The sequence below is a fragment of the Prosopis cineraria genome, unplaced genomic scaffold (genome assembly GCF_029017545.1).
Source record: "Prosopis cineraria cultivar Desert tree isolate PC_DT_omini unplaced genomic scaffold, ASM2901754v1 PC11, whole genome shotgun sequence".
Classification (NCBI taxonomy): domain Eukaryota; kingdom Viridiplantae; phylum Streptophyta; class Magnoliopsida; order Fabales; family Fabaceae; genus Prosopis; species Prosopis cineraria.
The window spans coordinates 16,132,498-16,204,586 of record NW_026555342.1 but is presented as its reverse complement, the minus strand read 5'-3'; the positions used below and the strand labels follow the sequence as shown (position 1 = coordinate 16,204,586).

The 72,089-nt window shown below is 32.2% G+C and overlaps 4 protein-coding genes and 3 pseudogenes across 6 annotated transcripts; 1 reads left to right on the top strand and 6 right to left on the bottom strand.

The window, feature by feature from the left end:
- Positions 1–2,818: 2,818 nt before the first annotated feature.
- Positions 2,819–6,796, bottom strand: LOC129287018 (seipin-2-like). 2 transcript variants are annotated; one of them, XM_054923155.1, is made up of 2 exons: positions 5,422–6,796; positions 2,819–3,660 (listed from the first exon to the last, which is right to left on the bottom strand). In XM_054923155.1, the coding sequence occupies exons 1-2, from the start codon at positions 6,649–6,651 to the stop codon at positions 3,175–3,177; spliced, it is 1,716 nt and encodes a 571-aa protein (XP_054779130.1). In that variant the 5' UTR covers positions 6,652–6,796; the 3' UTR covers positions 2,819–3,174. The 2 variants fall into 2 exon arrangements, with proteins under 2 accessions (XP_054779130.1, XP_054779131.1); XM_054923156.1 differs by lacking the exon at positions 2,819–3,660 and adding an exon at positions 3,823–4,393.
- Positions 6,797–13,587: 6,791 nt separating this feature from the next.
- On the top strand, positions 13,588–25,936 carry LOC129285841 (probable LRR receptor-like serine/threonine-protein kinase RFK1). Of its 2 annotated transcripts, none has more exons than XM_054921773.1 (24): positions 13,588–14,000; positions 15,170–15,344; positions 15,480–15,551; positions 15,721–15,789; positions 15,875–15,946; positions 16,215–16,286; positions 16,399–16,470; positions 16,562–16,633; positions 16,763–16,818; positions 16,901–16,997; positions 17,081–17,152; positions 17,911–17,979; positions 19,063–19,128; positions 20,596–20,655; positions 20,745–20,792; positions 20,902–20,945; positions 21,406–21,794; positions 21,866–22,064; positions 22,973–23,125; positions 23,549–23,667; positions 23,778–23,988; positions 24,253–24,487; positions 24,580–24,730; positions 25,262–25,936. In XM_054921773.1, the coding sequence occupies exons 1-24, from the start codon at positions 13,907–13,909 to the stop codon at positions 25,628–25,630; spliced, it is 3,036 nt and encodes a 1,011-aa protein (XP_054777748.1). In that variant the 5' UTR covers positions 13,588–13,906; the 3' UTR covers positions 25,631–25,936. The 2 variants fall into 2 exon arrangements, with proteins under 2 accessions (XP_054777748.1, XP_054777749.1); XM_054921774.1 differs by having other exon boundaries at positions 13,589–14,000; positions 16,763–16,834; positions 16,926–16,997.
- Positions 25,937–29,609: 3,673 nt separating this feature from the next.
- Positions 29,610–31,736, bottom strand: LOC129286201 (dynamin-related protein 4C-like; annotated as a pseudogene).
- Positions 31,737–35,647: 3,911 nt separating this feature from the next.
- LOC129286200 (dynamin-related protein 4C-like) lies at positions 35,648–36,779 on the bottom strand (annotated as a pseudogene).
- Positions 36,780–39,402: 2,623 nt separating this feature from the next.
- On the bottom strand, positions 39,403–41,824 carry LOC129285990 (dynamin-related protein 4C-like; annotated as a pseudogene).
- Positions 41,825–50,033: 8,209 nt separating this feature from the next.
- Positions 50,034–51,238, bottom strand: LOC129286199 (putative dynamin-related protein 4A). Its single transcript, XM_054922215.1, has 2 exons — positions 50,771–51,238; positions 50,034–50,675 (listed from the first exon to the last, which is right to left on the bottom strand). The coding sequence occupies exons 1-2, from the start codon at positions 51,236–51,238 to the stop codon at positions 50,034–50,036; spliced, it is 1,110 nt and encodes a 369-aa protein (XP_054778190.1).
- Positions 51,239–54,835: 3,597 nt separating this feature from the next.
- On the bottom strand, positions 54,836–57,150 carry LOC129285073 (dynamin-related protein 4C-like). Its single transcript, XM_054920619.1, has one exon. It carries the CDS (start codon positions 57,049–57,051, stop codon positions 55,033–55,035), a length of 2,019 nt encoding a protein of 672 aa, XP_054776594.1. The 5' UTR covers positions 57,052–57,150; the 3' UTR covers positions 54,836–55,032.
- Positions 57,151–72,089: the final 14,939 nt, after the last annotated feature.

Below are 72,089 nucleotides of genomic sequence, written 5' to 3'. Positions count from 1 at the left end.
CATTACATTTAGTTATTGAAAACTACAATCACTTTAACCAATCACTATCATAAACTACTATCATTAACCATTGGCAACCATTACTATCATCTAATTTTTTTTAATCTAACACTGTTTTAATATTAACACAATCAAACATATTTTTTATTTTATTTTGAAAAATAATTTTTAAAATTGTATTGCAAAACATTTTTTAAAAACAAAAAACTGGGAACACAAAGAGGCCTTAAATAGCCCCAAATATTATTTCTTATCCATGCAAGTAATTAAAATGAATAATAAATTTTTAATCTTTTAAATTTGCTTTAGTTATCGATTTGGTCACTTAAATTTAATTTTTATAAATTTTGTTCATTTTATTTTTTTAAATTATCATATTAGTCTTTTAAGTTTTAAACACAATTTGACTCTCAAATTAATCTAATATATAAATTATGTTGATGACTTAACATATAAATATTGATAAATGAAAACAAACTATCAATCGTATTAGTTTAGTTTAATCTTTTATCAACCCAATCCCTTGAAATGCATTTAGTTTTTTTGTTTTTAAGATTTCTGAGTCTATTGTTTCCTGCTTAAATAATTGGACGTCTTTTTATTAATCTACATAATTATCATCAATATTTTGTTATTCATATTAATAAATTTTAATAGGGTAATCTCATTTTTAAATAATAAGAATCAAATCAATAATAGAAATAAATTTAAAAAATAATTTGATAAAATTAAACTTGAAGGATCAAATCAATAATTGAAATGATTTTGAGGGATTAAGAACTAAGTAAAAATATTATATTTATTTTAACATCTTATTAAAATATTAATACTTTAATTTAATAATTTAAATGTTATTATCATTTATAAATCTTCACATATAATAAATCAATCCTTGATATTTATAAATTCTTCAAAAATTTACATCTTAATCGGTGTATTTTTATTTATAATTTAATGTGTAATAACTTATAAATCTTTCTCCAAAATTTATATACTCTTCTAAAAATTTACAACTCAACTAATATATCCAAGATTTATATGTCAATGTGTCTTGCACCAATTAAATCATAAATTGAAATAATGTAATAATTTATAAGTCATATTTCAAAATTTATAATTACTTCTTCAAAAATTAACAATTCAACAGATGTATTTAAGATGTATAAATAAATGAGTTTTTTTTAATACTAGCTAGCCTATACATAAAAATAAAGTGATAATTTATAAGCCTTTTTCTAAATATGTAAGTCATCCTTAAAAACGTTATAGCAAGTATAAAAAATACATTCACTTATAAATCACAAAATTTAAATTTTATTTCTAAAATTATTAAATATCTAATAATCTAAAAATTTTAAACAACAACTAAATATAAGAGAATTGAAGGTGAGGCAAAAATGGATGGAGGCAAGGGTAGGAAGAGAAAAAATATTCTTTGCTAAATCTGAGAGTGAAGTATTTTTTCCCATCTAAATCTTTATGTTGAGAGAAAAGTCGGAAATAAAATATAGGATTAAATGATAATAATGAAATTTAAATCTCTGTTTTATATCTGATATACTTTGAACTTTAAATAATTAAAGCTGAAATAATCTTATCCTTACGGATAAATTTTAGCAAATCGTCCGTTACTCACAGAAATTCTCTCTCCGTCTCTCGCTCTCTGATTTTACTGTTCTCGACCGCTTCGCGCTCGGAATTTGTCGAAGGTGAAGAATGCCAAAGTCTTCCTCACAATTCGCTTCAATATAGAGATTCAATATGAATCCTCGAACTTGATTTCAAGAGACAACAGGGAATCTCATCCTTTAAAAGATGATACACACGAAATCTGATGCCACTTAGCTGCAGACTGGACTGCGGCCATCCATCACTACCTCAGGGAATCAATCTGTTGTGTGGACAAGTTTGCCAAGGATTCTTAATGCATGGAGGCAGGACTTTATTTTATTTCATGACGTTCCTTCTTGTTATTTTCATTATTTAGAAGACTTGAGGTCTGTGATCTCTAACTAGACTTTCCAAGTTTGTAACTTGCCACTCTGATTCGAAAAAAATAAGAGCCTGTGTGCTTCTCCTTCCTCTTCGTTTTTAATTCAATATTGCTTGCTCACTCCCTCCCTGAGGTAACCCCCCTCGCGTCTCTGTGAAAACTTCATATTCTCAAGAAAAGGCTCAGCTGAGGCGAGGGGAGAGAGAATTTATGTGTAACTAATGGAAGTTTGCTAAAATTAAATGATAATGGTTAGATTGTTTTAAGTTTAATTGTTGGAGAGTTTAAAAGTATTAAATACTAGATCAGAATATCTTATAGTTTAGAATCCATGTTATCATTTAACCCAAAAATATGAGTCCTATGTGTTATTCCCTCTCTCTAATCACCTTTCTCATCCGTCATAATTTAGCTGCAAATTTATTGGAGGATTTGTTAATCTTAAATTTGACTTGTAAATTGAGTGTAAAAATTTATTAATAATAATATTAAAATTATTAAATATCCGATACTAATATTTTAACAGGATTTTTTTTATGTCTAAACATCCATGCCCTTTTTCATCAAAGTACACTCAGGTAAAAATTTTGTAATTGATCAATTTTTATGTCTAAATAAACCTTTATTGGCACGTAAAGACGTTAGTTAAAAATTTCATACTCACCCTATTCAAAAAATAAAGGTATTTTTAACTAAATTATACCTCCCAATAAATTGATTAATTATTTTTAAAATGATATCATATTTTTATGTTTGCCCTCGTTTAATACTTGTATTTTGGTCTGGGAGTATTTATTAAAGATATTTATAGGAAAAAAAAACTCATAAAACTAAAAATACTGTATATTTTTTAACATCTAAGATCAGAAAACATGTTCTATATTTTTGAAAAGAGGAGTAATGGTTTACACCCAACAAGGAAAAGAAGGTTCCATTTCTGACATTTATACAGTACCCGACCAGAAAATTCTTGTGTAGTCAGCAGTGTGGACTTGTGGCATACATACATGCATATGCCTAGATTTGATTTGAACATGTGAGACTCATGTCGTGAATATATCAAATTAGTAACTTGTCACGTATGTACACTAGAATTTATTATACATGACCTGCAGTAAACATGTACAGATTGATTGAAAAAGAATTTAATGAAAAAATGGGCAAGAGAAAGGAAGTAGTACCTATCCACTTTGTGCATTGTTTCGGGTACTTGTTCTGTGAGAAGAACCACTCCTTCGTCTTATTCTGGGAAAAATTATAGGGCTACAGCACAATAAAAACAAGAGTACCCCAAAAACGAATACTACCATTGTGATCCATATGAATATGCTCATCTTCCAATGCCACACAATCCTCTTTAGAAAGGGAAGTTCTGACTCCAGAATTAGATATGCATCATATATTTCAGGAATGCCGAAACCAGGTCGATATTCTGCTCGATGCTCGAGAGACACTTTCAAACAAGAAGTAGGCAAATCATCCCTCTCAATGAAACCTCTTATCTTCACATTCAGAGTCTGAGTTTCTGATACGTACCCAGTAATAACAGGAGCCATCTTGAGAAAAGTCAAGACTAGGCGGATTGGCTCACTTTTGAATCTTAACATGTATGGCTGGCTTGAGCTAGCAATGGTTTTTCCATTCAAAGATAGTAAATCTACCTTCACCTTTAAAAGAACAGAAATCAAACAAGACAGTCAAAAGCAAGCACAATGAAGCAGTGGACTGTAATAGTCTAAGTAGGATATATAATAGTAAGTACAGAGGTACTGCTGAAAATAAAGAAATTAATTTCTGACATAGTGACTTAAATAGCAGCACAAGATCAAAATTGGAAACTTCGCCAACAGCTTATATGCATTCTGACAAAAGTTAATTCAAGCCTTGTTCGCTTGTTAATCATAACAATCACCAATACCTCACGATCATAGAGTCTACCATAGCACAAACAGATTAGGTGAAACATATATAAAAGGAGCCATTTGATCCAAAAATTTGGAAAAGTGTAAACAAACACCAACATGAACTGCTGTAATATATAACTTGACATAATCTTCATCGAAGGGTACACAGCTTGGAACATGGAAGACCTCAGGAGGCAATTGTGGAGAAAATGATCTTGCAAGCGATCAACAATTGCACCCACTATCTCCGGACGAATCCATCGTCCGAGGCTGACAGAGAGCCACAGCGTAGATGGCAAAATACCACACAAACGCATGATAAGCAAGCGCCTACGTCGTCTGCCGTGTGTAGACGCATGCCCGGGCCTAGAAGCCGCCTTAAAGCCAAAACCAGCTAAGCGAAGTTGAGTCGAAAGACGCAACTGCTTTGGATGAGACAACATAAAATTGTACCACCCTAGTGGGTTCTGAGCAGTCAGCACTTTCTTTATAGATACTGTGAATACATCAATCAAACTCACAACTCTATTTGAACTTAGTAATTAGACAAGGGCACTCAAAATTGGCCACGAAACGACCTAAACTTCTTCAAATGAGTTCAATGGCCGTGTTGAGCCAATATTTTAAGCAAACTTTGAACACCATCCAAATAAAAGTACAAAACTCAGTTAAAAAATTTAAAGACCAGATAAAATATGTCTTCTAACAATACTGAAGTATGGATAAGTTATGCACATCTATGCTACTCCAAGTAAAAATCCAGCATGCAGACCACTTGAAACATTTGAAGCGTCCATACAAATGGCTACAAATATAGCATATATGCCATCAAAGCTCCCCATTAAGTCATATCACATGTAAGAAGTTTCTTTAAATTCATCATCATTGCTCGCAGAACCATAACAGAAAGAAAAAAAAGAAAAACCTTCCTCTCTCACTTAGAACATGTCTTTTGTAAAACAATCAGATATTGCCACCGCTATTAACCCAAAGAGTTCCCTAGAATTAGTCTATTAGGTCCAAAAGGAAAGCAAACACATTGTCCAATTATATACAGCCCCAAGACATAATCAGAAGTAAAAGACTAGCATCCCTTGTCCAGCAATGTTATTTGTAACTTCAATGATGAACCTATAAGAACAGACACATTACTTACATACTGTTTTAGCTAAGCAAAATAACACCGTAGTCCCTCTTCAACAACAAAAGTTTCCCTTTTGGTTCTTAACTATGTTCTATGATAAATAAATTAATCTATTACACGTAAGAAGCCACACATCATCACTGCCAAAAAATAAATGGTTTGTCAAAAGAGATCCAAGTAGAAAATTTCCCCTTCCTTCTCTGTCTGTCCTCCAGATTAGAACTAGTAAACCTCAAGGATGGCAAGGTAAACAACAGCAGCAACAAAAGCCTTATCCCACATTACAAGGATGGCAAGGTAAACAATTTTAAACGAAAAATTGCAGAAAATGTTCAGGGTGAGCCACATTTTGTTTATACTGAATTGAATAAGACAGGTACCTGGAATATCCCTAGATTTCTGTTGTATTCAGATTCTGGCACTAGTAATGAAACAGTGACCTGCACTTTGTGTCTGGGAGGTATAATTCGAGCCCCCATCCATTTACCAGCTTGGACGTTATTCTCAGGGTCTATACCACTGCCAATGTCGGTGCATGATGTTAATGGCACATAAGCAACAGGAGTCTGCTTTGTATAATCGAAATTCAAAATTTCTCTCTTATGAATTGGCTTCTCCATATAGAACTTCATCATAAACCCACTAGTTACAAGCGATAAAACCAGCAGACTGACCAAAATGAAACAAACATAGATTGACCACAAGAGGCCCCACCCATACCGCAAGGCAAGGTTTCCAATTGGCTTGCCATTTCCAAGAAACCGATGAATTGGTGGACCAACCCAACCACAAAAACCATCCGACGCTCTGGACAAAATCCTCATTAAAAATCGCTTGCCCATTCTTATTGTTCGGAAAGGGTTGATAAAAAGCATGCAAGAATAATAAAGAAACAACAAAGGATAAGTTGTAATCATAACGAACAAATGAATTTGAAACCCAATAGCCTTAATCACTAATCCCGCAATAAATTCGAGAAAATTTGGTGACGAGATGCCCGCTTCATCACCCGAGTTAGCTATATCACCAACTGTACAACCAACCGGTGATGAGATCGCCGCTTCCGCCCCCGAGATAGTGATATCACCAACTGTACGACAAAACGATGACGAGATGCCTACTTCCGCACCTGAGTCAGCTATAGCATCAACTGTATCATCATTGGCAGGTATAGCTGTTATGGTTGTTGATTCTTTATCCTTCTCTTCCATCGGCTCATTTGCAGCCGTAGAGGACTCGGCTAGCTCATTGATTGGATCGCACTCCTCAACCACGCTCTCATCGACAATTTCATCTAAATTTGCAGGATTTTTAAAACTTTGTTGCTTAATGAAGCTCAATCTCGCCTTATTAATCAAATCGCTCTCGCAGCCACTGGAAGAATTTCTCCGACCAAATGAACAACGGCGACTTGGACGGCGTCGTATTTTGTCGACCAAAGAATGTTGAGAAAGTCGAGAATCGTCATAAACGGGTTGGGGGTCAGAGATAGTGGAGGCGGAGCCGGAAGCAGATGGTTCCGACGAGTCCTGACCGGAGGGCCACTCATCGAGTGCGTCGAAGAATACGACGTCATGGTCGTCTTCATCGATTGGATCTGGAGGGTCCATTGAATTGAAGATGGCGATCAGATTCGAAGCTTTGGCTAGGGTTTGTCAAGTTCCAAATCATGTCCCCGTCTATTGGGTGCATCAAATCTGTTGGAAAAAAGGAATAAAAATTAAAAACTATGTTGTCCGTTAACCGTTGAGTCGAGCGCCACCGTTTCACGGGTGACATATATCAGTGTTACCCAAAAAAAAAATATATATATATATACTACATTTAAAATCATAAAATATTGAATTTTAAAATTAAAAATTTATAATCATCAATATATTAATAAATTAATACATCAATATCAATTCAACATGTTCGACGTAAGTTTTTATAGCTAGTTACAGTATTAACAGAATCACACAAAGTATGCATTTAATCTCTTATTCAGTTGAAAGAGTAAATTATAGTATTGGCAACTTATAAATAATATTCATTTTATTATTTTATATTATATATAATTATTGTCAATGTCATGAAACATTGGAGAATTTTTTTTAATTGACCCATCACTGGCAGAGAATACATTAAAGGTTATAAGGATGAAGTTGTAAACCACTGATTGTTACTTAGCTTGTACAATTTGGTTTTAATTTTGAGGAATTTGAATGAAGCACGTCATATGCATTATCTAATTGGTTGCAACTGGACTCTTCAAAATGTAAAAAACAAAGAGGAGCTCAAATTCAAGAAGAATTCCTTAATTTTGTTGGAACATATGAAAAAATAGGTGTAGAAGCTTATATTCTGACAAAAATTCTTATAATATTAAGATTGTCCTCACCAACATTTAGAGCATATTAAATGATATCAACCAAGAATCTCATATATATATATATATATATATATATATATTCTCATATATATGAGTCCTCTTTTTAATATGATATCAACCAAGAGTCTCGTTCAATCAAGAGTCTCGTGTGTGTGTGCGCGTGTGCGTGTGTGTGTGCGTGTGCGTGCGCGTGCGCGCGCGCGCGCGTGCTTTTTTAACTAAGCAAATGGATATTTGCTCTGTGTGTGTGTGTGTGTGTGTGTGTGTGTGTGTGATAAGCAAATGGATGTGTGTGTGTGTGTGTGTGTGTGTGTGATAAGCAAATGTGTGTGTGTGTGTGTGTGTGTGTGATAAGCAAATGGATATTTGCTCTGGATATCACTTAATATTAGTGTGTGTGTGTGTGTGATGAGTACTTTTTTTAACTAAGCAAATGGATATTTTTAATCCCAAATATTTTTGCAAAATTGAATGAATTTACTATTTGCCAAGGGGTGTCATTTGAGATTTTCAAGAAAACTGAAAGGGATTCATGAAATTTTTAAGCAACCATCCATTCATTGTTATAGAACTTTTAGGTATTTTAGAAGGTTTGAAACTTTGCTAAGAAGAAAATTACTCTCATGCTACATACATTACAGTTCTAAAGAAACAATTCAGCTCATATCAAGTAATAAATATGATCAGAATCATTTTTGGATCTGTATCATCAGAAGGATCAAAGATCTCATTACACACAATTGATAAATTTTCGTCAATCACACTTTTAGAGAAGCTATTTAGTATGCGGATTGGCTTGTGCATCAAATAAACATTATATAATAGTTTTGATATCAGAATTTTTAATGAGCCGTCTAATGAGTGCAAGACTTTTCTTTTATTTTTTTTTTCCCAAATACATCTTGATTTGTTCGCAGTCGTGTGGCTCTAATTGTGACCTTATCTATTAAAAAACATAAGATATTGCATGTATATCATGAGCTTTAACCTCTACTGATGTGGAGTTTTCAATGCTGCAGCATTAAATCCTATTCAGGTTATCAACTCAACCAAAGTTGTGGTTGATGAATTCTAGAAGATAAATTGTAGTAACCAAGTAACGGCCAATACAAATGAAATCTTTAATGCTGATTGACTTCCTCCTAATGAAGGGTCCTTTAAAATTAATAGTGATGGAGCTTTTTTAAACTCCACTAAGACAGCTGCAATTGGAGTAAGTGTTAGAAACAGCTTTAGTATGTTTGTAAAAGGATGGCGAAGCCTGGTCTCAGCTGATTCAAATTTTTTATCAGAATTTTTGGCTTGTGAAAAAGCTATTTCTTTAGCCTCTAAATTTTGTAGATCTAAAGTAGTGACTGAAATGGATTGTATAGATCTATCGAGCTGGTTTTCATAAAAACACTTCCTTTTGTCATTGGTCCTTTCATGGGCTTCTTGAATATCTATTTGTGGCACTTGAGTCTCTAGATCATATCTCTTTCTTGTTTGTTAAGCGGGAAGGAAACTTTATTGTTGATTGGTTGGCGATCTCATCTCTAAAAGGAGTGGATTTTGATGGTTGGGTTCTCACCCCTCCACACCCTCTTTTGCTATTTTACTGAAAGACTCAAGTTCCTCTATTCATGAATATCAGCAACTGGTGATTAACAGTGATTGGGAACGCATTGGATAATTATTATACTTGGCTCAGCTTTTTGAAGTTATGTATAGGTCTCTGCGTAGTTGGCTTATGACTTGTTTGCTTTGCTGTTTTTTATTTCCCTCTGTACTGCCTGTAGACCTATTTCTTTGCTCTTAATGAAGCTTGCTGCTGGTCCCAAAAAAAAAAAAAAAAACTCTACTGATGTGGGGTATTACATGCATTTATCACTGAGGTGGGAGCTCTTCGCAACGCAATCAAGAACTAAGCATATAAAGTATGAAAGCATTGTCGCCTTGAAAAGCGCAGTCATAAGATTATGTAAAGAAATTTACATTTGCAAGGACTCTTTGTTTTGACTTCATCAAATTCCGTAATGAGCAGTTTGATGCGTATGTTTTTTTTTTTTTTTTTTGTTTTCAATCATCCACATCATACTCTTAACACCTTATATAAGCTGCGCGTTCCACCTCAAGCCAGCCTTTGTTATTTGTTTCTTCTCCAAACACTTTCATCACCAGCAACAATGCTACACCATGTGTGTGTGTTTCGCTACATTTATTATATAAACTATTTTTTCCAACTATATATATTATATAAAAACACACACCTACAATATCAAAAACAACAAAAAAAAAAGGTAAAAACAAAAAGGATATATCAGTCATAGGCAATTGGACCTTGGTAAAATTTTGCTTTTGGCGGCGGGGAGTGAAAATTGGACTCCACCGAGAGTAAAATGGCCCTATTGTAATTGGGCTTTCTCTGTCCACGTCTTTGGGCAAGCTCCTTCAGCCTTGTTCCAGATTTTATTTATTTATTTATTTAAAATAGACAACCACTAGCATTTGGAAGGGAGGACTTTGACATTTTGCTAGGCTCTTACAAGGAAAAGGCTTGAAAGAACCAATGAGCACTCGATAGAGTTGTTAAGGGTTACTATTTACATTTCTCAGGGTGAGAGTTTAAATCTCAAGGAGTGACAGACGCGATAATTAACACGACCTCAAAAAAATCGTTCCATCGATACCTCGCTACTACTGTAAGGTCTTCTCGCGAGAGGTCCGGATTAGTCTGAGGTGAGTAATGAACCCAAGATATCCGATGGTTTATACCAAAAAAAAAGCTTGAAAGAAAACTATGGAATCTTAAGATAAAATAACATTAATTATAAAAGATTAGTTTAAATACCAATGCTTAGTTCGACTGATGTGGAAATTGTATTAGGTTATTAGCTTAATGCTTTAACCAGATGTTTAGGGTTCAGTTTTTGAAAATACAACATGGTTGATGATAATGATCCTATTCGAAAGGATTCAAACTTGACTCAATCTTGATTACTTTAGGTATTATTAAAGTCCCTTCAACTTAAATATGAGATAAGTCTAGGATAGCAATTAAAAAAATAAAAAAGAATAGTTTAAGTGCACACCTGCTTACGTAGTATATAACTATGTATGCATATGTAATGGATGCTACAGTTCATTCACATGCAACTGTATACTCTCTCTATTTTTTTTTTTGGGGGTAAAAGAATTGTATATTTTAATAAGTGGTTAATTTGCATGTTTATTTCTACCTTAGCATTATTTTAAGGAAAATACGCGTGCATCTTTAAAATAAAAACAAAATCAAAGATATTTTAGCATAATTCTAAAAAAATAATGATGAATATTATATAAAAACATCAACAAAAACATATAAAAACATAGGCATATAATAGAAGAAATAGGTATATAAAAACATCAAACATTCATTTCTTATATTGATGAATATTATATTTCTTATAAAAAATCAAACCTCAATAGTTATATATTGATGAATATTATATTTTTTTTATTGTATATTATTTTGTTTGAAAGTTAAACATTCATTTTTATTTCTATACATGATTATTTCTTACTATTTAAAACATATAGTATTTAAAATATATTAATTTATTTATAAATGATTGGACCATAATTTAAATTATAGTCTAATCATTGAATCATAAATCAATATTTTAATTAATTTAATGATCGATCTAATTTTTATAACATTTCTTTTGTAAATATATGGACTGTGCGTACTAGACCAAAAAAAAAAAAAGAAAGAAAAAACACATCCTGTTGCAAAGATGCTTCGCAGCCAACAGAAAATTGGAAAAACCTGTCCGCCATTATTATCATTAAAAAATTAGTAAAAGAAAATGTAAAAAAAGAGCAGTGTTATAAAAACTTATGGAAAAAAATATATTATTAAAAAATAAGACTTCAATACTACGACTCCAACATGATAAAGTGGAATCACGCCACCTTAGAGAAGAAGATCAGTTACGTTTTCTGGTCACATAACAAAAGGGAGTTTGGGTTTGGTGGGTAGGTACAAACAACCCATAATTTTAGTATTTACCTTCATTTTGCGTCTTCCAGTTAAAGACTCTAATGGCTTTTAGTATTTATCATCATCATTACAAATTTGTTATTAACAACATACAATTCGCAAATGTAACTATTTTATTTCAATAATATACTCCCATATATTAAATTAATATTGTTTGGACATGTGAAAAAAGGAAAGAAAAGTGCCGTTAAAAGTGTGCAAGCAAAATTCAGGGGAAAAAAACGTGTGCAAGCAATATGACATCGCTTATAATTTTTTTTTATTGTGCGTGCGCGTATATATATATATATATATATATATATATGTATGTATATATCTTCTTATTAAAAGCAAGTAATTTCATTCGAGATATAATTAAATATTAAATAAAAAATATCACTAAAGGACCATTGAAAGTATTTTATATAAAAAAAAACTTTAAGATTTTTATTTTTTACTGCATCCCCTTGGTCCTTAGCTGCATAAAAGTTTTTATGGAAAATGACTGAATTACTCTTAAATTTTAAAATAACAAATGTTCTCCTTACATAAATAACAAGTTATTTGAATTTTGACAACAATCAATTCATAATTAACCAAAATACACATTCATAATTTAACAAAACTGGAAAATTAATAGCAAAAGTTTAATAGAATAAGTGTTCTTTTTGCATAAACAAGCTATTTGAGTTTTGACAGCAATCACTTCGTCATTAATAACAACATATTTAAAATTTGAAAAAATTAAAAAGATTAACAAGAAAGATTTAATGGAACACATGTTCACTTTACATAAACCATAAGCCATTCAGGTTTTGGTAATAACCAATTCATGATTAACAACAATATATTTAGACTTTAATAAGATTAAAAAATCAATAGCACAAATTTAATGGAACAAGTGTCCACTATCAAGCAATTCGAGTTTTAATAATAACTAATTCGTAATTGACAACAATACATTTGAATTTTAATGAGATTGAAAAACTAATAATGCGATTTTAATAGAATAAGCATTCATATTACATTAAGAACAAGTAAATTAAATTTTGATAACAATCAATTTATGATTGATAACAATACATTGGAACGTTAAAAACTAATTCATATTTAATTGTTTCTCTTTCATCAAGAGGGGCAATTAAGTTATTTTTTTAAAAAAATTATTTTTAGCTAAGGACCAATGAAAAATTAGAATTTTAATATCATTCTTTGATATAAAATCCTTCAAGTGGCCCTCAATTGATATTTTCCCTTATTAAACATGGATAATTCTCTTAATGATGTTTGGAGCATAGGATCTTTAGTGCCATGAAATGATGCAGATGAAGACCAAGAATGATATTCAAAGAATTTATTGAATAAGATATCATAACAAACAATATAACTGAATTAAAAACTTAACTAATCATTTATCTTTATCCCCATGAAAAGATGTAAACTAAGAAGAACGCCCACCAAAGTTATGATGAGATCTGGTAGTAAATAATATAACAGAAGAGTTAATTATTTATAGTATAAATGGTGCCGTGTATGCGATACATAAATTAAGATGTTGTTATACTATTATATATTTGAAGGGAAATATGTATAAAAAATAAATTTAAAATTTTAGACACTTTTATAATTTAGGAACTAATTTGTTCATTTATTTTATTTATTTATATAAATTAAGTTTATAATTTTATTACAGATCTTACTCTCTCACTTTTTTTAACTGTAAATTTCACACACACACACACCTCTCCCATTTTTCCATGAGCCTCACATAAAAAACTGGATGGATACTCACGGAAATAACATAGGATTTGGATTGCATAACGTCAAAGAAGATGGCCAAAAAAGAAAGTCAAAGAAGAAAGTAGAAGAATAAGAGGGTCCCACAGCTATGAAACCACTGTTCGCGCTAAATTCAATGGACAACCCCGGGTAACTTGGCTGCGGGCATTGTCAGCAAATGTCACACTGTTTTGAGTTTGTCATTGAATTTTTAGCACTTTAAAATTCTACTTGAAATACAATTTTCAGTTCAGATTTCCATTGAATCCAGTTAATTCCATGTCGCACACACATATTATATAAATAAATCTTATATTCTTATACGATCAATTAATTAGAACGTGGGCGTGAAGCGTCTAGTTTATGGGCTCAAATCAATGATAGTAGTGTAGCGGTATAACGACTGTACGGATATTTGCAAGCCAGCTCTTCTTACACATTCTCTCTAATAGAACTCAATTTGACGTTTCTATGGTCAAGGCTCGAAGTGTCGCTTTCTTCGATTGTCATCGATGAAGATCAATTCATGCATGTCCCTTATGGTCCCCCTTTAGATTTCCCATCTGGGGTTCATTTTTTTCTTCTAAGTTCATATTCTCTTAGCTCATAATCCAAAAGGAACCACCTTTGCAGAAAAAAAACAAGCCTTTCATATATGGTGCTCTCTGTTTGTAACTTCAAAAAGCAGCACTCTGTGTAGGCTGAGTCTTCAAGCATGCTGGCAAGGAACTTCTTTGCTTTCCTAATTGTTGCGCTGAGTTCTTTCAGATGGCTCAGATACGCAGAATCAAAACTACCTCAAGTAGAAGGTAAGCCTTATTTTTTGTGAAAGTGTGGTAGAAGGGGAAAATTTTGAAACGATGTAGTTTTGGTTTGCCCCCGGGTAATATTGTTGAATGTTGAGACTTGCTCTTTGGAATATTGAGCTGAGATTTCACTTTGTTTATGGGTGAAACGCTGTAAATTTCTGACCCTTGGTTCCATGCTTCCTTTATCTCCAACATCTAACTAAGCTTTAGGTTACCTTTAAAATTGTGATTTTGTTTTTATACTGTAAATCCTTGCTTGTAATCTTATTTATAGAAATATCTTAAAAACTTGGCTCTGAATCTGATTGCCATCCAGAGTGAGCAGATGATGTTAGTGTGGGCTTTGCATCGTACTGAAACTTATTTGTTCTGTTTATTGTAATTAAATAAATGACTTACCAATTTATTTATATTTTAGATATAGATTTTGCTTGCATTGTTCCGTATGTTGCGTAAATTTCTGGGCTCAATCATCCAGTGTGTCTGTAAGAGTTATGATATCTTGTACAGACTACGTTCATCTTCTGGGTAGTGATCTTCTGGTCTTTACCTTTAGGGTTAGGCTAAAAGCTTATCATGTTATATCTCTGTTTTTGTGTGTTTGGTTGCAACTTGCATCCTCATTAATTTAAATTGGTTACTAGTGTAGAAATGTAATTCTAAACTTTTCAATGTTCTGTAAAATTGCAGAATTGATTCCTATTTTTCTATTAATTGATTTTACTGTTTTTGACTGCTTCATGAATATGTAATATGTATCTTAAACTTAAATGCATTAAGCCCCTTCTGCGTTAATATGCTAGTGGTAAAGCTGGCAAGTCTTTCAAATTTATTTAGAAAACAAGCTAATAATTATTCCAGAAAGGGAGGTTTTCTGTTCTATATTCTATCAACGGCATGGAAAGCTTTGTTCAAGGTTCAAGATAAACTATTGATTGATGGAGTTTTCCTTGTTGTTTGCAACATTTTTACGTGCAAAAAGGGACTGATAGTTGAATATGTGAAAATGTAGCTCTATCTGGTAACATTTGATTGTCAATCTAATTCCTGATTTCATAATATTGGGCATGTCAATTTTGATTTAATCCTAATGTTACCTGTAAGTTTGTTTTATTTTCTTATGCAATACAACTTTATGTCATTCTCATACCACCTCAAATGCTATCCAGTTGATGCTCTTCAAGAAATTCTTAGTACAATGGGTGCCACCTACTGGAAGTTTGATGGCGACTCTTGTCAAATTGAAATGGTGGGTTTGACACCAGTACCGCCCAGTGGATCTCAGAGCAGTATTGGTTGTCAATGCTTTTCTGAAAATGGCACTAATTGTCATGTTGTGAGCATGTAAAGTTCCCTTATCTTGTCCTCACCTTTTCTAACTTCTTAGTAATTGATTCATTATTTTTTGTGGTATCATTAGGGATCTTGGATTTTGAAGTTTTGTCTGGTGCTAATATTTTTTGTTTTTTCATATTTTAGTGTGCTCAAAGGGTATAGCCTTCCTGGTGTGCTTCCACCTCAGCTGGTCAAGCTTCCTTACCTTAAAAAAGTGTATGAGCTCCATGAAAAATGCTTAAGCACTTGCTTACTATTAGTATTCACTTTCTGTTCTTTTCCCACTTTGAATTATTTTAGCTCCAAATTGAATGGTTGAATACTTGTTAGTGTCAATACTTTATTAGAGCCCTTTTTAGATGCGTGATTTTTTCTGTCATTGTAGCGATTTTGCTCTCAATTACCTAAATGGTACAATCCCTAAGGAATGGACTTCAATTAATTTATCTTCAATGTAAGTTCTTATCTGCTGTTGTAAATTTCAGTCTTTTCCTTGTCTTTCCTTTTAACTAATAACTTCATGTCTATGACTTATGCAGATCTGTTCTTGTGAATCGTTTATCAGGGGAAATTCCTAAGGAGCTGGGAAAGATGACCACTCTAACATACCTGTACGTATTGAACTTAAGTTTTTCTCATTTATTTATTTTCTGAACTCATGTTGATCAAAGTTCAGTTTATGAAACTTTGTGTCTGTCTTTATTTTATTTTTATAACTGTAAGCTTCAATTGTCTAGATTTCAGAGTTTTATGCATAATTTCCCCTTCAGCTAGCCAAATAACAAAAAAGAATTCCGATGGCTCAGTGTGTTTATCCCACTTTGTCATCATGAATTTCTGAATTTTATACTTTTTAATTCCTCTCATATTTCCCATTAGGAGCCTTGAATCAAACCAATTTTCTGGTCTTATTCCTCCTGAGCTTGGAAATCTGATTAACCTGCAGACTCTGTAAGGCATCACTTTTGACTTATTTTCCCTGTAATTCTCGTGTTTGTTGGAATATATTTGAAGATCTAAAACTCCATTCTGATGGATTATATTGGCATTGTTCTCATTTCAGGGTTTTGTCATCCAATAAATTTTCAGGACGCTTACCAGTATCATTTTCGCAATTAAAGAATTTGACAGATTTGTATGCTCTTGGTTACTTTGTTTCATAGCGTTCTTATAAAATAAATAATGATAGTGTTTTCTGATGAATTTCATATTGTGGTGCATTGCAGTAGGATAAATGATAACAATTTCAGTGGAACAATACCTAATTTCATCCAGAATTGGGAACTACTTCAAAGACTGTGAGTTTGAATTTCTTTTTTCTTTTCTTCCTTGACTATTTTTGTGTGGTTTCACTCTTGACAAGTAGATAACCCAACACTATGCCTATTTCCTCCTCTATTTTCTCATCTCATTTTACCTCATTCAAGAGAAATGCATGGAAGTGGACTTGAGGGGCCCATCCCATCAAACATATCTCTTCTAAGTAATTTACGTCATCTGTGAGTGAAGAGCCTCCTTTTTTTAATGTTTTATTTATTTCTGGTTCATATCAATAATTTGCTCAGGTTGGCGACATTTTTATTTGCACAGGAAAATTAGTGACATAGGTGGTCCCAGTCAGGATTTTCCTTCCCTAAGCAATATGACAGCACTGATAAAATTGTATGTTGTGTGACGTTTTTGAGGTCATACAATTTTTGTTTCTGGTAATGTTCGATTTAAAGTGATTCATATTTTCAATTTAGGGTTTTAAGAAATTGCAATATTACTGGAGAGCTACCTGCCTACGTCTGGACAATGCAGGACTTAGAAATGCTGTGAGTAATGCATATGAATCTGATGTACCTTAGGTTTCAAATATTTTATCATTGAAGCAAATATTAATACATAAAAGCTACTCCTTTCATCCTATTTTTGTGTTGAAAATTTAACTAAGCAATCAATTTCATTCCAAGATTGTACTTACTAGGCATATCATCAGAGTTTAAAAAGAAATATGGAATTAGGTTGTGCTAAATGTTGTGACTAGTGATTTCAAGACTGTCAGACCGTCATATGGAGTACTTTATATTTCAAGATAATTCTAATGTATCAAGAGAGGAGCACATGAATGCATAAATAAATAGGTTATAATTTAAAAAAAAAATTAGAGAAAATAAGATACAGGAGAGAGAAATAAGGAATGTGGAAAGAGAACAAAGGCAATTGTCAAAAGATATTATTTAATCTCTTCTTGCTTGCAAGACAAAGAAAGTGGAACCATACAAATCTTAATCTAGTAAAAGTTTTTTTTTTTTTTTTAATGAACCAATTATTATAAATTTAATTTACCATCTCTGCTTCACCTGAAATTTCGTATATTCCTTGAATTTTGATTTATTGAACTTCTTCATATGGAAGACAATAATCTATCCATTTTTAGAAACTCAATTTTCCAACTGAATCATATAATGCATATAGGTAATTTTTAGACTTCTATTATTTGGTTCTAGAATGCCACCTCAAATACCGCACATGCATGACCGTTGATGATAGCTTAATGCAGATTCTTAATTTTTCTTTTCAACCGTTGCAGGGATGTCAGTTTTAATAAGTTAGTTGGGGAATTTCCAGCAACTGTCAATTCAAAGCATCTGAAATTTGTGTAAGTATTTTGCCCCAAAGTCTAGTTACGTGACATTAGAAGATTAGTAACTTCTCTCTCAATCAATATAATATGGATTTACTGAAGGAGTCACTGTTCTAATAAAATTTGTGTAAGTTTTTAAGCAATTGAAGCTCCTCCTGCTCTCCCTGAAATTTTGAAGTTTTCACTGTATAAATGAGGATTGTGTTGTCCTGGTCTCCATAAAACAAGAAACGTGTTAAATTTCCGTTTTTCATTTTCACTGTCACCTTGTGGCTTTTGCTTTACTTAATTTCGAGTTGATCTGATCAATTGATGGGCCAATAGTGAAGTTTGAAAACTGTTCCAACCTTTTTATTTCAACCGGGCCTTTGATTTCTGTGATAACAAGAAAAGAAATTTGTACGTCTCTTAATGCTTTTATAATCTCTTCTTACTGGTATAAAATATATGATTAGTTTTCATAACAAGTACCCGAAAAAAAAAAAAAGTGATAATCTTCTCTGACCTTGATGGAAATCTCTCCATTTTTTGCGTATCCAGCATTTATTTGAGGCCATGCAAGGCAATGAAATATTAACTAAAACAGTTTTTGTTGGAAATTTCAAATGCGATTTTAAGGGGTATTTTTATTAACTAGGTCTGGTTTATTTAAAATAAATAAATTAAATTAACTCTAAAATTATGTATATATTTTAGTATACTTTTTAATATATTTGTTCAACTTGCCATCGACATTTTCTATATTTAGACCATCCAAATATTTGTTGTTTAATGCTTTTTAACTAGTCCTTTGTAGCTTCCAATAACTTGTAGACTTTTTAGCGATCCACTTTGCAAAATTGCCTTTCTTAACATTATCAATTTTGCCTGAACAATTATCGTCATGAATATTTTTATAATTGAAATAGTCATATAATTCACAGAAAGTTAGCTGATGCTGAATAGATAAAATATGATGAGATCTGCTTAGGAAACATGTAACCTAAGAATTTCCTCAAAACCATGTACTCTAACACGCCCCTTATAAAATATGTCCTGATTGCCTATTCCGTGAACTGTTGAAAATATGGCCCCGTTACCAATTTGTATTTTCGTCAGGTTTTTGACTGGCAACATGCTAAGTGGAAATATACCAGACTCAATCTTGAAGGCTGGAAGCAACATGTATGCATCTTATCTTGGAGTCAGTTTATTTTATTTTTAGATTTACAATGGACTTATTACTGTGCATTCAAGTATATTCATGATGATATATTTGCTATCAGTTGGACATGGGAGTTTACAATTTAAATTCGAGTGTACTTGATGTTTATCTGCTTCTGAGTTTTCTCCATGTGTCTATTGTCCATATCCTGTGTTTATAAGGTCTAATTTTTTTTTTCTTTACCATATTATTAACCATGAGGATGGTTTGGTGACAAATTATTCACTGTTTATTGTCTAGAAACTTTGAACTGATTGATCCATTTAGTTTATGTATTCTCAAATAGGAAAGTGAATAGGTAATCATTATTCACAGCTATGTTGGATGACTGTTTCTAATGGAAATGCAAGATAGCTCTCAAGTATCAAATCTTGTTCTAGACGGTATTCTATTCTCTTTCCTGCTAAATAGTTTTGAAGTTTCAACGTAGAAAATATACCAATGCTATTCGTAAGGAAGAGAACAAGCACTTGAACCTTATATAGCTCACATCATATTCTGACATAATAATTGGGTGTCTGCCACCAACCATTTCTATCAAATTATACCATACTCTCTGGACATCTTAACCATCAGGGAAGGGTGATCAGTTAACCATGTAATACCAAGATTTTACAATCATTGTAATTAACTTGTACTTCTTATATCTGCTGACTGGAATTATTAAGACTCGAATTATTGATATAACTCGTGGTAGCGTGAAGAACAACACAGAATCCATTTCCATCCTTGTTCTCATCATTATTTAAATACTCACTAATTTTGTAAAAGCCTAATAACATTATGATTTTTGAGTATGTATTCTTTCATAATTTGAATTCATTAATAACTTTTTTGGTAACATGTGCTGTATGTATTATGAACAGTTTACCTCCTAACCATATAAATAACGACCGTTATTCAAGAAACATAGATGACTACGTTGTGCCATTTGACAATTCAAGAAACAAAATTTATGTAAGCAGTCGTTGAGCAGAGAGTATCTCTAAATGATTATAAGTTTTGTTTGATGTATCAATGGCCTTTAAAAACAAAACTTTCTGATAAAAAACTCAACAAAGAGGAGTTTTGGTGGAGAAATAGTCATGTTTAGGTTTTGTATCTTCTACACAATGCTTTTAACTCATGACTATTGCATGCTGTTTTCACATGAATTTCCTCAAAGTCTTCTAGTTTTAAATTCTTTAATATAATGTGTGATGGATTTTAGTAGCATGTTTGGTCTCAGTGGTGGGCCCTTCAAAGTGTGATAAACGGGTCTTGAGATCCAATGCTGGCATAAGAAGAACCTAGAAAAGAAATTGTGGCACCCTATAACGTGTCATGGATTTTACACAAATTGAACAGTATGATTATATCTCGGATGTTATACTTTTAGTATTAATATTGGAATGCTGATGGAATTTCTTTTCAATTCTTGGGCGCAGTGATCTTTCTTACAACAATTTTACCCTAAGTCATGAGCAATCTGCTTGTCAAGATAACCTGTAAGACTGAGGAAACCTTTTGCAATAGTTGTTTGTATATATCCTCTAGTTTGGCGTTTCTGTAAACCTTTCTTGTTTTTATTGGTTAGGAATTTAAACCTAAATTTGTTTCAGAGCTCCTCAGGGCCCAACGATTTGTAAGCATCTACCTATATAATTCTCCTTTTTGTTTTTAAAAGTCTACTAGTAAACTCAGATGAAAAATGGAATTCCAGTGTTTTCGTTCTCACTCATTATTTATGACAGAAGGAGAGCTCTGCCGTGCACGAAGAATTTCAATTGTCCAAGATGTATGTGATAATCTTCCATATTTGAAATACTGAAATAATTTGGGCGACTATGTTAGGTCACAGGAATTAAAGTTTGAAATATTATGTTATGAGGCATTAATTTGCAAATGGGATTTGTCAGCGAACATTGAAAAAACACACACAATTTGATGTTTTGATGATACACGATAATGAATGTCAAAAGTAGAACTGAGTGCAAATGGCTAGATGTAGAATTGAAATGACTATAATGAGTTGAATTTATGCTATAGGGCTTACACACTATAAAATTACATATATTTCATTGGTAGAACATAGGTAGGCTATAATATATGTATTTTTATGTCTGTATGAGTATATTCCAACTCTCAAATGACAAGGAATATTGCCATTGATAATTATCTTGGAAGTTGTTTGTTGAGAATACAACTCCTTGTTTTTATGGTATTTTGGCTAATTTTATATTTTTCCTCTTTTCCAGATTCAACTTGTTTGCATGTTAATAGTGGCGGAAAGGATGTAACTATGATGGAAAATAAAGAACATTTGCTCTACATAGGAGATGGAGATGTGTTGGGCGGTACAGCAAAATTTTATTATGATTCCAATAATAACTGGGGTTTCAGTAGCACTGGGGACTTCATGGATGACAATGACTTTCTGAATACACGTTACACTGTGTTTCTGGAATCCTCAAATGTACCTAATATATATGCAACTGCACGTATCTCCCCAATTTCACTGACTTATTTTCACTATTGCTTGGAAAATGGAAACTATACTGTAAATCTACACTTCGCAGAGATACAATTTTCAAATGATAAGACATATGATAGTCTTGGGAAGCGGATATTTGACATCTATGTTCAGGTATTGATCAAACTTGAGAAACTACTTTGTGTTTGTTCATATCAGGAATTATAAGATCTTTCTTTTTTCAGGGAAAATTAGTTTGGAAGGATTTCAACATTGAAGATGAAGCGCATGTTGCCCAAAAGCCAATTAAAATACCAATATATAATGTTAATGTAACAGATAATGCCTTGGATATACGATTCTATTGGGCTGGCAAAGGGACTACAAGAATTCCTAGCAGTGGAGTTTATGGTCCCCTTATATCAGCTTTATCTGTTGTTTCTGGTGAGTTGTATGTTTCTATCTTTTTATTGTGTTATTCTCAAGGATGATTTTTGGTCACATTTGATACCAAGGCAGTATCAACTGTTTGGATCATGTTTCATACTTCGAAATTGTTTCTTTATCAAAGGGATATTGTGAAGGACCCTCTAGAGAAACTTGTCATAGCATCTTCGTTCTGACCTCCTCTTTTGATGTTGTGTGTTGTATGACAAAAGTAATCAATTTGAAAACCAAGCTCCCTCTCTTATAACCATGATTAACATGAAACCTGGTTCTTTGATGCTGGGCCGACCTATGAGCTCCCCATGCTGAGGTTGTCCATCCACATTTCACTAGAATCAATTTGGAACAAAAGAAGTTCTCTTAATGTTATATGTCGTACATTTAATCTTGTTAGTTTCATCTTTTCGTTCAAATGCCATTTGGGCTCTGTTCAGGCAGCTATGCAGGGAAACATCTCAGATTGGTAGATCTGAATTTTAAACTTGAAAAACTCTCCATGAAGCTAAAGAAAAAGAAAACAGTGATAACTCATCATTCCGTCGTTCTTTTTTCTGGGATTGATTATGCTCAAGTTTTCAGTGTCATTATCCTCTCCTGAATGGAAATGAAGAACTAAATTGCTTTTCCACCCATTGGTGGGGTCATTTTTAATGTCGGTTTTCTGTTGAATGGCAACCTCATGAGCTAATTGCAACATTGAGTTTTGTGCTTTTTGGCCAAATGTTACTTAATACTATTAATGGCCTAAAAAGGATTCTCCTCTGTTTGTAAAATTTTGAATTGTGGAAGTTGCGTTTGTAATAATTGTGTTTTGAAAACATTCTCATTTTTTGCTCCCATAGGAAAGATCTCATTTATTGCCATGAAATTTAGAGGGAATAATCACTGATGCTTTTCTTTCGCAGAGTCTAAACGTTGCTCAGATGGCCTTAAAAGGGGAAATGCTAATATAATAATTGGAGTTGCAGTTGGAGTGGGGGCTATTTGCTTAATACTTGTAATAGTTGGACTCTTTTGGTGGAGAAGCCAATTCAGAGGAAACTCTGGGAGTGATAAAGGTAAATACTATCATGCCATTCTGAAATCCATAATTCAAGTTGCTGCAAATTTTCATGAGGAACAAAGGATAAAATATTTTGAAAAGTTTAAATTCCTGATTTGTTATACATCAGTGGCCAATGAATTCATATTCTGACTTGGGAGGAAGTATAATTGAGGGAAATTATAGAAAAGGGCCTATATATACAAAACATTACTTATGAAGCACCAAAAACTATGAAAGGTGGTTAATTAGTCTAAACTGATCCCTATTTTGAGATGAATAATTTGCATTGCAGCTCTAGGTGCCTTTCTTTTAATGAAATTTTGTATGTGATTTTTGGTACATATAAAGCCTTTCTTTTGAGATAAGCTGAGCTAATAATGCTTAGGAAGCTAGTTATTCCCATGGGAACATCTTTTACATTTGATTTATTGAACAGGTGCCCAAGGACTAGATTCCCATATAGGAACATATAGCCTAAAACAGATAAGAGATGCCACTGACGACTTCAGTCCTGAGAACAAGTTAGGAGAAGGAGGTTTTGGTCCTGTCTATAAGGTATTTGTCCTAAAGCAACATAAAATTTCAATTTCTTCAAAGCATTGATTTTTGTGTTTTTCAGGCACATGTAAAATTCTAAATATAACACTGGGAAGTTGGATTTACAGGGGCAGTTATCTGATGGTACTTGGGTAGCAGTAAAACAGCTTTCTTCAAAGTCCCGGCAGGGAAACCGTGAATTTTTAAATGAGATAGGCATGATATCTTGTTTGCAACACCCTAATCTTGTAAAGCTTCATGGATGTTGTATTGAAGGGGATCAACTATTGTTGGTTTACGAGTACCTGGAAAATAATAACCTTGCCCGTGCTTTATTTAGTAAGCATTTCTAAGCATCTTACTTTTTGACACTTTTTTTTTTTTAAAAATAACTTTGGCTTATCTTCTTCACCAATTTGTTTAACAGATATTTTAAGCACTGCCCCTTTGTGCTTGGAATGTTAAGCTTTTTGTTTTTTTTCCTGTTAAATTTTATTTCCCATATACTTTTTCTGTGAATTTTATCATTTTTTCCTGGGCAGTTGCTTTTGAAAAAAGAATTTATATTAAATCAACTCTAACTTCTTTTTGCACATTTTATAGGCCATAGAGATCAGCTTAAACTTGATTGGCCTACAAGGCTTAAAATCTGTATTGGCATAGCAAAAGGTCTTGCGTTTCTTCATGAAGAATCCATACTCAAGATTGTTCATCGAGATATCAAGGCCACTAATGTGTTATTGGACAGGAATTTAAATCCTAAGATATCTGACTTTGGATTGGCTAGGCTCAATGAAGAGGAGAAGACCCACATTAGCACCCGAGTGGTTGGGACAATGTTAGTGGTCTCTTTTGATGATACAACTCCAGTTGGTGTTTTCTTGTTATTGATAAATTACAATCTATAATTCATTTCTGTTCCTTTTGCAGAGGATATATGGCTCCAGAATATGCATTATGGGGTTACCTTACATACAAGGCAGATGTTTACAGTTTTGGAGTTGTGGTCTTGGAAATCATTAGTGGGAAGAGCAACAATGATTATATGCCAAGTGATAATTGTGTTTGCCTTTTGGATTGGGTATTCTACTCTGCTGCAATCCCTATCCTTGTCTACTTTCCTCAGTTTAAAATTAGACTTTGGATTACAAAGGGAAGGAAATGTTTGGCTAAAGCATTTCACTAGTTCACTAGTACAGATTTTGAAACACACACACACACTTTGTTTTGCAACACCTTCAAAAATAAATTTTCATCCTTCAGCATCTAGGATTTTTGGGGTTTAGGATTGGGAGATTATATTCAGGTGCAAAGCTTTTTACTAATCTAACCAATCTTACTTATGTTCAACCAATGAGAGTATGCCATGTGGATAGTGGGGAGGGGGGGCAAGGGTTTGATGTAGCATCTACGTTAATAGGAATGGGACAAAAGGTTTTAGAGTCGTAAGTGAAAGTTTAGGCTACTATTATTCAGTTTTTAAAGCTGAAGGGAGTGTTTGCAAATGACTGAATCTTTCTTTTCCTTCTCAACAATACAAACATACCTGAAATGAACTGTTCACTGTTTTGGTTGTTATCTCATGCAAAAACCTGCCATTATCTCATTGCAGGCATGCCATTTGCATAAAACTGAAAACATGATACAACTGGTTGATGAAAGGTTGGGATCAGAGGTAAACCATAAAGAAGTTGAAATCATGGTGAAAGTGGCTCTTCTGTGCACTAATGCATCACCATCCCGTAGGCCGACAATGTCTGAGGTTGTGAACATGCTTGAAGGAAGAATAAGCATTCCTGATATTAACCCAGAAGAAAGTGCTAGTGAGGATTTAAGGTTTAAAGCCTTGAGGGACATTCATCAACATAGAGAAAGTCAGAGTATGAGCACAAGTCATACAGAAAATTCAACTGATGCCCTTGTAAATAGCTCTCCCTTGACATCTGACCATGATTTACATGGGATCCGCTCAGAACCTTAACTAAAACATCAATGAGCGTTTATGAACTTTGAGGGCCTGATAATGATTCTTTAACAGATAGCAGACAAGTTCTAGCTCTATCCTTATAATTCTCAAGTTTTGACAGTCTAGTCACAAGACAGGTGAGTAATTCTTATTGAATGAAATTTCCCTATGCACTAGGGAGGGTGTATATAAGGAAGTCTTTAGTTTTGGGTAGCTCTTTTGCATTTATTTATTATATTCTGTATAGTTGTAAGTGCTGTATCAAAATGTATTTGATTCAAATGAAAGTAATTAAAAAAAAAAAAAACAATTTGCTTTTAACGCTGCAATGAGTCTTGACATCGTCTGTCAGTCAGGATTTATCCAATAAATATTCAGCCATTGTGAACGCTCTATCGATATATATTTTTAAGAGGATGGATGGATGTATGTATAATATACATGAATGCATTGATGTATGTATGTATGTATGTTTCTGTGTGTCTATTACATGTATAAATCTCCAATCTGTCATATACAAACGAAGGATAAGATTCATGCATAATAATAAAATGCATCCCTGCAAAATCAACCAGGGATAATGCTGCAACTCATAGGACAAAAGATTGATTAAAATACCCCAACTCCACATGCTGATTGAGTAAAATTCTACAGTCTACCGAGTTTTTTCCCCCTAGAATGACTATTCAAACAAAAATCATTATCTTTTGCAAAATTCCTGAAAGAAGGGAGGCTTTTTAACCCCCCCCCCTTTTTTTTTGAATAACAAGGGTTTACAGATATCAAGATGAGACACAGTTAATCAATAGCTAGAGAGGAATTCCTCTCATCATCCCTTGCCTTAATACAATAAGGGGGTGGTTGATCAAAGGTTACAAAAGATTCTATCAATTCTCCAGCATTCCTAGTTAGATAGTGAACACAAAAATTTGCTTCTCTAAACAAAGTTAACAGAAACATTCCAATCTCTATTCAAGGTCAACCTAATATTATCAATAATATCCCTGAAGGGATGAGAGTCATTGTTGCTTCAGTAGATAAGGTTGATAGCCTCTGCATAATCTATAAAAACTTTGGCATTCCTGTCCTCTATCCCAGCAAATGTGCAATCCATTCAAAATTCCTATCAGTTCAATTAAAGTCACTGGAAAGTTCCCAATACAAGCATTAAAGCCAACAACGTAGTTAGCGTTGCAATCTCTTATTACCCTCCACATTTCCAATTCTATTGCAAACAGAGCCATCAACATCTAAGCGGACTTAGCCCATTTCTGGTCTGACCCATTTTTCGAAGTTTCTTTTTGGCTTTTTCCCTTAAGTGTATGACATTTGTAAAACATTAAGGTCTGATTTTGCTTTCTGGAGTGTAGCAAAACCTGACCCGTTCTATCTACATCATCAGTGCCAAGAGTTTCTTATATCTACTGCACCAAATGTCCCAGCAAACATGCCCGAACAGAATATGCCAAGGTACCTGTTTCGTGAAACCCTTTCCCGCTTCATGCTTGAGGTTCCATATCAACCCGTCGAGGCTTTTTAGCTTAGAAGAATTATCCGGCTCAAAAACACAACAGTTAAATTAAGCAAGGTTTGCTTCCGGCTGTATCTAAAACCATAAGCTGTCAGTTTTTTACATTCAAAAAAGCTTACTGGGGACGAGAAAACTTGAACTTGGATAGACACTGATCAAACACCACCAGCAACTGGAAAAAAAAAAAAATTCAAAAAGCAGAAAACACGAGACCGCAAATCTTCATATCAATCTGCATAGCTTGAAACGCTGTCCATGATGTTAGTTACCACTTCCTTACTTTCTCTAGAACTTGAACGCTTCGATTAAGTTTTGCACGCTTCCCATGCTCCAATGCAAGCTTCGGTTAAGGAAGAGGGTGGCTCTGGGGCCTCATAACTAAGGGAACCCTTGTGCAGATTCCCTGCCCACATGGCAAACTGATTCCCGCAAGAGATTCTAGGACACTGGACTTCCCAGAAGACTGGTCACCCACAACAACAATGGTCGGGAGCTGATACCTTCTTTGGTGATGTTGAGGCGTCTCAGGTTTTCTAGAGCATCAAGCACGGGTCAAATCCTGTCATTGTAAGAGGAGACTATTGGTGGAACAATGACGTTGAGTGACTCCGGTTCGTCACTAACGACTAGGGCCAGAGACTCTTGTCTTTGATCAAGGAGGTTTCTCTGAAGGCAGTTGAAGTTTCGACCCAAAAAAAGAAAAGGCAACGGCAATTGAAAGCTGATAACTTTCCTCTTCCCATTAGGACGTGTTCTTTCAAAGTTTACAGGAAAGAGAGCAAAGGTTGAAGGGAGTATCGAGATGTGAAGACAGAATCAGAATGTTTAGTTTACTACGTAGTTATAATTAGTTGGAGTTGAGGAATGAAGAGACTTCCGGAGCCAAGAGAACTTAGGAATTGGTGCGTCAAGGTGGTGACGTTTTCATATGCTCGGAAAGTAGAAGAGATTTTCTTCATTTGAAATAGTCGCAGTAAATCCTTTTAAAGACGGAAGACAACCGTCAATTTTCTTAATTTTCAGTCTTTTAATCTTTACTCTTTAGTTGAATCAAGTTTTAATAATACGGTTTTTTAATAATTTTTATATTATATTTTAACTTTAATATTAATATAGAGAGATTGATGATGCTATACAATTTTTTTGAGAGAATAATAATTAGGTCTCAAGGAATGAATTAATGAAAATTAAGTTATTAATAAAAAAATTTACAAAATAAATTATAAATATCAATTTAAATAATTATAAATAAAATTTTTATTATAATCTAAAAATTATATTTAATATTTAAATATTTATTTATAATTAAAACTCCTGAATTTGTAATAATTTGAATCGATATTTTATTTTATTTTATTTTTTAAAAAAATCTATCAAAGACTTAAATGATATTAATTTAATATTTTAAAATTTAACTGTCATTTTCTACTATTTTTTTTTGACCTTATGAAGTTATACAATTGGATGCATAATAAAAAAAATGAATTTGTCATTTAATATTAGAGAATTATATACAAGTCTCATATAAAAAAATTAATTATTATAAAATCCATTAATAACTACTTTAGTTCAATTATTAATGAATTTTATAGTAATTAATTTTTTTGTGTGAGAGTTCAATATAATTCTCCCTTTAATATTGAGATTTAAAAATTATAAACATATATTTCATTCCAAATAATATAATTAGAAATATATAGCAATATAAATTATTTATAAGGTTAATACAAATTTTTACAAATATAGACAAACCACTTATGTGTGAAAAATGTATGTGGAAGGAGTGGGCAAGAGTTCAGTGAAATCAAAATATAATTAAAAAAATGTTGTCTACGAATAATAAAGATGCAAGTGTTTAAATGACTTTTAAATTATATTGAAGTTGAAGAGAGGCTTCCTAAATTCTTCGATGTACTTTTTCTGGGAATTTTATCACTTTGTCCTTTGGCAATGGCTCTTGCAAAAATGGATTATATTAAATCAACCCCAATTTCTCTTTGCACATTTTATAGGCCAAAGAAATAAGCTTAAACTTGATTGAAGAATAATCCAGAGGCAATTGCTTGTGAGGATATAAAGCCTTAAGGGACATTCATCAACAATAAAGTCAGAGTATGAGCACATATACAGAAAATTCATCTGATGCCATTGCAAATAGCTCTCCTTCGACATCTGAGTCCGACTACGATTTACATGGGTTACGTTTGGAACCTTGAATAAGACATCAATGAGCGTTTATGATCTTTGAGGGCATAAAACTGATTCTTTAACAGATGGCAGATAAGTTCTATGTCTATCCTTATAATTTAGCGTTTATGAACATAGAAAATTAAAAGAAAGGGGGTTTTTAGCTTATTAAACTAATCAAAGTTAGCTTTCGGATGTATCTGAAACTGTGGGCGTCATTTTATCACGTTAAAAAAAAAAAAAAAAACTTAAAATGACACTAACTTTGACAGCCATTGATCAAACACCACCAGCAACAGGGGGGAAAAAACAAATCCAAAAGTAGAAAACACGCCAAACCACCAATCTTCATAAAACTTAATCCGCATAGCTTGAAATGCTGTCCATGATGTTAGCTACCACTTCCTTACTATCTTTGAGAACTTGTACACTTCGATTAAGCTTTGCACGCTTCCCAACTATTGATGGTGATTCCCGCAACAAGCTCTCAATTCCTCCATTACTGGTAGACATCAGTCCAACAGTGATCTCCTTCTCCAATTCCCTGCTCACTAGATTGTTTATACTCAGCTGCAGCTGTAGGGCTATGGTATCTATCAGCCTCCTCAACGCAATCTTCCAGTAAGCTACCATCCTCATCTTCAAGTCAAATGCATTCTGAAGAACGTGTTTTGAACTGCCCCAGGTGACCAACCTCAATCTATCCAAGGCCGTCCAGGATCACTGTAGATGGAACCAACTCATCATGACATACTTGTTTCATGAAGGCATCATGCTGAGCCATCAGCCTAGTGTATTCGGCCATGTGCTCTGAATTACAAGTGTAAGCTGTCAGCTTCTCCATTTCAATAGCCTCCATTACGTGCTTCTTTGCATTCTCCCTCATTCTATTAATGAGATTTTCTCCAGCTCTGGATGTCGACCTCTGAAGCTGATAATAGTTTTCTAAATGGCGGTTAATGACCTCAATCAGCACCCTTTCCAGATAGTCCCACACGTCATCAATGAAATGAATAGGCCTTGGTGCAATGCCTTTCACTTTGATCTGCAATAGAGCAAGAAACGCAGTGCGAGGCATGAAGTTTTGGAGGCCTATCCACTTAGCTTCCTCCAAAATCTTTATTTCTTCGATGAGAAAATTCCTTCTTTGGTTGCTTTCGGGACATTCATGAAGATCTTGGGAGTAATTATTAAGCTTCTCGACCAATCGAGCAGTACAATGCATGTTTTTGTCATCCGGGTACTCATCAAATTCTCTTCTGATAAGAATTTTCCCGAGTGACTCTTTCACCAATCCAACTCTATGCATGAAGGCAGTCATTGCATCAGCAATAGAAGTCAGGCTCTTGAGCAAGCTATCCAACTCAGAAAGCTGAGCACTCAGCTTCTCGTTGATTTTTCTAACAATCTCAGGCAGTGTCTTTGAAATGATTGAAGCTTGATGCTGAACAAGCTTCTGAGCCAGAACAGGTACGCCCACTATCGATTTGTCAATCTTGGAAAGAAGCGGGTGGTTCTCAAAGAGCGAAGCTTCCTCCATTCGAGCCTCTTCATAGGTCTCATCACTGATTCGATTCCTCACACACACATAACCAAGTCCTATGTTCACATCATCAGCAGTTTCCTTCTCTAAGAGTCCTTCTGGAGCTTTGTCAGCCTTTGTTACCACCGCCAGAGTTCTTAAGCCAGTTTTATCAACACTCTGTGACATCCGAATGGACTCACAGCTTGGAAAATCAATAGTAGCTGATAGAACATTCAATATAATAGCCTCTTCAGGTCTGATGTACTCTATGATTATGTCTTTGATCTGATCATAAATGTTCTCAGGCTGTCCATGAACAGGAACTCTAGTTATACCTGGGAGATCCACCATAGTCAGACCAGGAACACCATTTTTCTTCACCAACAGAGTCAAAGGGGTGTTGGAAGTTCCCTTAGCATTCCCCGCAAGCTCTTCAGTGGCCAAGTTTATGGCATCAGAGACCGAGAGACGTGTTCTTCATCTGTTGAAATAGCTTTGCCATTAAACTCCAACACAAGCTCAGGTTTTGGGAGAGGGTGGCTCTGGAGCCCCATAACTAAGGGCACCCTTGTGCAGATTCCCTATCCATGTGGCAAACTGATTCCTGCAAGAGATTCTAGGACAGAAGACTTACCAGAAGACTGGTCACCCACAACAACAATAGTTGGAAGCTGTATACCTTCTTTGGTGATGTTGAGACGTCTCAAGTTTTCCACAGCATCAAGCACTGGACGAATCTTTTCATTGTAGGAAGAGACCGTCAGTGGAACAATGAAATTGAGGGGCTCAGCTAGGTCATCTACGACCAAGGCCAGAGACTCTCGTCTCTGATTAAGAGGGGTCCTGCCAATGGCAGCTGATAACTTGGCTCTTCCCATTTGGACTTGTTCTTTGGAAGTTAACAGAGAAGAGAAAACAGGATCAAGAAAATACTGCAATGTAGAGAAGTGAAGACTGATTCAGAATGTTGAAGTTTTATACATAGTCATAATTATAATTATAATTAGCGTGACAGAAACGAAAAAATGGGGTTGGAGTTGAGAAATGAAGAGACTTCCGGGGCAAAGAGAAAGCTTTGAAATTGGTGCACTGAGGAGGTGATTATTCATATTCCATATGCAGATATAATCGGGAAGTTGGAGAGATGCTCTTCATTGGAAATATATTGGCAGTAAATTCTGAGATGAAAAGAGAGACTAGATTTTTAAAGACCGAAGACAATGTTGTTCTTAATTTTCAGTCTGTTCATCTTTTTGTTTGAATCAACTTTTTTGGGAGTTCATTTATTTATTATTAGTAATTAGTAATAATTACGAAGGCGTTGTAGTAATTGATAAAAACTGCATGTTAACATCGTTTAAACAAACACTTGCCGCTTCGCAGTTTTTATTTGACCCTACGCTTTGACTCTTCGGATGAATAGAAGAAAACAAATTCAAGATTCCAGAGTTACTTTCCCTACTACCCCACAACTTCTAAGTTTAAATCATACGAGTCCATTCTTATTTCTTAATAAGAGTTAACATAATCTTAATTAGATTATTTAAATCAAGGGTGATTTAATTTAATTTATTAATTATTAATAAAACATCATAAGTTTATTATTATTAAGTATTTAATTAATTTTTGGTTAAAATGTAAAAAATTTCTTAAACTTTAAAGTAGTTGTATAGAACTTTCCTCACTTTTTAAAATTTAAAATTAATCTCCCTAATTTTTTTTACCACAGACCCCTTTACTTTTATTTTTTAGTTATCTTACTAGTAAAAATTATCATGTCATATTAAGAAAAGACACGTATAAACTTATGTGAAATTCAATATAAGTTACTAATAACAGAAAAATATGGATAAACTTTTTATAATTATTATTAGCTTACAATGGATGCCATAGAATTCATCACGCATCTTTTCATAATATGATATGACAACTTTTACTAATAAGATAACTACTAAATAACTGTGGGAGAATTTGTGGCAAAAAAATAAAATAAATAGAGAAACTAATTTTAAACTTCTAAAAAAGAGGGAAGTTTTATGCAATTACTTAAAATTTAAAGTTTAGGAGAGTTTTTTTTTATATTTTAGCCTAAATTATTTTTTTGGTAGAGATTTTAGCCTAAATTATTTGTCCACATGAAAAGTCTCAACCGGTTTTATAATTTAAGTTATAATTTATAGACTACAGGTAAATGTTGTATGCCTTGTTAATAATACGATCTTTTTATAAATGTTGTATTTTATATTTATATTTATATTATGTTTTAATTTAATTTAATATTAAGAGATTGATTATTCTATACAATTAGATTCATAATAAAAAAAAGGATTTGTCGTTCAGTGTTGAAATTTAAAATTTTAAATATATATTTCATGGCAATATAATTAAAAAATCTATAATATTTTACTAACATATTATAAAAATATTTTTAATACTAATAGAAGTATTTACAAATATAGGACTTGCTTCATTTGGATTCTACTCACCTTGTTATCAAGGACATACTTTCTCTCTTATAGCCTTTCTCACATTTTAATATTAAGCTTGTTCATGCTAATTTTTTCTTTTCAATATTTAGTTTTTTTTTTTCATGGACTCTGAACCTTGTACTGCAATCGTTTTGCTGTAATATAATTTGCTACTGAATTGCTTTTTTTAAATAAAAAAAAAGTGTGACGAATGCGTGTGGAAGGAGTGGACTAGAGTTTAATCAAATTATAATTAAAAATTGGTCTCGAAAAATCAAAATATAAGTGTTTAAACGATTTTTAATAAATACCTTAAGTTAAACAGAGGCCCTACTTATCTTTATAAGAAACGAATAGTCGTTCATCATGGTTCCAGAAATAGTTAAGATTAATAGATAAATATATTTGAGCATTTATTTTTCCGTCACTAAATATAAGTGGCAATATTTAAAACACACAAATCAAAGAGAAAGAGATGTTTTTGGCCGACAGGGTGGGGGGAGGAGGGGGTTTTACCTTTCCATTTTATCCTCTATTTAATTTCATATAATATTTTATATCTCAATTTCCTAGAAACAAGTATTGGTTATGTCTAAAAATTTGTATTAGGACTTATATTATATATATATATATATTTAGAAATAAAAGAAAGGTGAAAATTAGGATTAGGACTTATATTTAAGAATGGAGGAAGTAATTCCCCATCCCCCGGGGCAAAATGGTCATATTGATTGTTTAACAGCAACTAGGTGTCTATGCATGTAACGATGTAATTAATGAAGGTGAAATAATTGAAATTCGATAAAGGCACAGGACATTGATAGTTGTTTTTTATATTTAGGTATAAAAAAAGGACTCCTATTTGTTTCTTATAAAAATGTTGAAGGGAGCATTTGGTCTGAAAATGTGATTTAACAATTATGCAGATAAAAATAAAATTTTAAGAATAAAGAAGAAATCCATGTAAATAAGTTTTAATTTTTGAAAATGTTCATGTTATGACAATCAGACTAGACTAGTTAGTTCAATTAGTTGGACTAGGAACAGATGACTTGTTTAGTTTGATACAATGGACAAAATAAAGGAAGAGAGAATAATGTAAAATGTGATTTAACAATTAGAATAAAAATGAAATTTTAAGAGTACAAAAATAACTTTTAGTCATTGAAATGGTTTATTTTATAAAAGTTAGAATGTTGATTTGACTGGATAAACTAGAAATTTGTCACATGTCTGATGTGACACAATGAGAAAATGAGGGAAGAGAGCCCATGTAAAAATATGATTTAACAATTGAGTGAATAAAAATGAAATGAAATTTTAAAAACAAATAATAAATCTATGTAAAATAATTTTTGAAAAGGTTTATGTTATGAAATCAGACCACTTGGATTAGGAATTGGTCACTTTTTTGTTTGATTTGATGCAATGTGAAAATTGAAAAGAAGAAAGAACTAATTGAACTGTCAAGTTGATAAATTTAGTTAGTGAAACAATGACATTTTTTTATAAAAAATATTTTATTTTTAAAAATTATAATTTATACATGTTTTCTATTGCACTTATCAAGTATTGAAAATAAAAAATAATGAACAAAGGGTAAGAAATATAAATTTTTCGAAATTATAACTTAAGAATATGTATATACATTTTTTTATGAATACTATGGAGTATTGATGGATATTCTTGATGAATATTTAAATCACTCTACCTTGTTAATGAGTGAAGAAGGTGGGGAGCCAATATTGTTACCTCTTGTAATGGCCTGCATCCAATCCTCATATTATATAATATATCTCATATTTATCAAAATGATTCCTTAATTTCATTATTTAAAACAACCCATGAACTCTTGGTGTTGTTTCAAAATAGTCTCTCAAGTATTTTTAATGTTTCAGAATTGGTCTTGATGTCCATTGAAACAATATCATACATGGATTAATGGTCATGGATGTTTTGAAAGAAAGATTATTGTTAACTCCAAAATAGTTAGACTCCAAGAGGATAACATTTGTACCTTCCAGCCCAATAACCAATTTATGATTTGTTCCGATGTATTCCTTGGCATCATTTACTTGTTGCTTCATATATATAAATCTAAAGGGTCAGTTTAGAACATTCAAATAAAGAAGCTAATGCATTTATGTTATACTTTTGCAGGACACGATAAGCAAACTGGAATACACATCATCAAATTAGATAGGAAATAAAAAACGATAAATTACAAAACACACCCAAATTCATCATTAATAATACAGCACTCAATCTCAGACTCGTACATAAGCATATAAATAGACACACACAAGTCACAGAACTTAATCTTAGTAGCAGGAAATTCTGTCCATAATGCTGACACTACCTCTTTGCTTTTCCTCAGATTTTCAACACTTCAACTGAGCATGGCATGCTTGCCAGCCATGGACGGTGACTCTCCCAACAAGCTTTCGATTCCTCCAAAACTTGGAGACGCAAAACAAGCAGTGATCTCCTTCTCCAATTCCCTATTCACCATACTGCTAATGCTGAACTATAGATGCAAGGCTATGGTATCAATCAGCCTCCTCAACACAATCCTCCAATAAGCTACCATTCTCATCTTCAGGTCATAAGCTTGATCAAGCACTTTTATGCACTCTCCCAGATGATCAATCCTTATCTCTCCAAGACTTTCCAGGCACGAAATAGTTACAGATCCATAATCATCACGCACATATTCATTGAAGGAAGACTGATCAGCCATTAGTTTATTGTATTTAGCCATGTACTCTGGATTACATGTAATCTGTCAGCTTCTCCATTTCAATTGCCTCCATTACTTGCTTCTTTGAATGCTTCCTCATTTTAGCAATCAGATGTTCTCCTGCTCTGCATGTACACCTCTGAAGCTGGTAATAGTGTTCTGAATGGCGGTTGATGACTCCAATCACCACTTTTTCCAAATAGTCCCACACATTATCAATGAACCGAATGGGCCTCGATGCAATTCCTCCCACTTTCCTCTGCAATAAAGCGAGAAAGGCAGTGCGAGGCATGAAGTTTATCCACTTGGCTTCCTCCAGAAGCATTATTTCATCCATGAGAAAATTCTCTGCATTCTTACTTCAGGACATTCATGAAGATCTTTTGATCAATCATTGAGCTTCTCAACCAAGGGAGCAGTACAATGCATGGTTTTGTCTTCTGGGTACTCATCAAATTCTCCTCTGATGAGAATTTCTTGAGTGAATCTTTCACCAATCCAATTATATGCATGAAGGCAACCATAGCATCAGCAACAGAAGTTAGGTTCTTTGGCAAGCTTTCCAACTCAGAAAGCTGAGAATTGACCTTCTCGTTGATTTTTCTAACAATCTCAGGCAGTGTCTTTGAAATAATTGAAGCTTGAAGCCAAACTAGTTTATCAGCCAAGGTAGGTACACTCACCATTGATTTATCTATCTCATTTTTATACATTAATCTTCGATCTTCTTTTGAGATAATGTCTAAATCGTTACACCTTTTATGCGTGTCATAACTTATTTATATTTTTTAATTTTTAATATTAGTTAAGTTTCTTAAATGTTTAGGTTATTTTCTATTATTTTTTGGGTTAACTAATTATCTTTCTTTGAAATATTGCACTACCCAAATTTAATACTTGTTATACATTATAGTGTTAGGAATAAAAATAGAAACATTATAAATTAAGACCAACAATATGAAAACAAAAGTGTTAATTTGAAAGATATTGCTTATTCCATTAATATGCTACAAAACAAATTTACTTAGCGAAAGAAAAATGGAGAGATGAGAAAAAGAATCCCTTGGTTAATTAGAAGCTTATTCCTTTCATTTTTAATACAAAATTATAAAATATATAAAATATTAAAATATAAATTTGAGTGGTGTAATGTTTTAACTAAAATACTTAATATTTTAATAATTTATTAAATTTTATTTTCACGAGACTTCAGGGTATTCAGTGATTCTAAAAAAAAACTTTAGGATGTTCAAAGCTATTAGAAAAAGAGTTCATGGACATATTAGCACTAAAAAATATGGTCAAAGTTTTACATGTTACTATACGTGGCCTCCACACATGTGCTACATCACAAAAAATAAAAAACTTACAATTGGCCAACAAAATGAGTTTTTCGCTCTTCGAAAAAATAGTTCAAGGGTAACATTACCCCATTTAAGGGTATAAAATGTCCAGCACTTTTAAAAATAAATATATAGATAAAATTAAACTTTAACCCATATTTATACTGTAATATAATTTGCCACTTGGTTTGTTTAAAAACAACGTGTGACTAATGCATGTGGAAGGAGTGGGCCAGAGTTTATCCATATTGTAAGTGTTTCTCTAGCTGGTGCTTGCCTTTCAATTGCAAAATAATAATAATAATAATAATAATAATAAGTGTTTAAATGATTTTTAAATAAATACTTAAGTTAAAGAGAGGTCCTGCTTATATCTTTATACGAAACAAATAGTCGTTCATTATGGTTCAGGGAATATAGTTAAGATTAATAAATATATTTGGGACTTATTTTTCTCCCGAAAATATAAGTCGTAAATCGTAATATTGAAAAACACAAATCAAGGGGTGCTTTCGGCAAAGAGAGAGACAAGTATTAGTTATGTCTAAAAATTTGTATTAAGACTTGTATTTAGAATAAAAGATAGGCGAAAATCAGGACTTATATTCAAGAATGAAGTAATTTTTTCTTAAAAAAATGGTCACATTGATTGTTTAACATGGTAACTATGCGTCTACGTACTTAATGACGCTAAATTAGTTAGTTGTTTCTTTTATTTAGGTCTAAAAAAGAGACTCCCATTTGTTTCTTCTAAAAGTTTGAAGGGAGTATTTTGGTCTAAAAATATGATTTAACAATTATAGATAAAATAAAATTTTAAGAAGAGAGAAGAAATCCATATAAAATAAATTTTAATTTTTGAAGAGGTTTATGTTATGAAAACCAAACTAGATTAGCTAGCTCAACTAGTTGTATTAGGAACCAATCACATGTCAAGTATGATACAATGGACAAAAAAAAAAAATAAGCAAGGAAGAGAGAACCATGTCAATTATGATTTAACCATTAGGTGGATAAAAATAAAATGAAGTTTTAAAAACAAAGAATAAATCTATTTAAAATAATTTTAAAAAGGTTTATGTTTTGAAACCAAAGCTGTTTGCACTAGGAACGGGTCACTTGTTTGTTTTTGATACAATGGAAAAATTGGAACAAGAGAGAATTGGTCAAACTGATCTTCAACTGGTCAAATTAATAAATTTAGTTAGTGAAGCAATCACATTCTTTTATAAAAAATATTTTATTTTTTAAAATTATAATTTATACATGTTTCTATTGAACTTATTAAGTATTGAAAAATAAAAAATAATGAACAAATAGGTACGAAATATATGTTCTCTAAAATTATAACTTAAGAAATATGTATATACATTTTTTATGAATACTACGGAGGATTGATGTATATTCTTAATGAATGCTAAGATCACTCTGCCCTGTTAATTAGGGAAAGAAAAAGGGAGAGCCAATGTTCTTATCTCCTGTTATGATTGTATCCAATCCTAATAATTATGTATCTCATGTTTATCAAAATGATTCCATAACTTCATCTTTAAAGCAACATAAATCATTGCAGGACTGGTATTGGATAACGTTTTTTTGTTATTTTATTTCTTCGGTTGGTTTCTTTTCCTTTGGTTTTTTCTGTTTTAGTTTTATCTAGATTTATGTGCTTTCCTTTTTTGTTTCTTGACATTAGTGAGTGTAATTTTTTGAATATTAATAAATTTCCTTTTTCTGTTAAAAAAAACCCATGAACTCTTGTTTCAAAATGGTGTTTTAATTACTTTTATTGTTTCAAAATTGGTCCTTGATTGCCATTGAAATAAAATGGATTAATAGTTATGGACGTTTTAAAAAAAAGACTATTGTTACTTGTTAGCTCTAAGAAAGATTCCAAGAGGATAACATTTGCAACCTTCTAATTTGTTCCAATGTCTTCCTTGACATCATTTACTTGTTGCTTCATTTATATAAATCTAAAACTACGCGTCAGTTTAAAACATTCAAAGAAGTTAATGCATTTGTTATACTTTTGCAGGACAGGGTAAGCAAACTGGAATGACACCATCAATTTAGACAGGAAATAAACGATTACAAAAGCACACCCAAATTCATCACCAATAACACAACACTCAAGCTCACATATAGCTTTGTATATAGATAGATAGACAGACACAGACAAACATGTCACAGAACTTTAATCTTAGTACCTAGAAATTCTGTCTATAAGGTTGGACACAACCTCACTGCTTTTTCTCAGATTTTCAACACTTCGACTGAGCATGGCACGCTTGCTAGCCATGGACGGTGACTCCTTCAACAAGCTTTCGATTGCTCCAAAACTTGAAGGATCAAAACAAGTCGTGATCTCCTTCTCCAATCCCTTATTCACCAAATTGATAATGCTGAACTGCAGATGCAAGGCTATGGTATCAATCAGCCTCCTCAGCACAATCCTCCAATAAGCTATCATTCTCATCTTCAAGTCATAAGCTTGATCAAGCACTTTTATGTGCTGTTTTAGATGATCAATCCTAATATTTCCAAGACTTTCCAGGCCTGTAATAGTTATAATTCCACAACCAGCACGCACATTTTCATTGAAAGAAGCCTGACAAGCCATTAGTTTGTTGTATTCAGCCATGTAATCTGGATTACAAGTGTAATCTGTCAGCTTCTCCATTTCAATGACCTCCATTACATGCTTCATTGAATGCTCCCTCATTTAGCAATCAGATTTTGTCCTGCTTTGCATGTACACCTTTGAAGTTGGTAATAGTGTTCTGAATGGCGGTTGATGACTTCAATCACCACTTTTCCCACATAGTCCCACGCATCATCAATGAATTGAATAGGCCTCGATGCAATTCCTCCCACTTTCCTCTGCAATAAAGCGAGAAAGGCAGTGCGAGGCATGAAGTTGGGGAGGCCTATCCACTTGGTTTCCTCCAGAAGTATTATTTCGTCCATGAGAAAATTCTCTGTATGCTTACTTTCAGGACATTCATGAAGATCTTTTGAGCAATCATTGAGCTTCTCAACCAAGCGAGCAGTACAATGCATGGTTTTGTCTTCTGGGTACTCATCAAATTCTCCACTGATGAGAATTTTCTTGAGTGAATCTTTCACCAATCCAGTTATATGTATGAAGGCAGCCATCGCATCAGCAACAGAAGTCAGGTTCTTTGGCAAGCTCTTCAACTCAAAAAGCTGAGAATTGAGCTTTTCGTTGATTTTTCTCACAATGTCAGGCAGAGTCTTTGAAATAATTGAAGCTTGAAGCCGAACCAGATTCTGAGCCAGGACAGGTGTACCCACCATGGATTTATCTATCTTGGACAAAAGAGGATGGTTCTCGAACAGCATAGCTTCCTCCTTTCGAGCTTCTTCATAAGTCTCATCATTGATTCGATTCCTCACACACACATAACCAAGCCCTATGTTTACATCATCAGCAGTTACCTTCTCTAACAGTCCTTCTGGTGCTTTGTCAGCCTTTGTTACCACAGCCAAAGTTCTTAAGCCTGTTTTATCAACACTCCGTGACATCCTAATGGATTCACAGGTCGGAAAATCAACAGTAGCTGATAGAACATTTAAAATAATAGTCTCCTCTGGCTTGATATACTCGATGATTATATCTTTGATCTGGTCATAAATGTCCTCAGGCTGTCCATGAACAGGAACTCTAGTTATGCCTGGGAGATCCACCATCGTGAGATCAGGAACACCATTTTTCTTCACCACCAAGGTCAAAGGGGTGTTGCAAATCCCCTTTGACTTGCCTGCAAGCTTTACAGTGGCTTCGTTTATAGCATCAGAGACATGTTCTTCATCTACTGATACAAATGTGTCATTGTACTCCAACAAAAGCTCCGGCTCTGGCACAGGGTGGTTCTGGAGTCTCATAATTAAGGGCACCCTCGTGCAGATTCCCTGCCCACGCGGCAAGCTGATTCCTGCGAGAGATTCCAGGACACTGGACTTGCCTGAAGACTGGTCACCGACAACAACAATGCTTGGAAGCTGAATACCTTCCTTGGTGATGTTGAGGTGTCTCAAGTTTTCAACAGCATCGAGAATTGGTCGAATCTTTTCATTGTAAAAGGAAGCAATGGGTGGAACAAGGACATTGTCGGAGGGCTGAGGCTGGTGTTCTGGGTCCAAGGCCAGAGAGTTCAGCTGTTGTTGAAGTTGAAGACACTCATCGGCAGAATACTTTCTCATTTGGCTGTGAGCTTTCTGAGTTGAAGAGGTTAATTTGAGGGAGTAGAAGAGGAAGAAATGAATTGCGGAGAGTGATTGGGAAGATTGTGGTTTTTATAGAAATGAGTGAGCATGATTAGAACAAATGGAATTGAGGTTTAAGGAGGAGGAGAGAAGAGACTCCCGACTTCGGAGGCATTTGGAACTTTCGCTGTAAAATTGGCGGCGAATTCGCTAACTTGCTCGAGAAGTAGAAGGTAAAGTAAAAGGTAAAGTTATAAGGACTTTTTGTACGCTGGCATCACTCAACGAGTTCATTAGTATAGTATTTTCGTGGCCTATCATTCACTAAAAAGAAGTGTGGTGTGCAACTTTGTTTTTATTTTCTTATTATTACTTTTTTGGGTTTTTGCGAAAGAAACTTTGTTGACTTGACCCCAAACTGAGTGTCACTTTTGGCTCAGGCTGATAAAAAAAATGTTTGGCTCAGGAAAATTGATAGGTGAAAAAAATGAAGAGAAAAAAAAAATAAAAAGGATATAAATTTTTTATTATACTTGTTTGAGTGAGAAAAAATTTAAAAAAAAAGATTATTAATTTTATATGAATAATAATTTTATTATTTATAAAAATATTTATATAATAAATTTTAATATTTTAACATATTATATATAATAAAATTATTATATATTATTGACTGAAAAAAATATTATTAAAAATTATTTTATTTAATATTGATAAAAAAATTATTTTATTCTATTTAAAATTTTATTTATTAATTTATTAAAGATATAATAATACTAAGATTTGAAACTAAGTATTTAATTGAAAATTAACTTAAAAATTTAGAATTAGTACTTGTTTAATTAGTTTAAAAATTAAATATATTAGTTCTTTAACAATAATTCATGATCAAAATGTAACTACACGATATATATCATGATAAAAATAAAAAAAAGCAAGAGGCACCAATAAAAAAATTAATGGATAAATTTAAAAATAAAATTTTCTCTTCAAAATCTCCTCATATTTAAAGAGAAAAGTTGAAGGTAAAAATATGTGAGTTTTATATGTAATTTTTCTCTCACTTTTCTCCTCCCTTTACTTTTCTCTCCATAATCAGTAAGGAAAAATGTTATTTTTCCTCTATTTTTTCCTCCCACTTTTCTCTCCATAATCAAGCAGAGAAAAATGTTATTTATCCTCCATTTTTTTCCTCCTACCAAGCATAGCATAAAGTCAATTCCCACTCCATTCTTAATCTTAATTTATTTAATATTATATTTTTTTAATATCATATTAAAAATATTGATATTTATCTTTTAAATTATAATTAATAATATTTTTTACAAATACCCTTACTTAGGATATAATTAATAAAATTCTTTAATTGAAATACACTATTATTAAATTATTAAATCAGGATAAATATGAAAATATTATATATTTTAAAATAATTAATTTAATTGAAGTGAAATTTAACTAAACATATTTTGTATTTCCTCTATTTTAAATTATAAAATAATTTTTGAAATATTTCGTTATCTCAAAATATAAGATAATTTGGTAAAAATATAATTTTATTAATAATATTTTTAATATTAATTTTTAAGTAGAGAGATAATTGAAATAATTGTAATGTAATGATAAAATATACTCCTTCCCTTTAAAAATATAAGATATTTTTTAAAAGTTTGATGCTAAAAAATATAAGACTTTTTAGTCTTTTGAAATGTAATCATTGCCTTTATTTAAAAAGTGTCCCTATTAAAATAATTTTATTTTTATTGTAAGGTGTTTAATAAAAATAAATATGAAAAGATATGATTGATTAAAAGTAAGTAACTACTTTATTGGGATAAAATTCGGTTAAAAAATACCTTATATTTTTTAACAGAGAGAGTATAAATTTAAAATTATATTAAATTAAAGATATTTTTAAAAATTTTTTTTTTTTTAAAATAAAAATTATAAAGTGCTATATTGAATTTTATATATTGTCAAAAATTATTTTATAATAAAAAATACTCTCTCCATTTAAAATTGCTTTAAATGTAAGGTATTTTTTTAAGAGTTGGATATTAAAAAATATAAAATATTTTTAATTTTTAATGTGTAATCATTACTTTTTTTTAATGTACTCCTATTAATAATAAATTTATATTTATTATAAAATATTTAATGAAAATAAAAAAATATAAAATTAATTTAAAAATAAATAATTATTTTATTAAAAATAATATTTAATTAAAAATATTTTATATTTTAAGCAAAGTGAGTAACATGAAGTAGGGTGTTTACCGCAAACTGTTTCTCTATCCCAGGCATGCTGCAACCTTACCTTTTGCTCGGGAAGAGAAGTCAGCCTCAAGTCTATGGCTACAGTAGCCTTCCTAGTTTTGTCCTTTTGTATGAGTAATTTCAGGGAAAAATCACTTTCCCGCAATCAACGCACCCTCTTTTTATTTACTATTCCTGAATGCTAAAATATAAAATAATTTAATATAAATTATTCATATCAAATAAAATTTAGTAGTCATACTTTATAAACTCATTTTTAAAACATTATTAGCTAACTTATTTTTTTAAATACATACATATTTAAACTGCAATATAGTATATTGATTTAATAATATATCATTGACTAAAGTGTACATTATAAACAAATTTTAATATCACAATTAAAAGTCAGCACATCCCAACCAATCACTAACTATCATTAACTGGTTCAAGTAATAAGTAGTATTATCTATGAAGTTCTAAATTTTATATACTTTCAATCAAGCAACATTCTCACGAGGTTCTACTAAGCAACATGTTTGTTCAAGGTTCCAAGTTCCTTTTATCATTTTTCACAAATATGTTATAATAGGCATGCTCATATTAGGTTCAGTTTATTATAAATATTATAAATATATATACCAACTAATCATACATATAAGTAATATAAAAAAAAATTCCTGGGCTCAAGTTCACTCAATGGTCCATAGGTTCTTTTGTACTCCAATTAATTTAAACATCAAAGCAAAATTAAGAAGTCTTTTAGAAAACTTCTAACACCTCTGTAAACAATAATTTAAAGAATTAAAGTCATATAAAATTTATATTTAATTATTTATTACTCTTAAATTATTCCAAATTACTTGTATAAGCCATATGTATCTCTAGAATTACTCCCGTTAAACTTTACTCAATTTATTTTATAAATTTTTAACCTTAGAGCTCGTTAAAAATTCCCAAAAATAATTCTGAGTCATATTGATAATTACTTTTTAATTTTAAAGTACTCATGAGTACGTTTTATAAATCCTAAGCATCCAATAAGCAAAATTTTCATTCCAAATAATTAAAATAAATTTCAATTAATTATAATTTATTTTCTAAATTCACCTTTAATTTATAAATTTATCTAGAGAAATCTAAAAATAATTTTTACAACTTTTAGAATTACTCAGAGTCACCTAATGTTCTTTAAAGTTATTTAGAAAAAATTAATCATTTGATCCTTGTAGTTTGACTTAATTGTAACTTAATTCCTAAACTTTGACTCATTATAACTTAGTTTCTAAAGTTATGATTCGATTGTAAATTAGTTCATGAATTTTACCTCTTACAGTTTAGCTTCTAAAATTTCAACCTCTTAAATATTAATTTTTATATTTTAAAAAATAAAATTATAAAGATTAAAAGTATTTTAAACTTTATTACTAATATTTTAAATTATTAAACCCTTTTAATATTTATAAATATTATAAATTTTAAAATTTTAAAATATTTTTAATCTTTATAATTTTATTTTTTAAAATATAAGGACTAATATTTAAGAGGTTGAAATTTCAAGAGTTAAATTGCAAGAGGTAAAATTTAGAAATTAATTTATAACCGAGTCAAAATTTTAAGAACTAAATTATAACAAGTCAAAGTTAAGGGACCCTTAACCCGTTGAAATATTTGATATGCCTTGTTTAAGATTTTTTCTTCGCCTGTTCTCGAGTGCTCTCTCTCTCTCTCACATACTTGCGCTGCGCAAAAAGAAGATGGAAGGAATTCTAGGGAGAAGAGTCTCTCCATTTTTTCTCCTCCATTTCCCTTCATTTCTCCAATCCTCACTAAGAGTGGGATAGGCCAAGGCCCTATCAAGGGCCTACATCTTGGCCTACTTCAAGCTCAACCTAGCCTATTTATTAAATAGGTTTAGGCTGGGTTCAGGCCTTTAATTAGGTCTATTTAGTTAAGTAGGCCATGCTTACTTTTTTAAGGCCTAACCTATGTGCCTAACAGGATGGCTTATATATATATAATATATATATAATGTAATATATCACATATACATTAGTTTCACTATTTAATTTTTAATCAATCTATTTTTTAAATTTTAGCTATGTTCTCAATATACTGATTTTAGTTATTAATTTATTATTGCATTGTATTATAGTTAGTAAGTCCTTTTAATTATTATATATTATAATTGATAAATCATGTTATATATTTATATCAATAGCCCTAAAATATATTTGAGACATTTACAAATAAAATGTGAGCTTATTTAAAAGGCTTACTTTTAAGTAGGCTTTTAAATATATTTTCAAACCAAGCCAAGCTTTAGGTAGGCTCAAACTTGAGCCCTGAGAAAAACCTTATACAAGCTTTAAGTCATGCTCAGGCCTCAAGCTTATCATACAGGCTCAGATCTATTTGATCAAAGCCTAACTCAACCTAGCCTATTTTTTTCCGAATCCTTACCGTTCAATTAATTTTATTAAGTAATTTTTTTAAATGATAAAATTAATGAATGGTGGGGATTAGGAAAATGGAAGGAAATGGACGAGAAAAAAGTGGAGAGACCCCTCTCCTGAAATTCCAACCTTGCTGTGCACTTAGCAAAGGGCATACATAATAGGGAAAATAGTAGCTGAGGACCTCTGTGTTAAATTTTTATCACACAATGACTAAATGATTTGGTATTTGCTTTGCAATCCTCTAGTCCTTCTTTCACATTAATTTTGTAAGCAAAATAATGAAATTGCCCCTCAAGTTTAAAATAAAGAAAAGAAAAGAAACCTCCATCATCGACGATGAGGTTGCCAGAGCCCCTACTGTCGACAGGGTCACCAGCGGCTAATCATCAGAGTTCCGTTGCCGGCAACATATTTATTCAAGAAATAATTGTCTAGGTAGCCAATAGAAGGTTGATCTAATGATCTTTGGCCACTTAAAAAGCTTGATGGCCACTAGGCCACTAAGCCCTTTAATTATATATATATATATATATATATGATTAGTTACTTGTTATAATAAAATGGTGTGTTGTTAATTTTCTGAACAGCACTTATTATTTTACAAATGTTATTTGTTAATATGACAAGGATAATTGTAAATTAGGAGCTTTAAAACTTCATATATTTTACTTGTTAAAAGTTTAAATGTATTATTTTTAATCACGAATAGGTTATTGTCAAAACATGAATGGATACTTATTAATGAAGGACTAACACGCACAACTAAGCCCTTCCTATTAGTTTTTCTAACTTGTTAAAACCAGAAGAGATTGTTGTTAATTTTAAATGAATTGATGTGAAAATATAAAGGTACAATTGTTGATGAAGGATTAACACATGCAATTAAGCACATCTTATCTATTTTCCTAATTATTAAAGCTCAAATGGATTGTTGTTAATTTAAAATAAATTATTGTCAAAACTCAAATAGATACTTATGATTGATAATTAAAAGCACAAGTCTAATAGACTGTTGCTTTTCTAGCTTGTTAAATATCGAATGGATTGTTGTGAATTTATAATTAGTTGTTGTCAAAACCTAGATGAATACTTGTTGATGAAAGACTAACGAATATAATTATGCCAATTCTATACACTTTTCTAGCTTGTTAAATTCTAAATGAACTATTGTTAATTTAAAATTGATTGTTATCAAAACCTAAATAGATACTTGTTGATGAAAGACTAGCACATATAATTATACCAATCTTATATGCTTTTCTACCTTGTTAAATCCCAAACGAACTATTGTTAATTTAGAATGAGTTATTATTAAAACTTGAATAAATACTTATTGATAAAAGACTAACATGTACAATTATGCCAATTCTATATGCTTTTCTAGCTTGTTAAATATGGAATGGAGTGTTGTTTATTTAGAATTAGTTGTTGTAAGAACCTAAATAGATAGTTATTGATGAAAGACTAAGACATATAATTATGCCAATCCTATATGCTTTTCTAGCTTGTCAAAGCCTGAATGGACTGTTATTAATTTAAAATGAGTTATTATCAAAACTTGTATGGATATTTGATACTGATAATTAAAGGCACTAGTGTAATGGAATAGGTGTATAAAAAAATTTAAATTAACAATAGTCCATTTGGTATTTAACAAGCTAGAAAAGCTTATAGAATTTGCATAATTATACGTTTTAGTCTTTCATCAACAAGTATCTATTTGAGTTTTGATAATAACTCATTTTAAATTAACAATAGTCTATTCGAGATTTAGCAAGCAAGAAAAGCATATAAGATTGGCATAATTGTATGCATTAGTCTTTTATCAACAAGTATCAGGTTCTGACAACACCTAATTATAAATTAACAATAATCCATTCGATATTTAACAAGTTAGAAAAGCAACAGTCCATTAGACATGTACTTTTAATCATCAATTGCAAGTATCTATTTGGGTTTTGACAACAATTCATTTTAAATTAACAACAATCCATTCAAGCTTTAACAAGCTAGGAAAACAGATAAGATATGCTTAATTGTATGTGTTAGTCTTTCATCAATAAGTGTGCATTTAGATTTTTACGACAATTCAAACAACAATCCATTTTCAATTATTTAAGTATCAATTAGCATCCCATACTTCTAAAAATGCCTATAATCTAATTTACACTAGGTCTATTTAGTTTGACTTTGTTCTAAAGATTGAAATTTGGGATTCCATCTTTATCTCTTTTATAATTTGTTTATTTTAACTGTAGTTAACTTATTTTCAAAAGAGTTGGTAATCTGTTTTCTTATTTTCTTATTTATTTACTTTATTTAATTATTTAATATTTTAAAAAAGTCCTCATTATTTTTTTAAATAACAAAGATTGCTATCTTCCTCTAAGTTTGACCCAAAATACTTTAAATTTTATTATTATGTCAATCTCATGCACTCGAGAGACTGATCATTCACCCCCTAGAATATAAAGGGTATGCTTTTGGTAAAAATCCACATAGTGTGGCTTTTGTTGAGTTTGCGCACGCATGTTATATTACTAAAGTGCTTAGTATTGTTAATAACTTATAGATGAGGCATGGGTGGGGCACGATGCTCAACATCACCAATTCCTAAAGGGAACGGTATTGGTCAAGCACTCATGATATAACACTCTAAAATTTACATTGATTATTCCTTCAAATATAGTTACATACTCAAACTTTAACTATTGAAACACTTACCATAGTAAAAAAAAAGGGTCTAGCGTGGTAATAAAGAATAACACTAATTTTTCAAAACATTATTATTTTAAATAAAAGTTTACCATGATAAAAAGATTTTTAGATATTATTTTCAAACCCTACCATAGTAAAAAAGTTGCTACCATGATAATTAAGAATTGAAATCATTTTTATAAAGTTTATCATGATAGAAATAATTTTTTTTATAATAAAACATTTCTCAAATGAACTACCATGGTAGAAAACAATATATCATGATAGCAAAGATTAAACATAATAAGATAGGCATACCATGATAATTTAGGAACTAAATAAGTTAATTAAATAAAATAGATACCAATGGAAAACAATATTAAATAAAGTATGCTTAATGGGATCCCATTGAAAACAGTTATTTAAAATCCACTACTTTGTTGAAAATCATAAACACAAATGAGGCACGGTTCCTAGGGGTATTTGAATCCAAAATATCATATTTATCACTCATAAATAGTTGACAAGGTGATTCAAGTGTCCACCCAAACAATTGCACTGGACTCTGGTCAAATAATAATACTTCCCAAACAAGTTTTTAATCTCAAACATCAGTTTTCACAATTTTGTTAATATGACCTAACTAAAATTACTCTAGGTGTATACTTAACCACATTACATCTACTTCAAACATCATAAACAAAACACATTCTAGACATGAACAAAGTAAAGCCATACTTGGGTTTTAGCCACCCAATACAGTTGCATAGCAATATTTGAATAATGTCTTAATATTAAATTATAATATAAATATTCTAGGCAATCAACATGGGATACGTTTGGAACCATGAATAAAACATCAATGAGCGTTTATGATCTTTGAGGGCATGAAACTAATTCTTTAACAGATGGCAGATAAGTTCTATGTCTATCCTTATAATTTAGCGTTTATGAACATAGGAAATTAAAAAGAAATAGGCTTTTAGCTTATTAAACTAATCAAAGTTAGCTTTCGGATGTATCTAACTCTATGCATGAAGGCAGTCATTGCATCAGCAATAGAAGTCAGGCTCTTGAGCAAGCTATCCAACTCAGAAAGCTGAGCACTCAGCTTCTCGTTGATTTTTCTAACAATCTCAGGCAGTGTCTTTGAAATAATTGAAGCTTGATGCTGAACAAGCTTCTGAGCCAGAACAGGTACGCCCACTATCGATTTGTCAATCTTGGAAAGAAGCGGGTGGTTCTCAAAGAGCGAAGCTTCCTCCATTCGAGCCTCTTCATAGGTCTCATCACTGATTCGATTCCTCACACACACATAACCAAGTCCTATGTTCACATCATCAGCAGTTTCCTTCTCTAAGAGTCCTTCTGGAGCTTTGTCAGCCTTTGTTACCACCGCCAGAGTTCTTAAGCCAGTTTTATTAACACTCTGTGACATCCGAATGGACTCACAGCTTGGAAAATCAATAGTAGCTGATAGAACATTCAATATAATAGCCTCTTCAGGTCTGATGTACTCTATGATTATGTCTTTGATCTGATCATAAATGTTCTCAGGCTGTCCATGAACAGGAACTCTAGTACCTGGGAGATCCACCATAGTCAGATCAGGAACACCATTTTTCTTCACCAACAGAGTCAAAGGGGTGTTGGAAATTCCCTTAACATTCCCCGCAAGCTCTTTAGTGGCCAAGTTTATGGCATCAGAGACCGAGAGACGTGTTCTTCTTCTGTTGAAATAGCTTTGCCGTTAAACTCCAACACAAGCTCAGGTTTTGGGAGAGGGTGGCTCTGGAGCCCCATAACTAAGGGCACCCTTGTGCAGATTCCCTGTCCATGTGGCAAACTGATTCCTGCAAGAGATTCTAGGACAGAAGACTTACCAGAAGACTGGTCACCCACAACAACAATAGTTGGAAGCTGTATACCTTCTTTGGTGATGTTGAGACGTCTCAAGTTTTCTACAGCATCAAGCACTGGACGAATCTTTTCATTGCAGGAAGAGACCATCAGTGGAACAATGAAATTGAGGGGCTCAGGTTGGTCATCTACGACCAAGGCCAGAGACTCTCGTCTCTGATTAAGAGCGGTCCTGCCGATGGCAGCTGATAACTTTCCTCTTCCCATTTGGACTTGTTCTTTGGAAGTTAACAGAAAAGAGAAAACAGGATCAAGAAAATACTGCATGTAGAGAAGTGAAGACTGATTCAGAATGTTGAAGTTTATACATAGTTATAATTATAATTATAATTAGTGTGACAGAAACGAAAAATGGGTTGGAGTTGAGAAATGAAGAGACTTCCTGGGCAAAGAGAAAGCTTTGAAATTGGTGCACTGAGGAGGTGATTATTCATATTCCATATGCAGATATAATCGGGAAGTTGGAGAGATGCTCTTCAATGGAAATATTATTGGCAGTAAATTCTGAGATGAAAAGAGAGACTAGATTTTTAAAGACCGGAGACAATGTTGTTAGTAATTTTCAGTCTGTTCATCTTTTGGTTGAATCAACTTTTTTGGGAGTTTATTTATTTGTTTATTATTAGTAATTAGTAATAATTACTGAAGGCGTTGTAGTAATTGATAAAAACTGCATGCTCACATCGTTTCGACAAACATTTGCCGCTTCGCAGTTTTTATTTGACCCTACGCTTTGACTCTTCGGATGAATAGAAGAAAACAAATTCAAGATTCCAGAGTTACTTACCCTACTACCCCACAACTTCTAGGTTTAAATCATACTAGTCCATTCTTAATAAGAGTTAACATAATCTTAATTAGAGTATTTAAATCAAGGGTGATTTAATTTAATTTATTAATTTTAATAAAACATCATAAGTTTATTATTATTAAGTTATTTAATTAATTTTTGGTTAAAATGTAAAAAAAAAATCTTAAACTTTGAGGTAGTTGTATAGAACTTTTCTCACTTTTAAAAATTTAAAATTAATCTCCCTAATCTTTTTTTTTTTACAGGCGCCCTTACTTTTATTTTTTAGTTACCTTACTAGTAAAAATTATCATGTCATATTAAAAAAAAAGACATGTATCAACTTACGTGAAATCCAATATAGGTTAATAATAACAGAAAAATATGGATAAAATTTTTATAACTATTATTAGCTTACAATGAATGCCATATAATTTACCACGCATCTTTTCATAATATGATATGACAACTTTTACTAGTAAGATGATTAATAAATAACAGTGGAACATTTTGTGGCCAAAAAAAAAAATAGAGAAACTAATTTTAAATTTTTAAAAAAGAGGGAAGTTCTATGCAATTAGTTCAGGAGGGTTTTTCATATTTTAGCCTAAATTATTTTTTTTTCGGTTGAGATTTTAGCCTAAATTATTTGTCCACATGAAAAGTCTCAAACCGGTTTTATAATTTAAGTTATAATTTATAGACGACTGGTAGATGTTGTATGCCTTATTAATAATACGATCTTTTTATAAATTTTATATTTATATTTTATATTTATATTTATAGTATATTTTAATTTAATTTACTATTAGATTCCTAATAAAAAAGGGATTTGTTGTTCAATGTTGAGATTTAAAATTTTAAATATATATTTCATGGCAATATAATTAAAAATCTATAATATTTTATTACTAACCATATTATAAAAATATTTTTAATATCAATAGAAGTATTTACAAATATAGGACTTGCTTCATTTGGATTCTACTCATCTTGTTACATACTTTCTCTCTTATAGCCTCTCTCACATTTTAATATTAAGCTTGTTCATGCTAATTTTTTCTTTTCAATATTTAGTTTTTTTTTTCCATGGACTCTGAACCTTGTACTGCAATCGTTTTGCTGTAATATAATTTGCTACTTGAATTTATTTTTTTAAATAAAAAAAAGTGTGACGAATGCGTGTGGAAGGAGTGGACTAGAGTTTAATCAAATTATAATCAAAAATTTTGGTCCAAGAAAAATCAAAATATAAGTGTTTAAACGATTTTTAATAAATACCTTAAGTTAAACAGAGGTCATGCTTATATATTTATAAGAAACGAATAGTCGTTCATTATGGTTCAGGAAATAGTAAAGATTAATAAATAAATATATTTGAGCATTTATTTTTTCCGTCACTAAATATAAGTGGCAATATTTAAAACACACAAATCAAAGAGAAAGAGGTGTTTTTGGCCGAGACCCGGGGGGGGGAAGGAGGAGGTTTTACCTTTCCATTTTTATCCTCTAGTTAATTTCATATAATATTTTAAATCTCAATTTCCTAGAAACAAGTATTACTTATGTCTAAAAATTTGTATTAGGACTTATATATATATATATATATAGAAATAAAAGAAAGGTGAAAATTAGGATTAGGACTTATACTTAAGAATGGAGGAAGTAATTCCCCATCCCCCGGGGCAAAATGGTCATATTGATTGTTTAACATGGTAATTAGGTGTCTATGCATGTAACGATGCTAAATTAATGAAGGTAAAAAAATTGAAATTTCGAATAAATGCACAAGACAATTGATAGTTGTTTCTTATATTTAGGTATAAAAAAAGGACTCCTATTTGTTTTTTAAAAAAATGTTTGAAGGGAGTATTTTGGTCTGAAAATGTGATTTGACAATTATATAGATAAAAATAAAGTTTTAAGAATAAAGAAGAAATCCATGTAAAATAACTTTTAATTTTTGAAAAGGTTTATGTTATGACAACTAAACTAGACTGGCTAGTTTAATTAGTTGGACTAGGAATGGATCACATGTTTAGTCTGATACAATGAAAAAAAAAAAATAAAGGAAGAGAAAATCATGTAAAATGTAATTTAATAATTAAGTGGATAACAATGAAATTTTAAGAGTAACAAAATAACTTTTAGTTGTTGAAATGGTTTATGTTATGAAAGTTAGAATAGTTGATTTGACTGGATAAACTACGAATTGGTCACATGTCTGATTTGATATAATGAGAAAATGAAAGGAAGAGAGATCCATGTAAAATGTAATTTAACAATTAAGTGAATAAAAAAGAAATGAAATTTTAAAAACAAATAATAAATCTGTGTAGAATAATTCTTGAAAAGGTTTATGTTATGAAATTAGATCGTTTGGACTAGAAATTGGTCACTTGTTTGGTCTGGTTTGATGTAATGAGAAAATTGGAAGAAGAAAGAACTAGTTGAATTAATCTTGAACTGGTCAAATTGATAAATTTAGTTAGCAAAAAAATGAAATATTTTATTTTTAAAAATTATAATTTATACATGTTTCTATTGTACTTATTAAGTATTGAAAAATAAAAAATAATGAACAAATAGGTAAGAAATATAAATTTTCCAAAATTATAACTTAAGAAATATGTATATACATTTTTTTAATGAATATTATGGAGTAGTGATGGATATTCTTGATGAATATTTAGATCAATCTACCTTGTTAATGAGTGGAAGAATGGTGGGAAGCCAATATTGTTATATCTGTGAGGGTCTGCATCCAATCCTAATATTACATAATATATCTCATATTTATCAGAATGATTCCTTAATTTCATTATTTAAAACAACCCACGAACTCTTGCTGCTGTTTTAAAATAGGATCTCGAGTATTTTTAATGTTTCAGAATTGGTCCTTAATGTCCATTGAAATAATATCATACAATGGATTAATGGTTATGGATGTTTTGAGAGAAAGACTATCGTGACCTTCCACCCCAATAACCAATTTGTGATTTGTTCCGATGTCTTCCTTGGCATAACTTACTTGTTGCTTCATATATATAAATCCGAAGGGTCAGTTTAGAACATTCAAATAAAGAAGCTAATGCATTTATGTTATACTTTTACAGGACACGATAAGCAAACTGGAATGACACATCATCAATTTAGATAGGAAATAAAAAACGATTACAAAAACACACCCAAATTCATCATTAATAATACAACACTCAATCTCAGACTCATATAGGTATATAAATAGACACACACGTCACAGAACTTAATCTTAGTAGCAGGAAATTCTATCCATAATGCTGGACACTACCTCTTTGCTTTTTCTCAGGTTGTCAACACTTCGACTGAGCATGGCACGCTTGCCAGCCATGGATGGTGACTCCTTCAGCAGGCTTTCGATTCCTCCAAAGCTCGGAGACGCAAAACAAGTAGTGATCTCCTTCTCCAAATCCCTATTCACCATATTGTTAATGTTGAATTGCAGATGCAAGGCTATGGTATCAATCAGCCTCCTCAGCACAATCCTCCCATAAGCTATCATTCTCATCTTCAGGTCATAAGCTTGATCAACCACTTTCATGTACTGTCCCAGATGATCCATCCTTATCTCTCCAAGACATTCTAGGCCTGCAATAGTTATAGTTCGATAACCAACACGCAGATATTCATTGAAAGAAGCCTGACAAGCCATTAGTTTATTGTATTCAGCCATGTACTCTGGATTACAAGTGTAATCTGTCAGCTTCTCCATTTCAATGGCCTCCATCACGTGCTTCTTTGAATGCTCCCTCATTTTAGCAATCAGATTTTCTCCTGCTCTGCATGTACACCTCTGAAGCTGATAATAGTGTTTTGAATGGCGGTTGATGACTTCAATCACCACTTTTTCCAGATAGTCCCACACATCATCAATGAACTGAATGGGCCTCGATGCAATTCCTCCCACTTTCCTCTGCAATAAAGCCAGAAAGGCAGTGCGAGGCATGAAGTTTGGGAGGCCTATCCTCTTGGTTTCCTCCAGAAGTATTATTTCGTCCATGAGAAAATTCTCGGCATTCTTGCTTTCAGGACATTCATGAAGATCTTTGGAGCAATCATTGAGCTTCTCAACCAAGCGAGCAGTGCAATGCATGGTTTTGTCTTCTGGGTACTCATCAAATTCTCCACTGATGAGAATTTTCTTGAGTGAATCTTTCACCAATCCAATTATATGCATGAAGGCAGCCATAGCATCAGCAACAGAAGTCAGGTTCTTTGGCAAGCTCTCCAACTCAGAAAGCTGAGAATTGAGCTTCTCGTTGATTTTTCTAACAATCTCAGGCAGTGTCTTCGAAATAATTGAAGCTTGAAGTCGAACTAGATTATGGGCCAGGGCAGGTATACCTACCATGGATTTATCTATCTTGGACAAAAGAGGATGGTTCTCGAACAGCATAGCTTCCTCCTTTCGCGCTTCTTCATAGGTCTCATCATTGATTCGATTCCTCACACACACATAACCAAGTCCTATGTTCACATCATCAGCAGTTACCTTCTCTAACAGTCCTTCTGGTGCTTTGTCAGCCTTTGTTACCACAGCCAGAGTTCTTAAGCCTGTTTTATCAACACTCTGTGACATCCTAATGGATTCACAGGTTGGAAAATCAACAGTAGCTGATAGAACATTCAAAATAATGGTCTCCTCTGGCTTGATATACTCCATGATTATATCTTTGATTTGGTCATAAATGTTCTCAGGCTGTCCATGAACAGGAACTCTAGTTATGCCTGGGAGATCCACCATGGTGAGATCGGGAACACCTTTTTTCTTCACCACCAAGGTCAAAGGGGTGTTGCAAATCCCCTTTGACTTGCCTGCAAGCTCTACAGTGGCTCCGTTTATTGCATCAGAGACATGTTCTTCATCTGTTGATACAACTTTGTCATTGTACTCCAACAAAAGCTCTGGCTCCGGCACAGGGTGGTTCTGGAGTCTCATAATTAAGGGCACCCTCGTGCAGATCCCCTGCCCACGTGGCAAGCTGATTCCTGCGAGAGATTCCAGGACACTGGACTTGCCTGAAGACTGGTCACCGACAACAACAATGCTTGGGAGCTGAATACCTTCCTTGGTGATGTTGAGGCGTCTGAGGTCTTCAACAGCATCGAGAACTGGTCGAATCTTTTCATTGTAAAAGGACACAATGGGTGGAATAAGGACATTGTCGGAGGGCTGAGGTTGGTGTTCTGGGTCTAAGGCCAGAGAGTTTAGGCGTTGTTTCAGACACTCATCGGCAGAATACTTTCCCATTTGGCTGTGAGCTTTCTGATTTGAAGAGGTTAATTTGAAGGAGTAGAAGAGGGAGATATGAAGTGCGGAGAGTGACTGGGAGGATGGTGGTATATATAGAAATGAGTGAGCTTAATTAGAACAAATGGAGGTGAGGTTTACGAAGGAGAGAAGAGACTTCCGACTTCGAAGGTGTCTTGAACTTTCGGTAACTTGCTCGAGAAGTAGAAGGTAAAAGAGAAAAATGTGTGGTGTGGAAACTTTGTTTTTTTTTTTTTTTGCTTTTTTTTTGGGGCTAAAAAAACTTTGTTGTGTTGATCCGAAATGAGTGTTATTCCCTAAAATTGATTCCTACTTCATTCTTAATTTTAATATTATTTGATATTATAAGATAATTTTTTAAATATTATGTTAAAAACATAGATTTTTTTATCCTTTAAAGTATAACTAATAATATTTTTAAAAATACCCATACTTGATGTGATTAATAAAATTCTTTAATTGAAACACACAATTATTAAATTATTAGATGAGAATAAATATAAAAAAATTATATAATTTTAAAAAAAATTAACATGATTGAATTGAAATTTAATTAAAAATATTTTATATTTTCTTTATTTTAAGTTATAAAATAATTTTAAAAATATTTCATTATCTTAAAATATAAAAAAATTAATAAAAATAAAAATTTATTAATAACATTTTGTCTAACATTAACTTTTAAGTAAAGAGATAATTGAAATAATTATAATATAATGATTAAATATATAAATTTAAAATTATATTAAATTAAAAATATTTTAAAAAATTTTGATTTATATTTTAAAACTAAATTTATACAGTGTTATATTGAATAGTTGCTTTTTGCCATGCGGCAACATCTCCTTTTCCTCGGGAAGAGAAGTCAGTCCCAACCCTACGACTACACTAGCCTTACTAGTTTTGTCCCTTTGTGTGAGTAATTTCAGGGAAAGTCACTCGCCCACATCAACTCACCTTCATTTTATTTACTATTCCTCGATGCTAAATTAAAAAATAATTAAAAAAAATATAATTTTAACTTCTCACACTTTACTATTAACATAAATTTTTATATTTTTTTTTTTGATATTCTAAATTATTATATTTTTATTATTTTTTGTGTGAAAAAAAATACAGGAATTTACAATCAAACGTGAGCAAATTATAAAAATTTAAAGTTATATTTTTTAATAACTTAATATAAAAAATTATTCATATCAATAAAATTTAATGTGATAAATTATGAACTCATTTTAAAAAAAAAATATTAGCTAACCCATGTTTTTAAATACATACATATTTAAACTGCAATACAGTATATCGATTTAATAATATACTATTGGCTAAAGTGTACATTATAAATAGATTTTAATATCACAGTTAAGACTCAGCACATGCCAATCAACCAGTAATTGGCTTAAGTCATATGTAATGTCGTCTATCCAGTCCTAAATTCTATATACTTCTAATCAAGCAGCATTCTATATACTTATTCAAGGTTTCAAGTTCCAAGCTTCTAAAAAAAGCCAAAGATTACTAGGTTTCTCCCTCTTAGGTTCTGTGCCTAAGATTTCTCCATGAGTTTCGACATGAAGTACCACCGAAAGCAACCTTCGGATTGCTCGGCCGACTCCCTACAACCTGGAAATGGTAAGAAAAAGAAGCAAAATCCATTGGCATCTGATAATAATTCCACTCCTATTGACTCCAATATGGACGATTATATGGAAGGGGCAGAAGAAGACAGCAACGATGTGAAGATTGAGAAGAAAGATACCAATGAGTCAGAGTCAAAGCATGAGAAACCCAAACCCAAAATCTCTTACAGAGGCTCTTTATTGGGTTTTAATGGAATTGCAAATGAGGCATCAGTAATGGAGAATGATGACTTGCTTGATGACTGTGATCATATGCCACGGAAACTTTTGGAACCTACGGAAGTGATTAAAGAAATGATGAAAATTTACCCAGTAATTCTGGCGACAAATGATGAGTTCCCGTATTGGTGTAGACCGTGGAAATATGCTCTTATTGTTACAGTTTTGGGGAAGCGAATGAATCTAGCTACCATGAAAAGATGATTGTTGAGAATTTAGGCCATTCCAGAGTTTGAAATCTAGGTTGTATAGATACGGGTATGAGTATTCGATACGATACGGCATGATATGGAGATACGGGAAATTTTTAAAATTTTAGAATACGGGTACGGAGATATTTATAATATATATTTTAATATTTTATTATATAAGTACAAGTATTTTGATTTTTAAACAAGAATTTCTAAAGTAATATAAGGATATTTATAATAATTAACTAAATTATTAAATGTTTTTTTTAAGTTTTTAAGTGATATAGTAAAAAATTATTGAAAAAAAAATCATATCACGAATGTTAGAATATGGGATACGTATGCAGAAGTATCCTACAAGTATCATATTGAATATGTATCGGATACGGGTACTTTTACTTTTTTGAAATATCTGGCTACATAGTTTGAAATTATAGACCTTCCAAATAACTATTTCACCATTCAATTCACTCATGGGGAGAAATAGAAGGAGCAGCATAGGAAAGTTGTGTTTGATGGACCTTGGATGATTTAAGGGAACTGTGTCATCGTGCAAAGATGGGACCCCTTCTTCGATGCTTATACCAATGCCCTGGGAAGAACAGCTATCTAGATTTGCATTCCTAATATTAATACGCACTACTATAACAAAAATTTTGTTTGGAGGTTGGGAGATAGAGTTGGCATAACATTGAAGGTTGATATGAATACTCTTCATGAGCTTGGAATAGGGAAGAACAAAATGGACAAAATAGAAAGAGGAAAATTTGCTAAGGTGTGTGTGGAGATCGACCTCCAAAAAAAAATAATTCCAAAAGTTATCTTCAACAATACAATTGTTAATTTCTAAAATTTTATATCATTTCATCACATTTTTCTTAGATTCTAATTCATTTAGGCTTTTTTGTATGTATCTTTATTACCTGAATTAGGAAAATGTGAGTTTTGGGTTTATATTCTTAGCTTTGATTTGATATTTTTGGCCTAATTTTGTATTATTTTGGGTTAAGGTTTGATTAGAAGCATTTTTGGACATTTGTTGATGCTTTTGGAAGGATTTTAGATGAAGAAATCAAGTACAAAAAAGATAATTTTCATTAACTACAAAAATAGTGCAAAACTATGAAAGTCATCCCAAAGTCGCGACTTTCGCTGCTGACAGCAAAATGCACTATTATATTTATCTAAAAATGCTTGGGTATGATGTATATATGCTGTGAACTCAAACCAGAATACATTCTATAACTTGAAGACACTTTTAGAGTTTTGTTATACTAGGGTTTGAGCTTTGGATGAGTTAGGTCCAATAGTTATAGCTTTGAAGACATTTGAAGCTCCATTTCTTAGATTCCTTTGTTTCTTCTCCATTTCTCTTCTTGTAATCTTATCATGAGTGTGAATATCTTGTATATTTGTAGCTTTTTGATGTTTATGAGTAACTAAACTCTTTGCTCTAGATTATTTTGAATCCTTATATAGATTAACACTAAGTTCCTCCTTTATTTTTGTAATTAATGATATATATATATTTATTTTAATTTTTTCTTAATGCTTCTAAGTGTTCGGCCACCATTTAGATTTTGAGTTTATTTGATTGATGCTTGAGAGGACTAGGTTAGGTGTAGAACTTAGATAAAGTAGTTTAAGAACTTGATATTTACATGTTGAACGGATAGTTTTGTTAGTAAGATAGAGATATACTTGCTAGCCTTGCATAGCCACATTAGGGTTGGTATTTAAAATTAAGTTTTATTAATTGTAACAAGAGATTGAGTAATTAATTTAACTAAACACTTGTTCACGACTTGAGAGAGGTTGTCCAGGTATTTTTAGAACCTTAGGTTAGCACTTATTTTCATTAAAAACATTTAGGAGAGGAGATATTTTTGGTATTATGAGATACAAGGGGGATAAATAATCCTAGGTCCCAATTTGTATTCGAAGTTTGAGAATCGATTGCTTTTCTTTATTTTTTTAGTGTTAGTTTAGTTTGCAAAATAAAATATTTTCTATAATTATGTTTGGCTCAACTTAATTCAATCTGCTTAGTCTTTTGTTTGATCACAATTTTTAAACAAATCTCTAAGGGAATGATCTTTACTTTTATTATATTACTTGCTACGATCCGTGCACTTGCGATAAGTAATAACAATCTACAAAGTATAGTATGAGGAAATTAATATGGCTGCAGGAGATATGGGCCTAGGAGACAAGCATTGCAACATGAACATGCCCATACAACTAATGTAAATGTCAGAAAATAGCATAGCAAGTGCCTTCAACACTAGTGAAGGAAAACTCACCATATGAGGAAGAAGATGACTTTGGATCTTAGATGCTAGACCCAAACCCATACAAAAAGCACTTCTTGAGGCTATGATATGATAGGAGAGGTCAACATTTCCAGTATAGAGGAAGAGGAAGTTTAGTCAAAAAAGAGAGCAAGATAATTTCACAGTCTCACTTTGCTGTTATAGTAGAGATGAAAGAGGAGGATCACATGAAAGAGGAGGATTACACATAGGAAGATGTTGAAAGGAGTATGGATATGGAAACGGATCTCCCCTCAGGTAAGAAGAAAGTTAATTCTTGAGGCTATCAAAGATATAGAGAGGCTGATAAGCAAAAGAAATCTACAGAAGATGAGAAACTTTTTAAGTCAAGAGAGCATATGAGGGTATTAAAGCAACAGGTGGCTTAAGGCAAGGAGAACACAAAATCAAGCAACCTAAGGACAAAAGAGACAAGCCAAAACCAAGCTGGGTTGAGCACACCTAAAAGAAATGGGCTTGGTTCAGTAGGCCACGCCAAAACACCTAAGAATGAGGTTAGGAATTACTCAGTTGCAATGGGCCAGGTATCAAACATGGGCTATTAACATCTCAATTTTTAATCCCCCAATTAACTAAAATTAATTAGGATAATTAAGTAAGTTGAGGTGGTGTGTAATATCTCATTCCACTAAACACAAATAAACAAAATAACTCATGGTAATTAAAGGATTAACTCAAAGAGTGATTACCAAGGTCTAGTTCAAAAGCAAGAGATCCCAAGTTTTTTTATAATCACAAAGAGTTTAAAACAATCAAGATATCTTATATCAGAGTAAAAATAAGTTACAGAAGCATGAGATACCTCAGAGGAGTGAAAGAAATTGAAAACAAGTAAAAAAGGGACAAATCTTTTAATGTGTGACAGAGCTCATGCACCCTGCACCATAGTGTGTTGCTCTTTGTGCCATGCACCGTGACTTAGGTGCCATACTCCATGGCTTAAGTGCTATACGCCGTGATGTGTTGCATGAAAATTCAGTAGATTCTACTGTCATTTGATAACAAAATTGGGAAACTTTTGATGCACCCTGATTCTCCATTTAACGTTTGAATGATGTGATCTAGGTGTTTATAAAAAGCTCTTAACATGAACTAGCTAATGGCACAGGTTTCACTTTCAAAATAAGTCACACTAGGAAGTTAGACACCTAAACACATTTTAACCATTTTTCACAACTTTCATATAAAAGGGATGTCTAAAACCCTCAATTAATGCCAAAAGCATTTCCTAACATCTGGACCATGTCCATTGGACTCAGGACTACCAATACAATATGTCACATACACTTAAACCACAGTATAACTAAAATTCACTCCTCAACCCCTTTTTACCAAAAACAGAGGGGGGAAATTGGCATTGCATAATATCCAAATCAATCAAAGCATGTTCAAATCATCATTTCTACACTTACATTAGTATTTTGGCCCTATAAACATATATATATATATATATATATCTCCACATACACAAATGTCCACGGTCCAAAATACAAATAAGACCTTTTTCAACAATAAAATAGTGCAAGTATAATGGCATGCAATCTAGAATTAGCAATCATATATTATTACATAAAATAAATTTAAACTAGAGGCATACAATAGGAATATGCTAATTCCTAGCCTCCTGAGTCTTCTCCCTCTCAGCACCAGAGCTAGAGTCTGAAAAGTGTTAAATGAAAGGGGTGAGTTTAGCCATTTAGTAACTAAGGTAAAACCTACCCTATATAGTTATATATCAATCAAAAACCAAGTATATGCATAAGAAATCAAGTATGTAAAACATACTCACACATATTATAACTCATCATTTCTCATTTGATAACTTCTTTATCTTATATATAGTAGGTGCATTATTATCATATTTTTTGATATGTGACCATGACCCCTTATTCACGTGATTTGCAATAACTCAACACGTGTGACACGTCATATATTTGTATAGCAATGATCAACCAACCTTATAACCTCATTATTTTTTCAGTCTGAAACCGTGGGATATAACACTGAATAGGGCTCTGTTTGTGACTAGCTTACCAATCGTGACATATGACTTGGCTAAAGATCACATGACTCACTCTCAGACCATAGTTTTCCCTATTCTCAAATCTCTAGGGTGTCTCATACCCTAAACTATTCTCTTCATTGAACTGGTAGAGATAGCTAGGTTCTAATCCCTCAACAAACTATAAGATAGTCTCTCGACAAAATTGTAGGACAAGGCTATACCTCTGTGTACCGAAAGGTAGCCTAAATATCATATAGATTTTTCTCTACTCCCAATCCTAAGGTGAACTCCCACCTACTGATCATGCCATAGATAATACTCACTCTTTTCACTAGACACCCTAAAGATTCGAGAATAGGAGAAGCCGTGGTTCAAGAGTAAGTCATGTGATCTTTAACTGGGTTACACCTCATGATTAGTGAGCTTCGGTAGTCCAGTTGCACGGATGGAGCCCTAATTAGTGTTATAGCCTACGGTTTCAATCTGAAAAAATAAGGAGGGTATAAGATTAATTGATCATTACCTACATAAATATATGACGTGTCACATGTGTTAAGTTGTGGCAAGTCACGTGAATAATGGGACATGGTCACATATATGAGAATATTATGACAATGCACCTAGTATATATGAGATAAAGAAGTAATTAAATGAGAGATGATGAGTTATGATATTTGTGAGCATGTTTTAAGTACTTGTTTTATATGCATGTGTTTGATTTGCAATTAATATATAACTGTATTGGATAGGTTTTACCTTAGTTATTGAGTAGCTAGACTCATCCATTTCATTTAACACTTTTCAGGCTCTAACTCTAGTGTAGAGAGGGAGAAAGTTTAAAAGGCTAGGAATTAATATATTCTTTTTTATATACCTCTAGCTTAGTTTTATTTTGTGAAATAATATAAAATTACTAATTCTAAGTTGCATGCCATCATACTTGCACTATTTTGTTGTTATAAATGTCTAATTTATATTTTAGGCCTTGAGTATTTATATATATTGAAATATATATTTATAAGGTCAAAATACTAGTGCAAGTGTAAAAATAATAATTTAAATATGTTTTGATTAGTTTGGGTGCAATGCAACAGCAATTTGCCTCCCCTTCTGTTTTTAGTAAAAAAGGGTTGAGGAGTGACTATCTATTATACTGTTGTCTAAGTGCATGTGACATGTTATACTAGTAGTCTTAAATTTAATAGACATGTTCTAGGTTTTAAGAAAGGCTTTTGGCACTTGTTGAGGGTTTTGGACACCATTTTTGTGTGAAAGTTGTGAAAAGTGATTAAAATGAGTTTGGGTATCTAACTTTCTAGTGTGACTTTTTGGAAGTGAAACCTATACCATTAGCTAGTTCATGAAAAGAGCTTTCTGTAAACACCTAGATCATATTATTCGGATGTTGGACAAAGAATCGGGGCCTATTGAAAGTTCCCCTATTCTATTGTCAAATAACAACAAAATCTGTTGATTTTTCATGCAACACATCGTGACGTATGGTGCCTGAGCCGTAGTGCATGGCACAGAGAACAAAACACCATAGTGCAGCATGCATGAGCTGTGGCACATTGCTCCGTCACACAGTAAAAGAGTTGTTTTTCACTTGTTTTTGACTTCTTTCACTTCTATGAGGTATCACATGCTTTTGTAACTTGTTTTTACTCTGATATAAGATGTTATGATTGTTTTGAACTTATTTTGATTTAGAAAACTTAGGATCCCTTGAGATTGAACTAAAACTTGGTAATCACTTTTTGAGTTAAACCTTTGATTATCATAAGCTTCATTAGTTAATTATGTTTAGTGGAGTGAGAATATTACAGGCTGAAATGGAGAAAGATCTAAATTAAAGAACAAGCAGAATTTAGTATGTAACCTCCTTCTATATCCACTAGATATAAGAAAAGATTAACTAAATCAACCATCAAAACACCATATAGTAAATGAACACTTTGTTTGAAAAGGTTATACCCAAGACTTGTTGGCAAAATCATCAAAATCATAATACATTCAAGTAATGTGTAGTGGAATTAACCCATATGCATTCGTATAATTCCTTGCATGCATCATAAACAAAGAAAACAAATCAAATTAAGGGTCATACGCCGTGACGTGCAATACATATGTTGCGACATGTGGTATAGAGCCACACACCCAAATCTCCTTTGTGTCATACGCTGTGGAGTGTTATGCCATGTGTTGGGGGCACAAGTTCGATTTTACTGCTGTCATTTAACAATAAAATTATGAACTTTTGATATGCGTCGTTTTCACATATGATGTCCAATCAGAGTAATTCAAGACCCATACAAAGCTTATCTCATAAGTTAGCTAACGAGATAAGTTTGAACATGATCTATTAGTTTAATCAAAATTTGGACACCCAAGTGCAAAAAGCCACTTTTTTAAAAAATTTCACATACCCAAACGCTCAAGTCAATCAATTTATCTCATCAGACCACACAAGGCCTTAAATTAAGTCTAAAAGCACCTAATATACCTGATTGACCATATTATACAACAAATATATGCATATATCAAAATTCAGCCATTCAAGGGCTAATTTCCACTGTTATCAAAATTCTTACTACTTAAACACAATTTGACCTACTTGACTATTTTCACTATAAAAATCACTACTTTTATATATTCACAACATATTCACAACTCAATCTTAACCTTAGTTACTTATTTCATCATGTAACTCCTCACATGGGCTAAGATTTACCAAAATTCACTATAATTTTAGTATTTCACAACTCAAAACATGCATGCAATTCTATGGCAACTCATTTACACCTTAACCACAAAAGATTCAGTTTATTACATAATATTTTGAGTTCACACGGCTTCAACAACTCTAAGCTGGTCCAATTTTCTCTTGCCCTGATCACTACTTTGTCCTATAAATGTAACCATAGGAATGAGATAATAATCTCAGTAATAGAATAACTTACCACTGTCAACTATCACATGCAACTATATGAAAGCATAGTGTAATATACCTTTAAACATAATATATATCATATATTCACTTCAAATTTCACTTATATAAATCATTTCACTACTTTTACAATTGTTTTACCACCTTTCACCACTTTTTTACCTTGTTTAACCACTTTTCTCACATAACATGATTACCACTGACCGAACCTTTAATTCATCCCGACTTGAAACCATAGGCTCATGTTAGACTAATATACACTCTCATTATCCTTGAGCTCACTTTTAATAATAGAATCACTTGGCCAAAGGTGTTCTATTGTATTTTTGGACTATGGTTTCCCCTAACACACACAATGGGATATCGTTGACTCCAACACCATGTTACATAGACACTAAGGAGTCTAGATCTCTAACACCACACCTCAATAGGCACTAAGGAGATAATTTTTAATATCACATCTCAAAAGGTACTAAGGAGATATAATTCTCCAACACCACACCCAATTGGGCACTAAAGAGAGTATGTCATATGGTCTTATCACTACACTCTACATGAGTGAACTCCGACCCCTATGATAATGCTTTTCAAACCAATTGTAGGTTTTCAATCACCACTAATTATGTTTTCTAATACATAGCATATATATTTATACATAACATGAAATCACATGTTTTAACCCTTCTATTTAATCAAAAGTCATTTCATGCAACACTCACAAAACGCCATAAATCATGCTTAGTGTAAAATCATTTCATGCACTAAATAGCATATTTACACATATTTACAATAAATAATCAAATAGAGAAAATTATTAAATTACCTCAACTCTTCTGTCACAGGAAAGGTTACCCATAGATTTCAATTACTATTAAAGCTCATTACAAGCTTCCTTTCTCAACTCACATAGGCGATATGCCAATCTACACGTAATTGGCATAATTTATTCAATTGGTCTAATTGATCAAAAATAATTAATTATTACTTATGGCTATATCTAGTCATCTATTCTTTTTCATTCATCCACTTTAAGCTAATTACCGCTCGATTACCACTTCACATTACCTCTAACGATCCCATTTCAACTAAACATGATTTCCACCTTAATTTTCCTTCAAATTAAGACCAAATTGAGCCTACGAGTTCACAACTCTATCGTTCAGCTTTAAATCAATCACAAATCTTTAATTTAACTCATGAAAACCTTTTTATTACTATTGGGCATGAATCAAACTTCTTAAATTTTTTGATTTAATTTCTCTACAACTCATATTCAAAGAAATTTGGGTTGAATAGAAGTTAAGGATTATACATAGTTTACCTAATAAGTTACTAATCAGAAGTGCCTTTCAATGCTCTGAAATTGCTTGCCCTAGCAAACCTCAGCTTCTTCTCTTCTCCTTCTTATATGTTTCCAATTCTTCCTTCTAACATTCACCCAAATTTCACGACTTAAGGGGGTTATTTTCTAGTCCATATGCTGTGGCGCATGTAGCATTAACTGCTGTGCATGGTACAATGAGAAGAATTTTCATAACGCATACTTGCTTTGACTTAAAATGTGATCCTCTCACTCACATCTATCCATTCAACATCCAAAGAACACAAATCAATAACTAATCATCCAAATCTCTAATCCTTTACTAATTACCACTTTATACCTAATTAATAACTAATCACATGATTAGAAATCAAGATGTTGCATAGTGAAAGGAATGAAAAAAGTTTTATGGGCTTGTCTACTGGAACTCCAAGGACTTCTAACTCTATGTTGCCTAACTCAATCCCTCAAAGGAATAACCCTCCAACCCCTTGATCATGAACTATAAAAAGATTGGGCATGATGATCCATCAACTCTGTGAGGCTAAGCTTTGGAAAACCTTAAAGATTTCAACAAGAGGTCCCAATATTTCTCATCTCTTCTTTACAGACGATCTCATCCTCTTTGCCAAAGCCTCTCTTGAAGAAGCTTCTATTATTAAACAGGTGATGTAATTATTTTATAGTGCTTTTGGTTATCACATGAACTTGGATAAGGCTAAGATGTTATGTTCTTAAGGAGTATATTACTAATGTAGGAAGGAGTTAAGTCAATTTCAAGAAGTTAGCCTGACAATCGACTTAGGTAAATACATTAATGTTCCCCTTCTTAATAAAAAAATTTGGAAAAGGATGTTTTCACCCCTCATATAAAAAGTGCAATAAAGGCTCTCTTCCTCTCTTCTTGGAAAAGTGGTTTCTTGAATATGGTAGGAAGAACAGTTCTCATCAAATCGGTAATATCCTTTCTCCTTTCTTACATCATGTAGACAATGTTATTTCTTAAAACTACTTTAAGGGAGATCAAGAAATATAGTTGGAAATTTCTATGGACTAATAAAGAAGATCAAAACAAACTCTATTTGTTATCCTCGAATAAGACTAAGAAGCAAAAAAGTTTAGGGGGGCTCTTGGAATTAAGGATTTACAACTCTAAAATAAAGCTTTTATCATGAAAATATGTTGGGGTCTCCTTACTAAGCTTAACTACCTTTGGGCTCAATGTCTAAGAGCCAAATATAAGTATGGTTTAGGTGCCATTCCTTTAATGGCTAAGAAAAAAATCAGCTTCTCACATTTGGCATAACATATCTTTAATCTAGTCTTTAATTTGGGATCTATTTCTTTAAGGAGTTAGCAAGAAGATAAACAATAGGATTTCCACAAGCTTTTGGTAGGATTGTTAGGCCCTGCTCAAACAATTGTTGATTGAGTATATATCCAAATTTGACTACCCAATTAATCCTCAAGCTAAGATCTGCTACTTTTTTTTTTGCCATCAGGAAATTAGAATAAAGCTCTACTTTATATATTCTTCTATGATGATGTTGTCAATAAAATCACTTTAGCACCCTATTACCCTAGTCAATAAAGAGCTAGTGTTATAAGTGGTAAACTGAGGAAGAGACTAAAAGAAGGAAAAATTGACCTGTGTGAAATTATTTTGGTATAATCAATAAGCTGTCAAATATTTTTTTATTGGTAAGAAGGAACAAATTGAACTTCTATATTCATATGTTCATATGTTCTAAGAGTTTTGTACTAAGAATATGACTATAGATGGAATTTACATCTCATATTTACACATATTATCTCTTTTTTGGTAATCTCTTAGACTGGAGTTATTGTGGTGATTATGGAGGACCTGGATTGGTTAGTTCTAGTCTTTATCCTTTCTATTGTTTTATTGGCTAGCACTAGACCTTTGTTTGCAAGGAGATGGTAGTCATGGCAATATGTAGAGAAAATATTTGGTGAGGTTGCAGCCTTTATGAGTTTTGATTCTTTCCAGGAAAAAGGATTAGTCTACTATTATCTTTATGTTTTTCTTATCTTCTCTCATTTATTTTTATTCCTCCATTACTAAACACTCTCTACTACCTCTTGCTTTAATTTTCTACTAGCTAGATTCTATCCTTTTGCTAAATATAAGATGTAGTAGCTATTGAGGAACTAGAGAAATTAGTAAGAGATGACAACATTCTACGTGATGAATTTTTTTGCCTTATCAACATGGATTGATTTTTCAAAGAGTAATTTGGCAAAAAATTCCTACATGCATTAAGTTGAAATGGAGGAATGCACCCTCAAGATCTTATGGGAGGGATTTAGTATAGATGAAGTTTTTTAAATATATCCTTGCAATAATTTCTTTACAGAACATGTGTAGAATTTTAGTTAGGCTCTGTATTTGTTTTTGCTGGTCTAGGAAAGAAAAAGGGTTAGGATCAAGTGTTGTCTTTAAGAATATTCGACATATTAAGTTGTAAATTTTTTATCTCTGTCAATTCTTGAAGTTGTTAACTCTAAACTTTTAGATTGCTAATTTATTCAAGTGCATAGCATAAAATGTCTTTCAGTAAATTAGAAAAGCCGATATCAACTACAAGATAGCGTGATTATAGAAGAGAATTTTTAAAGATTAATAAAGGCAAATACAAAAAAGTAGGTGATTCAAATGAAGTTGTAGCTAAAATATGGAAAGAAATGAGCATACAAGAGAGGGAGCCATATAGAATAAAGGCCATTGAACATAGAGAGGTGAAAACACAAAAAAAAAAAATGAAATTCCTTTCCATACTCAATGTTATATGAAAAAATTCAAAAAAATTGCTAATTTCATAAAAGAAAAGGACCATTTAAAAGAGAAAGTTAAGGTAATTGGAATTAGTTTTTGGTTTGTAATTGGATGATGTACATATTTCAAGATTTTTTTATAATTTAGAATTAGTTTTTTGTTTGTAATTGGAATTATGTATATATTTGAATGAAAAAGAAATGAAATCTAAAAGTCCCTACATTTTAAGTATGCACAAGATAACATCCACTATGCATGATACAATTTTCACATATACTCAACTGAAAGTCTATGTATTTCAGTATTTCATTAGCCTAAGCTTAACAAAAAAAAAAGTTAGGTAAACCATGTACGACACAAAATCTAATATGCACAAAATGATGTCCACGCATGTTCAACAGAAAGTTCATGCATTTTTAGTATTTCACTAGCCTAAGCTTAACAAAACAATTTAGGAAAACTATGCATGATACAACATTCAATATGCACAAGATAATGTCCATGTATGCTCAATAGAAAGTCCATGCATTTCTAGTATTTCACTAGCCTAGACTTAACAAAATGACAAGTTAGGCAGACTATGTACAACACAACATTCACTATGCACAAGACGATGTCCACGTATATAGAGCTGGCAAAAAGGGGCCGGGCCGGCCCTTGAAGGGCCCGGGCCTAAAAGGGCCAGCCCTTTTAAGCCCGAGTTCCCTTTAGGACCCTGATTTTCGAAGCCCGGCCCTTGACATGACGGGCTTAGGCCGGCCCTGCGAGCTTTAGGCCCTTTTAACTATTTTTTTTAAATTTTTTAATCAAACAAAAAATTACTTCATTCTAATATAATACTCAATCAAGAAAGATATAAAAAAACTAACTAAATAATATCTAAATAAACTAAAAACACAAATAAAATAATAACAATGCAATAAGTAATAGATCGGTTAAGTCGACAAACACCCAATCAAAATTAGAAGAGTAAATATTGAACTGAATGAATCATTATCATTGATCTAGATGAATTAGGGGATTTAAAGTTGTATTTTTTTAGAAAATAGCAGCCAAGGATTTCTATATGAAATTTATATCAATTAAGAATCAATTATTGTTAAAACCTGAATGAAAAACAAGCTACAATGAACTATTGTTAATTTAAAATGAGTTGTTATTAAAATCTAAATGAATACTTATTGATAAAGGCTAACTCAAATTCACAAGTATCTACTCGAATTTTGATAACAAGTGATCTTTGATTGATATAATTTTTGATCAGTGATTCTTCATTGCTATTTTTTCTTCTTCTTTTTTACCTTCCATCCTCAGTAAATATGGGCTAACATGTGATATGGAGTAACATTTAGTTTAATTTTTTTTTCAAATGTAAAAAGAGTAAAAATTATGAGAATTAATTAAAAAAATATATATGTGGGCTTAAACGGGCTGGCCCTCGGCCCTGCAGGGCCAGCCCTTTTAAGCCCTAGATTAAACGGGCTTAAACAGGCCAGCCCGTTTAAACCTGATTTATCATTTTAAAGTCCTATTTACAAGCCCGGACCTACTCTTATACGGGCTT

Coding starts and splice junctions, on each gene's coding strand:
- LOC129287018 (XM_054923155.1), bottom strand. CDS start 6,651: ATGGACCCTCCAGATCCAATCGATGAAGACGACCATGACGTCGTATTC. Junction 3,661..5,421: donor GAAATCTAGGGATATTCCAG/GTACCTGTCTTA, acceptor GTTCTTTTAAAG/GTGAAGGTAGATTTACTATC.
- LOC129285841 (XM_054921773.1), top strand. CDS start 13,907: ATGCTGGCAAGGAACTTCTTTGCTTTCCTAATTGTTGCGCTGAGTTCT. Junction 16,287..16,398: donor CTGATTAACCTGCAGACTCT/GTAAGGCATCAC, acceptor TTCTCATTTCAG/GGTTTTGTCATCCAATAAAT. Junction 20,946..21,405: donor GAATTTCAATTGTCCAAGAT/GTATGTGATAAT, acceptor CCTCTTTTCCAG/ATTCAACTTGTTTGCATGTT.
- LOC129286199 (XM_054922215.1), bottom strand. CDS start 51,238: ATGCAGTATTTTCTTGATCCTGTTTTCTCTTTTCTGTTAACTTCCAAA. Junction 50,676..50,770: donor TTTCAACAGAAGAAGAACAC/GTCTCTCGGTCT, acceptor CTGTTGGTGAAG/AAAAATGGTGTTCCTGATCT.
- LOC129285073 (XM_054920619.1), bottom strand. CDS start 57,051: ATGGGAAAGTATTCTGCCGATGAGTGTCTGAAACAACGCCTAAACTCT.